The following is a 67,422-nucleotide window of genomic DNA, read 5'->3' on the forward strand; positions in this document are numbered from 1 at the left end:
GAACTCATAACAGAGATTCCAAGCAAACATATGACATTCCAATGAACACAGCTCTGTTAGCTTTTTGTTAGAGTAGCCACAGGGAAAATGAACCTGGTATTTTGAGTCTGAGATTTACTCAGACTTGTGCACACTGAAAACGGCTACACAATGCTCCACATTGTCACTCACCTCCCGTACAGACACATTAGAATTCTATAGACAGTCTTGTAATAGCAAAAATACTGTCAAGAGGATAACACTAATGCACATCTACACCATAATGACATCAGGATCCAAAACCTCTAACTTGTGTAATCTTGCATGCAGACCATCAAGCACAGCACTTGGCATTCAATTGCCTTGGCTAACAACCTGAAAGTTTTCAAGATTATAAATCCAGGTACACAACCCCCACGTGCAACCAAACAGGAATAAGTGCATCTTTTTCAGTGTGGACCCCTCACAAAATATACTGTAACACTTCTTGGCTAGACAAAAAGAATACAGACGACACAGAATTGTATTTTCACATAGGACTCGCTTGGCAAACCATTTATCCACTACCTGGAAAAGGCTGTGCAAATGATGTGATCTGTATTTGTTTGTTAATGTCAAAGCCCTGAACTTCAATCAGATTTATAAAGACTCTGAGTAAGAACTGAGATACTTCTGCTTTTAGAATCCAATGTCCCTTGACTTCCCAGAGCTACAAGATTGGACTCACTTGTTCAAACTTTTCAAAGGCAGCAGTTGCCTCTTCCCTCCCAGAGTGTACACACCTGGGACTCAGTGTGATCACGCTTTGCCTTGCAAGGTGTTCTGCAGGTACAGCACTCAAGACTAAAGGAAAGTTGTTCAAAAACTGCCTCCATCATGCAAGAGGCAGGGATAAACCCCTGTCTAGAAGTTAACACATAACTTCTAAAGCAATGTGTTACAAGCTAAGTACTCATTGAATTCCTCAGTGAAGTACCAAGAAAAACTTGCACTTAATCCATGTGATGCAGTTACAACACAGGTCCCAGTGCTCATCCATTGCTGGAAGCAACAGACAACCTGCACCCAGCACAACAATTTATGAATCCCAGTGCACAGGGAGTGCCTGGACACGGTTCCAGCTCCTCTGTTAAAACCCCCAGGACCACCCATCAGCAGCCCAGCAGACCACTATCGAAAACAAAGACAGCAAGAACACACAGGGCTAGATTTTGTCAAGGCTTTAGCAACCATCATGGCCAAATTTCTGCCATAAGCCCTTTTGCAGCCTATTCTCCACAAACTCTTGCAGTTACAGATTGTGCAAGTACATCCATACTGCTTTTATATTCCATCGTTTACAACTTCATTTGTGTATTGTCCATTGGAATAAAAACTGCTCAAACTGTGCTTTCCTCTGCAACTGCAAGATGCTGAACCCACCAAGGGAAACAGTAACACAGCATACAAGCTTTGGATCCATGCTGCAGAATTTCCAGGTGCCTTCATGCAGTATGTAATAAGAAACATATTCTGAGGGCATGCTGATGACAAATACCCCATAGAGATCCTACTTCTTTTTCTGCATTACAAAGCAACAACCCCAGCAGTCACAGTATATACATTTTTACTAGAAATTCCTTCCATCCCACTCAGAGCAGTGTATGTGCTTCTACATAGTACAATCTGAAGTTACATCACTTTTGACCTATTTTTCCCCCTTGCAAAATAGGAAAAGCAGCTTCCTAATGCAAATACAGCCACATGCCACCTCCCATTGCACCTGCTTTAGCAATGATATAAAAGAGTAACATTTGAGCTACAATTTTAACACTTCATCCATAATTGCATTTAATTTCTATCTGTCCAGTTAAAATAACACCCAATCCATCAACTTCACACCACCAACTAGCTACACTTCTTCCTGTCACGTCCATCTAGAGAAGCTCTGCATACTTCCACCAGCACCTGTTCACACCTTTTTCATACAAGGTAACTTTTTCATTTCACCACTTTCTCTCAGTATTCCTGGCTACCATGACCAGCTCTCTCATGTCAGAAAATGACTTTGGGTTTTCACTTTTCGAGCCCTTTAGAACCCATCCCACATAGTTTATAATGAAATATCCTGCACTGCCTTTACACTCCCACTTAAAAGCTCATGTCACTCGCAGACTTTTTCAGATGCCTTCCTTCTGAAGAAAAACACTCTCCCTGTAACCTTCCCCTGCCCTTTTCCCATGGCTTCAGCTGATGGTGTGGATCCAAGGCCTGTGCTGAATACAGTGCAGCTGCATGACCTCGGCTCTGACTTCTCAGGTAACTGTTATGTTCTAAGAAGCTGCACAGCAGTCATGCCAAGATGAGAAAGGTGGAGCTGCAGAGTAACATTTTTGAGATACAGACCATCGACAGCACAAGTACTCAGGAGTTAAAAAGCAAATATGAAAAGGTGTAAGTTCAAAACAACAACAACAAAAAAAAAAAAAAAATAAAAACAAAAAACCCTCAAAGATAGGAACCCAGAATATAGCAACTCAGCAACTCTGAGGAGCAGAGGCTGACCCTTCCCCTCCTAACGGAGGTCTGAATGGCTGCCTAGTGTGTCAGCAGGGGGAGGGAGCAGATGAATGCTTAGCCCAGCAGCTCATTAAAGCCTCACTTTTCCTTTTGTGCATGCCAGCATTCAATAACTGTTTAACATTTTTACACTGTATATACCCTGCCCACGGTATCTCTTTGCACACAGCAGAAGTGCCATAAATGATACAGTGGATCAACCTATTACTACCGCAAAGCCAAACTGCTGTCCTTTTCCTCCCCTCAACATTCCTCTTATGCATTTTTGTCACACTTCTTACTAGAGTTCAAACAGCTGGTGAACTGCAATCACCACGCATCGCAATGATTCAAATTATCTAATCGCTTTGCATGTTTCACCCACCTGCTCACTCTAATCGGCTCTCATCATACATTCAGATCAGTCTCTGCTGAGGAGCAAACTTTGTTACAGCGACATACGCAACAGGGTTTGACCGCGGCCGCAGCTTGCTCATGCAGCAAGTGCCTCTGCCTTCAGCATAATAAACACTGCACGCTCCCACTGCTTTACCACTGCTTGCTGCTCCCCTTTGCTTTGCCCATACAAGTGTTAGGAGAAGGGTGAGGTAAACCAGGTAACTGGAACGATCAGCGAACGCTCTTTCTTTTCTTAGGAGTTATTTCGAGCCAAGCCAGCCGGGGGACGGCGCGGCCCACGAGCAGCCGAAGGGCAGGGCTGCGGCAGGCCCCGCGGCCTCCTCGGGCCGGCACCCGGGGCACGCACCGGGGCACCGCGGAGTCACCGGCGGGAGGCGAGCGGCGCCTCCCGCCGCACGGGCCGCGTGCGGCCGCTCCCGCTGCTGACCGGGGTGGGCAGCGAGCGGCCCTGGCACGGGGTGCCGCTACCCGGCGAGGCCCCTCGCGGCGGGGAGCGCGTCCGCCCCGCGGAGCCCTCCGTGCGGCGGAGGCCCCGGCGGCGGAGGGGCAGCGGGGGCGCGCCCGGCCCCGCGGGCGGGTCCCGCGTCCCCCCGCCGCTCCCGCACTCACCTGCGGGCAGCCGCTCCCCGCACACCGCGCAGGCGCCGCGCCTGCGCCCGCCGGTTCCTCGCGCGGCCGCGGCTCCCGCAGGCGGGGCGGGCGGGGCAGGCTCCTCCCCGGGCCGGCCGGGGTCGGCTCGCCCCGCGGGCGCTGACACACACGCATACGCGCACGCACCCCGGTAACCAATGGCCCCGCCGTCTGCGGGGACCCGCGGGTCGCCCTCGGGACGCGGCCCCACGGCCCAGCCCGCACCGGCGGCGGAAGTAGGAGCGGGACGGCCCGCGGCGGCGCGGAGCGGCTCCGCCCGGAAACCCGCGGCCCCGTGACTGCGCAGCGCTGAGCGGAGCTGCCACCGGCCCGGGCCCGGCCCCGGCCCCGGTCCCGGTCGGCAGTCGCCGCCGCGGCAGGTGGGTCCCGGCGGGAGGAGGACCCGGCGTGTGCCCGGGGCAGCGCGAAGTCTCTCGGGCGGCGCTGGGTGTGCGGGGAGCTCCGGGTGCGGCCGGTGTTCGGGAGCTGCTGCCGCGGAACCGGGGCGCCGCGGGGGGGAGGTGCCCGAGGGGTCGGTGGGGCTCTCCTAGAGAGCCGAGGGAGCAGGGTGCCGGGGAGGAGGGTGCGGCTGTGGCTCCGGGAGGGAACTGAGCGGCGGCTGTGGCTCCGTGCCCCGGCCCGCCCTGGTGCACGCTGTCGCTGACAGGATGAAGCTGCGGCAGATCTCCGACTTGAGTGACTTCAGCCGAGGCCACTGGCTGCGGGAGTTGCTGTGCCGCGGGGAAGAGCCCAGCCGCGTCCAGTCCAGCCCCGACGGGCAGCATCTCCTGCTCCTGCAGAAGAGCCGGCCGCCCACCCTGTCGCGCGTGGTGGCCTTCCAGCGCCACAGCATCGCTGGAGCCGACCTGGAGAGGAGCTGGCAGCCGCCTCAGCCGGCCCTTGCGGGACTGCTCTTCCTGCAGAACCCTGTGCTGCTGGGCTCCTGGGTTCTGGCCGTGGTGTGGGAACACGGCCGGACCGAGGTCTGGCACTTTGTGGTGGCCGTGGGCTGGCAGCTGCTGCAGACACTGGAGCTCTGCCAGGGTGCCCGGGCACGAGTCGTCTCTGTGTGCAGCCAGGGAGCCAGCCTGGTGTGGTGTGAGGAGAGGCCGCCGCTGGGTGCTCACTCGGACACGAGCAAGTGTGCCTTCAGGTTCTGTGTCTGTGCCCGTGCTTTGGAGCTGGGGGAGCAAGGCGTGCGGCTGGGCACTGTGAGGATAGTCCTGCACAACAGCCCCGAGTACCAGGTGCTGGCCTCTCCCCAGCACGTCTTCCTAGTGCCTGCTGCTGCTGACTTTGCCACCACTTCCAAATTCCTCCTCATCTGGCATCCAGACAAGGCAGAGTTCACCATCACAGCCCCCTCTGCAGGCTTCGTCCATAGCAAAGTGCTGCACTCCAGCAGCGAATCAGACTTCAGGAAGCTTCTGCTGGGTTCTGTGGGCCTCCTCTCATGTTTTGCGCCTCTGGACATTCACACCTCCTCTGTGTCCAGCAGTGGGGGTCTGCTGCTGGTGAGCACAAAGGGTTCTGTGAGTATCGTGGAGCCAGATGGGACACAGAGGCATATCTTTGACCTGGAGGGCGGCCCCTTGGCCCAAGGGAGTGCTGTCCAGCTGAAGACCTTTGGCGGCATCTTGGCCTGTGTGCTGGCTGGAGTACTGTACCTTGTCGACCAGAACAGTGGAAGGCTTGTAGAAAAGGAAGTCCTGAGCATGAAGGAGGTGCATTTCCTGGAGTCCCAGGGAGAGGAGGACAGTATCCAGCTCCTCAGTCAGACTGGCATCTACAGCTTTAGCTTTTCCAAACCTGAGGATAGCAGCAGGCCTGAGCCGTGCCTGGTGGAGATGGTGTTTGAGGAGGCCTGCAGATATTACCAGAGGAGGAGCCTCAGCAGCTCCAAGCTGACGGTGGAGAAGTTGAAGAAAGGTGGTACGTTCCAGGCTCCTGTGGTCCTCGCTGCCATCCTGCAGCACACCCTCCACCAGAAGCAGAAGCCAGCCCGAGGCCTACAAGACACTTATGCCAAACTGTTGAGCACAATGAGCCTGGAGCTGCAGAGCTACATGAGCCTGGAGCTCCTCAAGGCTTGCGTGGTGTGTGCCCCAGAAAGTGAGGTAGAAAGCTACTGCAAGGAGCTGGTGGAGCAGGAGGTCAGCCGCATTCTGCAGTCTGACATGGACAAGGACAACTTGGCCTATCTGAACTCTGTCTTTGCCTCCTTCCCAAAGGCTGCCTGGAAGGCCACAAGGAGCTGCCTGCAGCTGCAGCAGAATGGAGATGGCCTCTTGGTAGCCAGGGCCACCCCAGAGGTATGGAAGAAGGTCCTGTGTCAGCCACAGCTGGAGGAGGTGGGTCAGAATGGGATGGCCCCACTCTTTGAGCTCATTTGTGCCTCCTTCCTGAGGTTCAAACCCAAGTGGTTGCCTAGCTTTGTGGAGCTGACCCAGCAGTACGTTAGCAGCTCATGGTCCTACAGCAGCAAGGAGGGCCCAGAGGGCCGAGTGCCACTGTACAAGAGAGCACTGGGAGTGCTGGCCCGAAAGAACAAACACGGTGAGGCAGATGAGGAGATGGAGCTGGAGCTGCTGCTCTGCAGCAAGAGGCCTAAGGCCGTGCTGCAAGCACTGCACCTTCTCATCCGTATGAAGCAGTGGCAGCGGGTGGTGGAGGTGGCAGAGAAGTTCTCCAAACTCAGCCCCTTGCTCAACAAGGAGATATTCATCACACTGCTGGCTGAGTTTGCCCAGCACCGGGAGCTGGACCCTTACCAGGACAGGCTGTGGCCGCTGTGCCCCCCTGAGCTCTCTGCCTCAGACATCCTCACCGTGGTCCTGCAGCACCTCCCTCATTCCCAGGAAGACCCAGTGCCTTTCTCCAGCGAGGGGAACCAGCTGACTGTGGGCTTGCTTAAGCCACTGCTGCAAAGGGTTGTGCAGCGTCCCAGTGTCCAGGATGAGATGTACTCAGACGCCCTGCAGAGCAGCACCTTCCCCCCTCCCACCCCACCCCGAGAGCACAAAATCCCCTCAAAAGCAGTGGCTGATGATGTTCCTCAGCCATCCATGGTAAGGACTTCCTCACCCTCAGCACTGCTACAGGATGACAGTGTATGAAAGGAGGAAGGACAGTGTCATCCCAAGCCCTGGGTGCGCAAGGAAGGGAAATCCTACCTGTGCTGGCAGTATGGAAGTCTGCTCCTTTCTGAAGCATCCCTGCAGCAGCATCTCAAAGAGCCTGTTGGGTGGCTGGGGTTGGGGGGTCTCCTCTGAGCCAGGGCAGGCTTTCTGGTTATTCCTATCAAGTGCAATTGTGTGTGTGCCAGTGCAGGAGCAAATGCCAGGTGCATTTGCAGATGAAAACGCTGGCTGCACTAGAGGACTACAGAACTGCTCCATGCCCAAAGCACTTTGTTTTCAGTTTGTTTGGCTCCTTTTTAACTCTACTTGTACTTCCCTGATCCTCTAGTACTGGTGGTGGAGTGGTAGGCAGGGATACACAGGCTTTCCCCCTCATTCTCTGCTCAGTGAGTTGGGTACCTCCAAGCTCTGCCTGTGAGAAATGGGGCATGTTTCTTGCAGCTGAGTCATTGAGTCCTGCTGCTTTGGGCTCAGTCAGATGCTAAATGCCAGTGTGGCCCAGCTCCATGGTGCTGGGGGTCCTAGCACACACGCTGGCAGATGCAGCACTCCACGCTTGTCTCGCCACAATTCCTCTGGGATCAGTCCTGTAGCTGTGACTGATTGCAGCTACTTAGCTGAAAAGAGCAGCCTAATTCCCTTATCTCTCTGCCCCAGACAGTACCCAAACTCTCTTCTGATCTGAGAAGCTTGCAGCAGCCTGTGTGAGCTTGGGGCTGGCCCTGCCTTTCCTTTGTGGAAGCTTAGATTATGCTGCAGGACACCCGAGCCCTCTGTTCCCATCTCCTCTACCTTTGCCCTTTGCATACAAAGGGGCTTTGTCAGGGTTGTCTGGCTCATATTGTGCCTCTGTTTGCAAAATCAATGTAACTTGAGAGCAGTTTGTGCAGGAAGATCCAAGTTCCAGCCTCTCTAGGTGCCCGGTGCCTGGCTCCCTCCACCCAGGGAGGGAGACCCTGGCTGTGGCTTTGCCCCTGCATTCTGGGCTGTGGTGTAAAGGAGCTGTCTGTTGCCTTGTTCGGCTGCAGGAGATTCACCTGCATTAATCCTCTTGAGAGTGGTCTTAAGCGTGGGAGACAGTCTCCTTTTAAAAATAAAGGTTCCTAAAGCACTGCTGAGGTGGTGGTGGATGTTATGACAGTACACACCCTCAGGAGGAGGGCAGTCTGGTTTTGCCTCTGGTGAAAAGGGGCCAGGCTCGTCTCTCTGGTGCTGCCCAGCATGGCTCACAACTGGTACAGCTGGGCTCAGGGGGCATGCCCAGATAAGCCCATTCCCTCTGTGGTACTAGCAGGAGTCTGCACAGGCAGGCTGGAGCATGTGTGCCACAGGGAAGGGCCACCCAGGCCATGCACAGCTGTGGCTGGGCCCAACAGAGAGTTGAGGAAGGGAGGATTTTTTCCTCAAGATCTTCAAATTGTCTATTCTTTAGGAAAACTAGCAACAGAGGGCACCTGGCTGGCCCAGCAAAATCCTGCTGCCAGGCACCGTCAGAGCTGCCGTTAGATAGATTGTTGTTTGTGAAACCACTGTACAGATGTGGCAGGGTCTCCCCCAGAGAAGGGCTTGGCTGTGGAAAGTCCCTGTGGTGGAACAAGGCCTGGCAAAGAGGAAGAGGAACTGCTGCAATGGTTCCCTAGAGTCTGTCTGGTTATTGATGAGCCCTTCCTTGGTGGGGGGCCTTGTGCTTTGGCCATGGGGCACTGTGAGTTTCCCTCTCACTCTGACAGCTGCCATGCACGTAAGCAGAGGGAGCGTGGCCTGAAAGGAGAGCTGGTGGCATCCACTGTGGACATTTTTAATGGGTTGTCCTTGCCTCCTCTCCAGGCCGCTGCTGGCCTTGCCTGATGCTGGTCTGCTTGGGAGGAGGATGATGGACCCCAGCACCTCTTAGAGCCATGGCTCCAGGGATTGGAACACTGGCCTGGAGCTGCACTGAATGGGGAGCTGCTGAGAGTAAGCCCCACGCCTTGGCAAAGGCTGCGCAGTGGTTTGGGGAGGACACCTGCATTGCCAGGGATGCGTTTGGGTGCAGGTGGCCACAGTGACACAGTGAATGAGGGTCAAGCTCTGCCTTCCAGCACTGGCTGTGGAGAAAGCAGAGCAGGGAAGAAGCAATGCCCACAAAGCCAGCAAGCAGAAGCTGAAGCCAGCAGCAGTCCTGTGAGCTAGCATCCCCAAGGCACAGCAAGGGAAGAGGAAGTGGGGAGCATGATGCAGTAGGGACAGCCTGAGGCTTGGGGGTAGAAGCCTCCACATATGGGCCCTAGACAAACAGGAAGTAGTCAGAATTATGGAGGCTGAGGGTCCAGGGCAGAGGGAAATGAGACAAAACAGAGCTGAATGTTTTCCAAGGGGTTGCTGGATACCTCACTCCAGCAACCAGGAGGGTGGACATCCCTGGGGGAAGCAGGGGCCAACCCAATCTGAAGGACAGATTCAGCTGACTGATAGGCGAGCGCAGGGCTCTCTCTGCGGTGAGACTCTGCTGGGGGAGACAGCAGGAGGTAAGGATGGTGCAGCTTCAGATAAAGCCCAAAGGAAAAACTAGCAATTAGATCTGAAGGCAAGTGGAAAAAGCAATAAAAAGAAATGCACGTAGTGGAGGGGGGAGCTGGCTGGCCTGGCCCTCTCACTCAGCTCCAGAGAAACTTGGACTTTGCAACAAAGGAAGTGAGTCAAGCTGCTCACGTATATCCCCTGTGCCTGACACGGCTTTGGGGATGGTCCCTGCGCTTGCACCAAGGAGCAGCACAAAGCAATACCTGAACTCGCCCCCAGGCTCTAAACCAAGGCACCCTTGGTTTATCTGTGCATGCAGCTCCTTCTGTGCAGAGCATGGGGTGTGCAGGGGTGGGCACAGAAATACTGATGCCACCATATCTTGCAGAGGGAAGGAGGCGTGGGCTGCAGGCACCCCATAAACTCACTGGAAATCCACAGATGAGACATACTAAGGTTGCCAGAGGGAAGTGCTGTGCTGGGGACAGCTTGGGGTGGCACTTCATGGACAGGAGGCTCTTTGTGTGCCTTGTCCCAGGGAGGGACCTGGCACTCACCCAGTCAGAGGTGCAAAGGGCTGCCCAGTGAGGGGAACATCACCTGGTCATGGTGACGCTGAGCAGTGATCCTGTATTGACCCATAGGCTGGGCAGAGCACACTTGGGAACACCAGAAAGGGCCCTGTGGTCCCAGGCACAGCCTCAGCTTGTGCCAGCAGTGGGGAACCCTCCAGCCCCTAGCCCTGTGCAATTCCATCACTGCTGGACCTGAGGAGCACAGTCACATCCCACAGTGCACACAAACACACCATTTATTGTTTGACACCAAAAATTACAGCCTTGGAAAGAGGTAGGCTCCCTGCAAAAATAAATAGTTAAGTGAGGGGTTCTGTCCATTTCGTCCTCCATCTACAGGTGACGGGGGCTAATGCCTTGTAGAAGGCCTGGGGATTTTGTAGGAGTTGAATGTTGGTGGCCTGCAAAACCAAGATCACATGTGTCACCCCCAGCCACAGAGGGGAGCAAGGGACAGCTCAAGATGCACTGGAATGGTCAAGTATCATCCCACTCCTACCACCCAGCCCCACAGGAAACAGGATATGGAGACAGCTTTCCCAAACCCACCAGCTTGGGAGACCGGGACCAGCAGCACCTCCAGACTTAGGAGTGTGGGAAGGTGATAGGGAACACCACAACTGCATGCACTACGAAAATCCCACCTTCACAGCCATGCCCTGGTACCAGCACACTCATTGGTCTGCACTCTCTCTGGTCTCCACTCCCCCCCCCTCTGTCCCCTGACCCCTCTGTACTACAGGGGCTGCCCCCACCCCACACAGGGACCTGGCAGTGTAAGTAGCTTACATCTCAAAGTCTTCATTCCTAGAGGGGAGAAAAAAGTGAGGACAGTGTTAGTGGGGCAAGAAGATGCCTTGTGGACAACCCAGCCTTTGTGGGACAAAATCTCCCATGGGTCACAAAAGGAGAGCAAGATGCTGTGGTCCCCTCCACCCTGGCTGCCTGATCTGTACAGAGACCTGGGCTCTTACAGGCCCCCAGAGCATCAGTGCTCCTTCCCCAGGCAGACAGAGCAGGGCCCCAGGCTCAGTGGCTCAGCAGCACCCATCTGCCTGTGCCTCAGCTTCAGCTCCCTGAGGTTCCTGGGCAGCTGAGCCCGTGTCTCCAGCCAGCTCAGAGGGGTGGCAGGAGCTGAGGAACCCCCAGCACAGCAGCTGCACCACAGGGCCACGATTTGTACCTCAGGAGTTGGGAATCCAACTAGAAACTGCTCACTGCCCTCAGGGATCAGTGGCTGTGCTGGTGGTGGAGCTGCCAGGCAGAGTGCCCCAGAGGGCTGGGGGGCAGCCCCAGGATGTGAGCAAGCACTGCACCCTTGTGGCAATGCCACCAAGCATGCAGCACACTGCATCCTGCACAGCATCCAGGTGCGCTCCCATGCCAGTGCTCCAGCACAAAAATGGTGCAAAACAGAGCGAGCCAGGTGCTGGACTCGAGCCAGGCTGGGGCTATACAGCCCTGCCATGCTCCTTCCTCCAAAGGGGATGCACCTTTGCCCAAATGGGAGGTTCAGAGCTGGCAGAGAAAAGCTCCAGAACATCCCCATGCTCAGATGCTGAGGGCCCCAAGCCGCCTCTCAGGTTCTCCCAGCCCACGTTACTTTAGCATGAGCCCCACAGGACATGAAAGACAGGTGGCAGGGGGACCCTGTAGTGCAGACCCAGTGTAGTCACAGGGGGTGGGGCTGCTCCTCACCTGTACACATCGGCAATATCCATGCGGCGGTAAAACTTGGCAAGTCTGACAGCCAGGATGATGCTGGGCAGCAGGAAGAAGGTGCACCAGCCCAGGCTGAACCAGAAGGCATTCTGCATAGGGTGGAGGAAGAATCAGTGGGTCCAAAGAGCGACTGGGAGCATCTCTTTTGCTCCCCAATGACCATCCATTCCTTCTCAGAGCCTGGCCTTTCCTCTTAGCCACAGCAGTTTGCTGGCAGAAGCTGAGAACTGCCTCCTGTGCATTCCTGATCCTTCCCTGCATCCCTCTTCCAGTGCATGAGGAGGACAAGAAGACCTCACTGCCACCCCACACACGTGTGTCACTCTACACACCGCTGTCCCACTCACCACAGAGTCCATGATATAGTCACAGCCAATGACCTCCACATTATCCAAGGACTGAGCTATGGGCTTGCAACGTGCCACATCTTCTGTCACCTGGAGACATGGTGGGGACAGCACGTGTCAGCATCCACCAAGCCCTGCAGCTCATTCTCCCCTTCTCTCCACCTCACTGAGGAAGGCTCAGCTCACCCTGCTCTTGGCCCATAAAATGTAGGTTTCGAAGAAATCCAACAGATGCTCCAGGAAGGCCCATGTCTCCTGGAGGGGAAAGCACAGAGTGGAGATGTTGCACCATGCCCCATGTCCCCTCCATGTCACGATCAGGCCTTTCAGACCACCTCAGCCCAGCAGTAATAGGGCTGAATGCTTCACCCCACACCAGTCCCTTGCTAGGGAAGGGAAGGGAACACCCAGGGGTGCAGGAGACAGCCAGGGAAGGCGAGCAGGATGAGCAGCCAGACAAGGTTTGGCTTCCCTGTATAGAGGGAGGTCTTGGTGAGGGGGTCTGGTCCATGTGACCTGGCAGCAGGGCAAGGCAAGCTCACGTTCTTGATGATGTTTGGCATCTCCCTCTCCAGGAACTCCTGGGTTTTGTTGACTTTGTCCAGTGCAGCTGTTGTCTGTCCCTGAGGTGAAAGGTGCTCTCAGCAGTGTGATCTAAGTGGGGTCTGCACTTCAACCCTGCACAGCAGCAATCCCTGGGACAAAGCCTCTTGGAGCTGTCACATTCCCAGCAGTCACATGCTGGTAGTGCCAAGTACCTCAGGTGGAGGGAGCCTGCACCTGGCAGGGGCCATGGCCTCCCTCCCTCTACCCCATGAACAGCCCCTGCAGCACATGAAGAGTCCCACAGCAGCCCCCTAGACTGCAGGTCAGCCCCACCACCTCCACTGCAGGACCTCAAGGGTGCTTTGCAGGGTGCCTGGGACCAGCATGCACTCCCCTTGTGCAGCTTACCTCTACCTGGGCAGCTCCTCTCTGCACTGAGTGGATATTCTCCTTCAGACTTTGCTGGGCACAGAGAGAAGACAGGTCAGAGGTGCAGACCCCACAGCTCAGACAAGACCCTGCCAGCAGGCTCTAAGCTCTAAGGAAGCCCAACCCAGCATCCCCAGGACATCCTCCAGCATCACTCACCAGTGGCCCAGAGAAGCTTGCCTGCATCTCTTTTTCCAGCTCCCTCAGTCTGTGAGCATCATCTTCCAGGTCCTTCTTCACATCTGTGTCCTGGAAGAGCCACAATCAGCTGTGCCCAGCTCTGTGCCTCACCACAGCCAGCTGATGAGCCAGGCTGAGGAAAAGAGCTGGGCAAGAGTAAAGGGCCTCCCCTGCCCCCCCAGGCAGGCACAGAGGAGCCCTGCAAACCAGTGGCTTTGGGGACAGGGTGGCTATGGCCCTGGGGTGTCATAGTCTCTCACTTCTTTTGCCAGCTTCTCCAACTCTGCAGCCAGATCCAGGAGGCTTCCCTGGGTCACATTCTTATCCAACTGGAAAAGGCAGAGACAGAGCCATGAGAATGAAGAATGGGGTTCACAAGGGGAGCTTTACCCCTTATACCCCTTCTTTGTGGGGCAGAGTGGAGCCAGGGCCTCCTGGGCAGAGGATGTGCCTTGTTACTCTAACAGGTTACACAGATGGCAGAGGACTCCCACAGCAGCAAAAAGGAGAAAGCAGTAGACCTCTTCAACCCACATGCAATCCCCCCAGTTCTCAAGACCAGGCTACACCCAGCACACCTGCTCCAGGGTGAGGGTGAAGTTGGGGGGCTGTCCGGCCTGACTGGCACTCAGCAGCAGGTCTTTCTGGCTCTGGCTGAGCAGGGAGATGGGGCCTAGGGTGATGTTCACCTTCTCAAAAGCTGTGTAGATGTCTCCTGTGTACTGCCAGAGAAAAGGGGGCCATGATGGGACATGTGCTGGCCCCTCACTGTCCCCTCAGCCCTTGGTCTGGATCTCTGCCCTCCAGACCCTGGCACCCCCACGCTCACCTTGCTGATATTCAAGAGCTCATCCAGGGACACGCTCTGTTCCAAGTGCAGAGTTTGCCACAGGGATGCATCTTGCTGGCACTGCCTGCAGGATGGGGGCATGGGGTAGAGAACAGGGCAGACGAGGACCAAGCCCTCCCAGGAGCATGTCCTCACCTGTGCAGGTAGGTTGCACCTTGCTCCTTCCCTGCAATCAGTGCCTACCCACAGCCTGGGAAGGTAGGACAAGCTGCCCTGCTCCTGGAGAGCATCTGAGGGTATTGAGTAGCTCTACCCTGACCAAAGACAGTGTCAGGGCTGGGGCCCACCTGTATATCTCTGAGAAGTTTGCCGTGTCACTCTTCAGGCCCAGCAGCTCGGAGAGATTGAAGTTAGGGATCATGCCAGGGGTGTCCAAGAGCTAAGAGCAAGGAAAGAGATGCAGAAACTAGACATAGGGCAGGGCAGGACACCTTGGAAGAGCATCCTAAATGGCTAGTGCTGCCTCTGCTCCACCAGCAGTCCTCATTTAGGCAGCAGTATCTTCAGGCAGGGCTGTTTCCCCACAGCAAGCTTACCTGGAGGAGCTGCTGGTTGTGCCAGGACGCACAGAGGAACATGTAAATGTTCCCCCCCAACACGAAGATGATCATCACCACCAGCATGAGCAGCCAGGAGAAGATGAAACTGAAGCCAACCCCTCTGCCAGGACAGAAATGCCATCAGTATCAGCAGCCCTGTGGCCCAGCACTGATGCTGGCATTGCCCCAGCAGAGCCCAGGGGCTGCACACCCCTCACCCCCACAGCTGTGGGAACACCCCCCTTCCCACAAGCTCGTCCCTGTTCTGCCTTCAGACTCCAGAGCATGACCAGGCTCTGCCCTGCAGCCTGGATTCCAGAAAAGCTTCCCACGGCTTTGCAAGCCAGCACTCCCCCGCAGAGCTGTGGGACCCACGCACACACTGCCAGCCCTCGGGGCAAACAGGTTCCCTCGAATGCCTCTCACCATGTTTGACCTTCAATTCACCACCTGCACGGCGAGTGGCCACGGGGCAGGCCATTAAGCTGCAGTAATACGCTGATTTAGGAGCTGGACATTCCCAGGCCAGCCCTGCCCACCCATCCCTGCGCTCCCACACACGGCCTTGGCAGCCAACTGAGCCTCACGCCATGAAGAAGTTCCCGCCAGCATCGGAGAGGCTGCTGCGCTGTGTGGGCAGAACACCTTCCTTCAGCCCCAGTGGCCCCAGCAGCAGCCCAAAAACGTTGCAGAGCACCACCAGCAGCACCGTGCAGCACAGGAGGGCACACACGATCAGCCTGGGGATCAAACAAAAGGCAGGAGTCAGGCAGCAGAACCTGGAACCCTGAGCTGCACCCTACAGTCCACTGGCTGCCTTCATGGGGAGGAAAAAAGGTCCCAGAAACCACAGCAAGGAAGGGGCATGTGTGCCTGCAAGGCACAGCTCTGACTACCCTGCACCCACCATCCAGCAACTGCAGGAGCAGGAGCCTTAAAACTCTCCAGATGGTGGAGCCAGGGCCGCAGCCCCTCGCCCACCTGAGCCCATCCCAGGCGATGGTCGGCTCCCTGTACTCTTCCAGCACCAATGTGGCATCGTTTATAAAGGCCCCAACTTTCTCCTCCACGTCCAGGAGTGGCAACTCTTCCTGCAAGCTTCTGATCTTCTGCCTGATGAGGCCCAGCTGGTCCTGGCTCTCTGCAAGGGACACACCGACATTGTGAGCTGCTGCCCAAGTCCTGCAGGGCAGCAAGGACTCAGAGAGGACAGGGAAGGGGCAGTCATGGACAAGGATGACATTGGCATGATGGCACCTGGGGACAGCCAGGTCTGTAGGGAAGGCCTCCAGGAAAGAATGGCTTGAGAAGGGAGGAGGGAACCTTAGAAGAGGGACAAGACAGCACACAAAGCCCTGCTTACTTGCCACCACTTCCTGGGACTGCTCTTGCACCTTGTCAGGGATCGTGCCCAGCGTTCTGTTAACCTGCATCCAGGGGAGCACAGCAAGAAACTCACATCCCTGCCTGCAATCCAGGGCTGAGCAGCACATCCCCTTGTCCCCAGATCCTATAGCACAGGACAGCCAGGCTCCCCACAGAACCCAGTCCACCCTACCACTGTGCAGGGATGGTTGGGACAGCGAGCAGACCTCTGGCCAGCCCTTCCCTCCATGTCACACACTGAACTGCTGACAGAGCTCTTCCCAACCCACTCCCCATCAGCACAGCCCCAGCAGTTGCAGGAGCACCTAGCTTTGTGCCTGGGTGAAGGGGACAAGTCTTACCTCCTCTAAATCAGTCTCTATATTTGAGTCAGAGACCTCATGCAGTGCCTTCAGCTGCTGCTCCACACCTGGGATCTGCAGGAAAGAGCCTGGGGTGAGGGAGCTGTGGGGGCTGGGCAGGGGCTGCTGGGGCCCCTCACCTGCACCCTGCCCCTCCTCACCGTGCTGAAGTTGGTGGTGAAGGCAAGCCCGTCCAGGGACACGTGGCTGCAGGGGGGGCCACAGTTCTGCAGGGTGTGGTTGAGCCTGTCCCACAGGCTGGCCTGCCGCTGGCTGTAGTTGCTCTGCAGCTGCTCAAGCTCTGAGCGACTGATGGCGATGCTGCCAAAGGTGTCCTTCAGCATCTCCATCCCTGGGGAGACAGCGGGGAGCTCAGGGCCTCATCCTGCCAGTGTGGCAGGGCCTCGTTCTCACCCAGCTGAACCTCAGGAACCCATGAAAAAATGCAACATAGGGGCATGCCCAAAGTCATGGCACTTGCCCCAAGATGTGGTTGGGAGGCCAAAGGGTCCCAACTCCAAGGGAGCCTTACCCAAATACGTGCCTACCCCATCTCTTGGCTCCAGCATTCCCCTGAGTCCCTTGGCAGCCTCCCAGGGGTGGGGCCAGTACCTTGCAAGAGGCTCTGGAGAGATCCCAGAGCCCCATCCATGCTGCTCCTGATGCGTGAGGTGATCATACTGCCCAGGTTGGGCCCAATGTCTGCAGAGGTGGGAGAGGTGGTGTCAATGACAGGATCCCTGCAAGGTCCTGGGACTTTCAGGAAAGCTGGTGAAAACACTGATACCACCAGCACCCCTCCCTCACCCCCCAGGTGAGGGGCAATGGGGATATCCCCACCCTCCCACCACCTGCATCACCCTTAACAGAGAGGAGCCTGAATGGGGAAAAGCAGCAACTGGAGCAGAGCTGGAGCTTGGAAGAGCCTCCAGACCCAGTCTCTTTAGACATCCCCATAGGAACCAGCCCAGTGGCCCACAGGATCAGCAACCACCCAGAGGGCAGAAAGATAAACTCACACAACACCCCCACTGCTCCAGAACCCCCAACCCTGGAGCAGCTCGCCACAGGGCCATGGGGATTCCCCAGCCCCTCCCGTCGCACACTCTCACCCTGGAGGCTGCGGTTGGCGTAGTCCAGTGGGACGTCACTCCTGTTGATGATAAAATTGACTTGCTGTAGGGACAGAGATGTGGTGTCAGTAACAGTGGGGACCTTTCTCTGCTGCCAGCCCCTCTGTTGCCCTTCCCCAGGGGACTATTTGGGCTGTTCCTCCCGCCTGGCCCCTTTTGCCCCCAAGATGTGGCAAGGGGACCATGCGTGCCTGAGGGATGGAGGCCAGGTAGGTGTGGACGTCTTTCAGAGTGTTGTTCACATTGGGGAAGGTGCCCTTCACAGCCTGGGAGAAGCGGGTGTTGCTGATGAGGGCGCAGACACTGCCAGCCCTAGAAGGGAAGGGTGGCAGGGTCAGCACGTGGGGAGATCAGTCCCAATGCTCCCCCCCAACACCCTCCAAATCCACCCACACAGACCCCAGCCTGCAGGGTCTGGAGCACACCAGTGACCTCTGCTTCCAGTGCATCCCAGCAAGTGCCCTGCACTGGGGAACCAGAGGAGGGACACAGGAAACTGCGGCACGGGGGACCCGGAACACCACAGGGAAACTGTTGGGAATGGTCTGCACGGTGCCAGTGCGCAGCCCCCCGGGGCCAGCTCCCCACTGCTGCCACTTCCTCTCCTTTGTCCCGCCGTGCCGGGATCTACTAATGAACAATGGCAGTTTCCTGGCCCGGCCAGCAAGCGCCGGCATTTCCAGGCACCCCTGGGTTCCATCCGGAGCCTCCCGGCCAGCGCACTCACAGGAGGAAGGCGGAGACCAGCAGCACGGAGGCGCAGAGCGCCCGGCGCCGGCAGCGCATCCGCCGGCCCTGCCGCTGGTACATGCGGCCCCCGCAGTTCCCACAGCAGCGGCAGCAGCAGAAGCAGCATCCCACCAGTGGCACCAGGATGATGAAGAGGACTCCAATGGCCACGCAGATGAGGAAACCCAGTTCATAGAGCAGCAGCTGGGAGAGGAAAAAGGAGAGGCAGCATAACACTGGTGCCCCTGAAGGCTCCTCAGCTCTGTGCACCCTCTCCAGACCCAAACAGACGAAATGGGTCCCCCCAGGGAGCAGAACATGTCCCCTTGCTGCTGCCTGGCGACCAGGGCTCAGCCTCAGAGCAGCACCCACCAGCATCCCCCAGCCCACGGCGGTCTGCCAGCTCCCCACCCCAGCTGTCTGCTCACCTCATGGATGTCCTCCCGGCTGAAGTCGCTCTGGGACTGCTCAAAATTAATCAGCTCTGAGAGACAAGAAGCACAGAGGGCTGTGAACAAGTGCTGGGCCCTGTGGGGCTCCACAAGAGGGCCCCAGACCCTGCTCCCCCAGAGAGGCACTCCCAGCCCGAGGATGCAGCTCAGACCAGCTCTGAGTACGGCATTTTTCTCCCTTGCAGCTGCCCTTCCCAGCCATCACATCATGCAGCCTTTTTGCACCCAGGAAAAGTACTGCCAGCCCCAGGCTCTCAGGGGTCCACAGAACAAGGGGGTTCCTCACCACAGTGGGCATAAGGGACACCACCCTGGGGCTGCCCTCCTGCAGCCCAGCCCTACAGATATGCCCAACAGCACTGCAGTGAGGAATGAGCACTGGGCCCACTGCCATGCAGCTCTTTCATTCCCAGGGCTCTCCCTGCCTGTGCCCCATGCCCTCATTACAAGCCTTGGTGGCACACTGGGCACATGTACCGCGGTGTCTGTGTGACACAGGTCCACAAAGCCACATGTATCAGCCACACCTTTGCTAACACATTGATGATGAGCAAGGGTTGAAGTCAGTGCAGGAGGAAGCACAAGTAGCAGCAGCCAGAGTGGCATTTCCCTCCAGCTGGGCAGCACTTGCCCCATGAGTATCGGGCAGCTGCAGGGTCCTGGTATCACCTGTGCCAACCTGCAGCTGCATCGGGACAGAGCTGTGACAGTGACAGGAACAAGGGCAAGTGCTGGCAAGCAGGGAGAGCACACAGTGCTGCCACTGGCACTGGGACACACTGCTCTTGATGGCCAGCAAGCACAGAGGGCTGCAAGGCAGGCAAAGACCTGCAGGCAGAGTGGGGTTTGCTCTGCACATTTTGGGGGCCTAGGATTAAGATACCTGGAGGGAGGATGGGGCAGGATTCTGCAAGGTGGCATTAACAATAACACCTGACCTGGGGCCCAGCTAAGATAGCCTCACAGTCGCTATGGGACCTGAGCAGGACACAGCTGACAATCCTTGGGATCCCACTCCTGATTACGGCAGCCATATCCCTCTTTACCCGGTACCCCAGGGTTTCAGTGCTGAAAGGACAGTCACCACTGCAGGAAGGCTCACATTTAACGGGGACCCTGCAGCCCCCTGCAGCCCCCAGCCCTGATAGCCCCCGCCGCCATGCACCCACCTGTGGGCAGGGGGTTGGGCTGCACCAGCCGCAGGAAGCCGTGTGCCATTGTCACCACTCCCGGCGTGCTGCTCCCAGGCGCCTCGGGGCCAGGGCCGTACGTGGGCTCCGAGATGTTCCCCAGCTCCATGGCAGCAGCTCCTGTGGACACCTGGGCACCGAGAGGAGCTGCCGGTGTCGTCGGAGCAAGGGACGACCCAGCCTGCCCAGCCTCCTGCCTCCGACCAGGAAACGCAGAGACAAAAAATCAGGCACCTGCCCGCTCCTGCCCGGAAGGAAAGAGCTGCGGGAGAGCACCGAGGAAGGATGGGGAGTCCTGCGAGCAGCGGGGTGGGAAGCCAGGCGGGAGGTGCCCACGAGGGAGCGGGGGGCTGTGGGGGATGAAGCGGATTCAGAGCACTCACCCCGTCCTCTGACACCTCTCTGCACCCACAGCTGCGGCAGGGTCCGGCCGCACCGTGCCAGCGCCCAGCTTTGTGGTTTGTTTAAGTTTCAGCGCTGATTGCTGACAAGCTGTTTGCCGGGGCAGGCGGCGATGCCGGGATCGCCCCACCCTACCCCTTACAGTTCTTGGCACCCGGCCACCTCAGGCCGCCTATCTACACCGGGGTCAGGGTCATCACAGACGAGTCCCGACGCAGGCATCGGGAAGAGTCCCTCTCCCCGCCCTCCGCTAAGCTCCCCTGCCCGCGCTGGTTTCCTCCTGCCCCAACCCAGGGGCTGGGCGGCCCGGGGTGATCCCAAGGGCAGCTGTCCCGCCCGTCCCGCCCCACACCATCTCCATCTTTTCGGGATGGGGTGCGTTGAGCCGTTGGCAGTTTCAACACAAAACCAGCTGTAGCAACAGAAGCAGGTTTTGCATCTAAAAACCTTCCGAAATGGGGCATTGCGGCAAACCCGGCATTTTTCACATGCGTCCTCGTCCCCCCAAGCGGGGAACAGCCTCAGGGGCCCACTGACAGCCTGTTTTCTCCAAGGCTCCATCCCCTCCCCCGCGCAGCTTTCCCACGCCGCGTGGCTCCATCCCCCGCGCCGCCGCCGGAGCTCCGGGAGCCGCAGCCGGGGGCAGGAGCGCGGAGGTGCCGCGGACGCACCCTGTGGACGCGGGCAGGTGCCCCGGGGGTCACGTCCCGGCAGGCGGAGCTCCCCAGCTCGGCACGGCTCCGCACCGAGCCCGCGGCGCGGGCGGCCCGGGGAGGTGCGGGAAGGGCCGGGCAGAGCCGCCCCTTCCGCCCCGGCCCGCCGGGGTCTGTCCGGGGTGGGCGGCCACCCCGGCCCCCTCCTCTGGCAAGGGGGAGCCCTCCGCCCCAGCCCTCCCCGCTGCACCTTGGCACTCCTCCTCCACAGGGGGGGCACCCCTGCTCCTGGCCCCAGCCCTCCCCGACATCCTCCATCTCCCCCCAGAGCCCCCGGCCCCTGCCCTGTCCCCCATGGGAAAGCCTGCCGCTCTCAGGCCCTCTGCCTGGAGATGCTCCCTCCTTGTCTAAGAGAACCAGGACTCATCCCACACTGCCAGAGACACTGCTGGCCTCTCCGGCAGCCCACCCTGCCACAGCACCCTTGCCCGGAACCCACCCTCACTGCCCACCTTGCCCCTGTGCCGCCCTCAGCTGTGCCCTGCACCCCCCCACCTCCTGCCCCGGAGTAGCTGGAGCCCCCAGCATGGTCCTTAGCCCGTGCCCTGTGTCCCTGCATGGGATACCACAGGCTTTTGGACAGGGCCCAGCAGGGACTCTGGGTGAGCTGCACCTGAATGACCTTTGCATGGTGGGATCCCTGGCACCACCAGCACGCAGGGCTTGCTCATCACCACCTCCCAGTTACTGCTTAACTGTCCTTGGCACAAGAAGGCATGCACTCCGTGACCTCAGGTGAAGGTGGCACAGGGAGGAGGGCAGCCCTGCTTTAGGTTTTCTTCCTGGTCTGGCCCATGCTGGGTGCCAGAGTGTCATGTGGGACCCTCTGGCACAGCACTGGCACTGGGACAGGGCAGCAGAGGACACAGATTTATCCCAACAAAAGAGAGGGGGGAAAAAAGCAACAACTAGTGAGTTTCTCACAGCATTGGAGCTGACGTGGAGGAGGTCTGGGGCCTTCACAGGTACCCTTGGGCTTTCCAGGTCAGACCTCAACCCCGAAGTGTTGCCTTGGGGCCCTCCAGCAGCTCTTGGTTGCATGTGCTGGATCCCTCACAGGTGGCAGGATCTGCTCCCTTCCTGCCCAGGGCATCCCACTGAGCCTGCCAGAGCTCGGGGCATGTCAAACAAGGGTATTGATGCCTCAGCTCTGGTGCCACACCATGGGCTCACCAGGGCCACCCTGCCCTCACCTGCCCACCCATGAGCTCCTACCACAGCAGCTGTATCCTGCAGCCTCCCCAACCTCAGCCCTGTCAGGGGAAAGGATAGCCTGGTGACATCCCTCACTGCAGATGTCAACCCAACCCCTGCCCCTACTCTGAAGACACAGGCCCATCGTGCTCTCACCCTCTGCTGCATCAGCCCTGTTTTACCAGCACGGTTTTCCCTCATATCCCTAATAATGCTGGCACAGGGCCCCCAGCTTCTGGAAGGACATTGGCAGAGTCCCCATGGAGGCTGGCCCTCTAGTGGTCCCGTCCCTCCTTTGCTCCTGTCCCGGGAAACCTCCATGCCGCTCAGCCGCTCCTGCCCCGTTCCCAGGCAGGATTACACGCCCCCACTGCTCCCCAGAAAACATGCCCGTCACCTTGGTGTCCAGGGAGGCGTCGAGCTGCTTGTTTGCTCTGCACTGGGGACTGGGCCATTTCCCAGCAACCCTGTACTTACCCTTGCTGGGATTTCTCTCTCCATGGCATGGCAGGGAGCCAGCTGTGGCCTGCATAGGAACAAGCAGGCAGAGGCAGGCCAGCATCATCCGGGGAGCACAGTGAGCCCTGTGCCCACACCCCCTGTCAGGACATCAGGGACATGAGGGGACCCCGCTCTGCCTTGCCTGAGTCAGCCTGGTCCCATGCTCAGATATAAGTGATCAGGACAGCTTCAAACCGAAAAGTCATTTTATTGGTACCATACATGACTCATAAATGGCACAAACTATGGAGGGGAGGAAGGTAGGGGAAAAAAAAAAAAGAAAAAAAAAAAAAAAACCAAAACAAAAAAAAACAAACAAACAAAAAAAAAGAAACAAAAAGGCATTACAGTGTGCCCATGGCAGTGAGGGCTCTGCACCCTCCACGGCAGCCGTGTGGCATGGCGTGGAAAATCGTACCTTAATTGAGATGCAGAGCCCCCCTCCCTGCCACACTGGGCTCCCACGCTGGGATCCCACCCCCCCTGCAAAGGGGCTGTGGGGACCTCTGTGCCTGGGGGTCTGAGGGGCCGAGCCCTCCACCTCCGGCCTGCCCAGGGGGCACACAGGAGCCAACACAGGCATCTCTCCAGGGATCTTCAGCTTGAGATCAGAGCAGGGCTGACTCTAGGCTGTCTCCCTGCCCAACCACAGGGACAGCAGAGGCGAGGACACACAGGGTGTCCCCCACCCCATCTCAGCAACCTCCTGCAGTCTCACCCACGAGAGGGCATGGCATGGGGTGCTAGTAGCACCCCTGCAGCAGCCAGAGCCCCCGGGCACAGGCAGGCCCTCAGTGACACTTGCCAGCCCCAAGCCTCATGGGGACACAGACTGTGGGATCCCCGGCAGGGAACTGGGGGGAACTGACAGAGAATGGAGTGCACCCCTCACTCCCCCAAACTTCAGGGCTGCTCCGCCTGCCCCGGGTCCCCTTACGCACGCAGACAGACACACAAACCTCTCGCACACACACTCTTACACACACTTATACCCCCACTAGGGCAGTCCCCCCCCACAGCAGCGTTTGCTGCAGCCCCACCACGGGGCATGCCAGGGCATTCCCGCGGCAGCCTGGACTCCCATCTTTCCCCAAAACTCCACTCCAAGGCTGCTGGGGTGAACTGGTTAGTCAGCACAAACACCCTCCCCCAGCACCTCCCATCTTCTCCTTGGAAAAAGCCTTGGAAGGGATTATTTTTTTTCTCTTTTTCTTTTTTTTTAAACCAAAAAAAAAAAAAAAAAAAAACCACCCAAAATTATTTTCTCATCGTTTCCCCTAACATCAATGGAGGCACCTGCTCTAGTGATAACACATTGAAAGAACAGTATCGTACACACTGTCTACAGCGCGGAAATGTACAAGCACGAGGTACACGAACCCGAGGGGGGAGCGGGGACAACAGCACACAAGATTTACATTGAGAAGGGAGGCGGGGGGCTGCCCCCCCCCGGCCTCTGGAGGGATTAGAAAGGAAGTCTGCAAAGTCTCTCCTTGGTTTGAAGCTCTCCGAACTGGATATAAAATGAGACTTCCAAGAGAAGAAGCCTGTACAAAAGTCAGGACAGGGTCAAAGGGCTCAGGGCAGGAGGGGGGAATGGGCAAGGGGGCTGAGGGGGTATTTTCCCATTTTTTTTCTTTTTTTTTAAACTTACAATTTAATAATATTATTTTTTTTTCTTAAAAAAAGACAAAAGTAGGAGGTACCAGGAGCCAGGGGTTGCAAAGGGGCCCCAGGCAGATTCACGCAGGGTGGAGGGAAACACAGGGGCTGCAGGCAGGGAACAAGGGCACCGGCTGCTCCAGCAGAGCCGCAGGTCCTCCGTGCCCCCCTGGTCCCCCACCACGCACTTCCTATATACAAGAGTCCCCCCATGGCTGTGCTGCGCTCTCGCTCTGGGGAGCGAGGGGAAGGGGAAGGTGCAGGAGAGTGGGAAAACGCGACAGGGCCCTATCCTCAACACCATCCCAGCACTGCAGGATCTGACCCTGGCCAGAGGAAGCTCCACGGCAGAGCCCGAGGCACAGGGAAGGCTTTCCATCACTGCCTCTCCCAACAAGCTCCACGTCGGACTAGGGATGTGCAATCCCACTTCAAGTGGCTGCTCAGCAAACACCAGCCACAGGGCCCAGGGGACAGGAGGGTCTCCGTGCTGTGCCAGACCCCAGCACACGGCATCTGGTAACGCCAGCCGCTGCCAACACCTCCCCACTAATTCCCCCTCACTCAGCAGGGAGGGGTCGGGCATGTTGGGACAGGGATGAGAAGCTCTCTGGGCAAGAAGCAGAAAAGGAAAGCGAAGGGGGAATAATGAAGCTACGGCCCCGGAAACCCACCCCTGCCCTGGGGTCCGTCAGGGAGGCAGGTGTGGGGTGCGGGGAGGCGGCGGGGGTGGCGGCTGGGGGCTCCCCAGGGCCGTGCACCCCATCATCCGTGCGGCGCTGATCCGCCCCCGGTACCTCGCCACTCCCCAGTCACTCTCCGTTGCAAATGTACAGGTAGATTGGTTGGGACTGAGTCCACGGGGCGGCGGGGGGGCCGTTACTGCGACGCCTGCGACGTGGGGTTCTCTGACTTGCTCTCCTGGCTGGAGGGCGGTTTGCTGTTCCAGGGGCTGTTGGCCCCCAGCGCCGGCGAGTTGTTGAAGCTGTCCTCATCGTCGATGCCGTTGGCGGCGTCAAACTGCGTGTTCTCCAGCCGGGTGATGAGCCGCTCGTCCTCGTCCCCAAACTCCCCCCCCATCAGCGTGGGCTCGCCTACCACCATCACATCCTGAAAGGGGAGACGGTCCCGAAACATAATCGAGGTGGGGGGAGCCTGGGCTGCTAGACCCCCCTCTCATCAGCACCTCCCCTTTCCCCAGCTGTAGGGCCGCTTCCTCATCGCCACTGCAGAACCCAAACTTGGGCACTGAGTGGGGCAAACACATCCTCACTCCCTTGCAGGACAGCAAAGGGATTCAGGGAAGGCAGCTGGGACACCCCCTCCTTTTCCCCATCACATGGGAAGAACTGAGGTGGCTCAGATGGGCAATCCCTGGGGGTCTCCCCCTAGCAGCTCCCAAGGGCAGGGGCGGAGAACCCTCCCCTCCACCCCAGAGGAGGAAGAGAGAATGGAAACGGGATGCTTACAGGTACCTGACTGGACAGGGCAAAGGTGCTGGCTGGGCTCTTCTTCTTGCTGTTGCTGTTGTTGGTGTTTCCCCCACCAGAGCTCATGGTGCTGCCCCCCGACATCTTCCTTTTCCGGCGCTTGCTGGGCTGCTGCCGTGCTGGCTCAGCTGGTAGAGGATGGAGACATACATGGTCAGTCCCACCAAGGGGAAACTGGTGCCCCCCAGGCCCTTTTATGCAAACCCTACTTCAAGGACCACATTCCCACTCCAGGCTGTATCACCACCCTCTGCACCTCCACAGCTCTGCTGTCCTCCCAAACCAGAGCACAGGTGAGGGGACAGGAACATTCCCATCCCAGCTTTGCTTTCCACCAGGAGCTGGCAGCCCCAGGCAGGGAGCACTGGCTGCCTGCAGCCCTGCTCTGCCCCACTGGGAAGGCAGACCAGCATAGAAAGAAGCCAAATGCCTGGTTCATCACCCCCAGCCTCATGAAACAAGGCCAAGAATAGCTGTGGGGCAGGGAGAAGCCTTCACCGAGGGCAGGGCCTGAGCAGGCAGTCCCAGAGACCTCCAGGCAACACAGCAGGCGGTGTGAAACTCACCGGGTGGAGCAACCATCCGCTGCCACTTCTGGAAGAGGCAAGTCTTGAGGCAGTCCCGGGGACTGAGGCTGTAGGTCTTGTGCCGTGACATGAGCTCCTGCATTGGTTCTAGGATTACACAGAGCTGCAGAGAGCAGACAGACTCTGGGTTAGACTGCTCTGAGCCCAAGCAAAATGGAGACCCCATAACTCTAACCCTAACCCCTCTACAGGCAGGCATCTGTGCTGCAATGACCCAAGCCACGCCATGAGCTTGTGGGACTCAGCAGACCCACTGCCCCACAGCTCTCTACAGCCCCTCTGCAAGACCCCTTTTGCAAAGCTGGCCTTGCAGCCTACCCACACCCCAGGGCAGCCAGGCATCAGGCAGCTGAGAGCACAAGACATGGCAGAGCTGCAAACCCCTCTTCTTGCACACTTACTCGGAGGTAGTTGAGTGTGGAGTTTGAGAGCCCACAGCGTGTGATGTTCTTGGATAACTGGTCCAGCATCTGGGGATCCTGTGCCTAGGAGTGACAGGGATAGAAGGCTCAGGTGCATCTAGGCTGGGAGCAGCCCTCCCGTGGCCTGGCCTGAGATGCAGGACTGGGTTGAGGTCCCCCAACCTGCACAGCAGCCCGAGGAGCTCAGCAGCCCTGTGTCATTCATGGCCAGGGGAACTCCCAGAGCTGTACTCACATGCATGGCAAGGATGCTGCGAGGAATAAGTTCTCGATGCTGGCGGATGCTGAAATGCCACGTCTTTATCCTCATCATGTCATCAAACATGAACTCCAGGTAGAGCCGCCCCTCCACACACACCTAGGCAGGCAGGGCACAGGGTCAGGCACAGGCTGCCCCAGCTTCCCCCAGACCAGATCCCCCGGGAACCCACTGCTGGAACATTCTCATTGCCTCTGCTCCTCAGGAGCCTCAGCAGAAGCCATACCCACGAGCCCAAAATGCACAGCTTTGTGTGACTGTAGCCACCAAGACAGCACAACAAACCGAGGCAGGAGGGGCAGCAGAAGCCGTGGGCGCAGGCAGTACCTGGGTGAACATGGGCTTGCCGTGCTGGGTGACCATGGTGCACTGGTCACAGTCCAGCGAGACAAAGTTGTTGTGGAAGGACTCCTTGGGGTGCTTGAGCACGTAGTAGAGCTCTGTGGCTCCCCCTTCAAAGATGCTGCGGAAGTAACGGGGAATCAGAGTCCGGCCAATTGCTGCAGCAGGAGAAGGAGGAAAATAAGGTCAGTAAACCCGGCTCACGGAGGTGTTCCTTGGAATGTACATGAAGACGGTCCCCCCACACCTTCTGGCTGGAAACAGCTGAGCTCTGACACCCTACCCACCTCCCCCTGAGCACACAACTGTCCTCTGCTGAAGGGCAATGCCCTTAGGAAGCAGGGCTCAAGCTGGTACTCACTGTATCTCTTTGGTCCATCCTCCAAGCAGAAAGTGATTGTTAACATGGCATCATCCTCAAAGAATTCTGTGGTGAAGGCATCCCACCACAGATTGTCACATTCCTGGGAATGGCAGAGAGATGCTACGTTATGGGGAGGAGAGACAGACAGACAGACACTGGCTGCCAGGCACAGCAGCCACGTGCTCAACCCACATTGTGTGCTCCAAGCTGAGTGCTCAGAGATGCGGGTGATAAGCCCTGTCCCACAGCCACATGTGGGAGAAGGCGGTGGGGGCCCCCACTGCCACAATACTGCCCTGGCCAACCCTCACTCTCCCAGCTGCCTACCTCCGTCCAGTTCTGCAGCCGCTTGTTGAGCTCAAATATCCTGTAGTCGGTCTGGTTCCCGTACGGCGTGTGCCTCCTGCCCAGAGAGCACAGCAAGCCATCAGAAGGGAAGGCAACCACAGGGTGTGGAGGGGTCCTGAGCCCACAGGGGGAACACATGCAGCCCCTCCAGGGCTGACAGAGTCTGAGCAAGCCCCACCAGCCCCAGGCAGCCAGCACGCTGGCCCTGCTGAGGCACCCCCACCACAGGCACGAGCTCCCCCCCGAGCAGGGTCCACACCAGCACCCCATGCTTACCCAATTCCGGGCTCCAGGTACGTCGGTGGGTACATAGGAGTAGGTCTAGCAGTGGAAAGAGATGCAGACTTGTCAGTGCTAGCAGGGATCTCCCTGCTCACCACAGCTCTTCCCTCCCTGGCTACAGCAGGCAGTCATGTTCTCTGGAGGTGAGACCCTCCCCACAGTGCAGACTGTACTCTGGTTGCTAATATCTGGCAGCCCCATGGGGCGACTTGTATCCCAAAACTGGGCTCTGATCCCACATCACTGGCTGCTCCACCCCTGGGACCTAGCCAACTGCTCCTTGGGGACAGACCCAGCTCCTCTGCAGCAGTGACTGGTGCCAGGCAGGACAGACACTGAAGAAGGGGCTGTTTTGGCAGCAGCTGGGAGGGCTCCCTGTCATCCCAGGGGCTTGGCCAGGCAAAGGGCTTGGCCTGACAGAGCTCAGGACCTGGAGCCTTCCTTCATTCTGGATATCACTCATTCTCAACCTACTATCATCTGTGCCTGTGCCAATGCCCTCTTTGCTCTTGTGCTAACTGAACTCCATGCACTGGGGTGCAAACTGCAGACTGTCCTCGACATTGCAGATCCCTCCCTGGGCCCCAGCTCACCCCACATCTCGATCCAGCATGGTGCCTGGGTGGAAGGGGGGGAAGGCGTTGCCGTTCGGGGGCTCCTTTGGCGAGTACAGCTTGAATGACTTAGAGGAACAGCCTGGAGAGAGAGAGGAAAGAGAGAGGGGGGACATGGGTCACTCTGCAAGGAGAGACACCTTTCTGCTGCTGCAAGGAGGAGGAGGAGGAAGGGGATGAAGGATGCAGGACCAATCAAGCTTCCATCAGCACAGCCCTATCCCTCCTCTGCTTCCCCCTGATGTCAGCCCACTTCCTTCATCCCACACACAGCTCTAAGCCTCCCTTGTGCAGGATGGAACTCACAGGGTCAAGGCCGAACTCTCAGGATCAGTAGCCAGAGGGGCCCAACCCCATCCCAAGGGTTTCTCACAGGAACCCAAAGTTTGTCAGTTCTCAGCTGGCTGGGCTCTGGGGATGTGCCTGAGGGGGACAGTCCAGCTGGTGAGCCTGGAGAGGGGCTGGCTGGGCCCTAGCCCTCCCTCCCACACTGCTCCTAATCCCACTGACCGACCCGGGAATCACACAGGATCTTTTCGCTGACCTTTCCATCGTCATGGTGACGGGTGAATAATCGCCCGGAGGGATGGATGGCGGGTCCCCAGGCAGCCACCATCTGCCGCTCAGGCAGGCCAGTGGCCACCCGGATCCAGGCGGACAGAGAGATCCCACACAACAGCCCCCAGCTGTGATTAAACCACCCCAAAGCCTCACTGCCCACCACAGCACCAGGGCAAAGGACAGGGAGCCCGTAGAGGGGCATGGAGTGTGATGGGGTCTGCAACGGAGCACATGATGTGTGAAACCAGCACACACCCTAAAAGCAACCTGGGGCCCAGACCTGCCAAAAGAAGGCATTAGGTGTGCCGGGCAGAGCCAGCCCCATCCAGGCTCCTTAGGGGGCAGCCAGGGGCTCCCACACTCACCAGCCCAGTCCCACCACAAGGGCAGGTTCCCTTGGAACCGCCAGCACGGCTCCTGAGCCCCGCAGGAGCCCCGGCACGCCCCGCGGCCGGCAGGACCCGGCACGCTGCGCCAGGATGCTGCTGAGGCACGCGGCTCTCTCCCTGCCGGCAGGCAGGCGGGCAGACGGGCTGACCTGGATGGGCGCAGCAGCGGGCGGGCTGCCAGGCAGCTCCGGCTCCACCGGCTCAGCCGGCCCTGCCCGCACAGACACGTCTGCCCGTCCCGCCGCGGGCGGGGGCCCCGGAGCCCAACACGCCGGGCTACGGCTGCAGTCGGGGCCAAGGCGGGATCCCCATCGCCGCCCGCCCGCACACAGCCCTGGGAAGGCACTTCCCAACGCCCACGAACCGCCAGCACTGCCACCCGGTACTGCAGAAAGCAAACCCCGCAGCGGAGGGAAGCGTCCCAGAGGCGCCAGACACACCACTGCCCCTCTGGCTCCACTCCACGGCCAGGCTGCGCAGAAGGGTGCAGGGACAGGATCGGAGCAGCAGCTCGACCATGATGGATACAGGAGAGCAGCAAAAAGCACTAGGGTCAAGGAAAGCAGTGCCACCAGCAAAGGGACTCAAGATATCCAGCTTGTTGCAACAAAGAGCTCATTAGCCAACAGGGGTGAATAACCAAGGCATCCCCTTCACCCCTGCCGAGCCATCTGAGACCCCAAGTCAGCATTCACAGGGATTGCAGACACTGCTGAGCAAGGCCTGGTCAAAAATAGAGGGGTCACATCCCGAGCATTAAATCACACTTGCAACAAGGGAAATATGTGTTTTACTTCTTGGTTTTCTTGGGGTCTTTTCACCACATTTCCCCACAGCAGCTGAACCCACCAGGATCTACCAGTCCTGTGGAGCTGGAGCCAGTCCAGACACTCAGCCGTGGCTCGCTGTTCCCACTCCTGGCCTGCCCGCAATGAGGATAAGTGGGACATGGCACAATTTCTCATATGGCTGCTAATAATGTCAGCCCCTTGCATTCAGTAATGTTTTCATAGATAAAACAATTAACAGGGAGCTCGGTGATGGTCAGTTGCTGCTGCAGAGGAGTTTTTGCTTTCTGCTTTATCCACATAAACTTGAGCCTAACAGACATAATAACTCAGCCCAAACTGTACTAGAAACACAGCATTTCCATTTCCTCTATTCTGTTGTTATACAACATGACACTGAAGCATGTTCAATGCATAGGAAACTTCCCCAAACTCCCAAACTATTGTTGAAAACAAACAGATTCATTAGGCAGAGACAGCAGTGGCTGGAGCACTACTTGTTTCTGGTCATCATGTTCTGAGGGGCAGAAAAAAAATCAGACCCAGCAGGTCTCATCCTTCAATTCTTTGTTTCTGTTCACTGATGAGACATGGGAAGACTAAATTCCCATGGCTTCTTGCTGTCTTCAGTCCCATCTTGTTTCTCAGGGTGCAGGAAGTTCTGGGGTAGTGACACCAGGGAAACACACCACTCTCCATCCATTGTCCTTCACATGCTCTTCCCTAGCTCCCTGCTGCTGGAGGTGGGACAGCAGATGAGCCAGGTCATCACTTCTACCCAAGCCTCCATTTCCATCCTGGGCCTTTTCCAGCAGGTTAATATGGACACTCTCTGCTTTTACAGCTCTACTGAGTGACCTACGTCAGGATCTAGAGGAGTGGAGTCTGTTAGGTGACCTCAGCAAGACTGGTATCCTGACCAACTATTATTTTTAATGCAGCGTAAAATATGTCACTGGATTCAGTGGCTTGAAATAACACTAACAACAGCCTTAGGATTTGATACAAGCTGTCAAATTCTACATTCACTGTAGACACACTACACACATTACATGAATTAACACAATTTCTTTACAGCAGCAGAAACACCAACTTTTACTCGCCACAGGTCATGCTGCCTGGTCTGGGGCATCCCTCCATCACCACCTCTTTCCTTCACACTGCCCAGCTGCCTGCAAGCCCTGTCCAGCCAGGTGCAGGGACACAGACCTGCAGGATGTGGCCCTTCCCAAGCCAAGCCAAGAGCCTGGCCCTAGCTGGTGCTTCTGCATGCCCCTGCTCTGCCTGCTGTTTTGGCACAGGATCTGAGCAGGCTTGGTGCAAACAGGGATGCTGCTTGGTTGCAGCATGCAATGCCCCTGTGCAACACAAGGCAACAGAAGATACTTCCTGCAGCCGCTCACAGGTGCTGGCCCAGCGACACAAAACATTCAGCAAGGGAAAAAATCAGGCTGACACTGCAGCTGGTGAGCTCCTGGCCCAGGCAGGTCTGGGCAAACAGTGCAGTGCCCGTGGCCAGGTGGGCGGTTCCACTGCTCCTCTTCAGCGTGGAGGTGCAGGAGAAGGGAGCCCCATGAAGGGATCTCACAGCCCAGCATCCTACACCAAGGCCAGGTCCGAGACCCGCTGCAAAAGCGTGGGCAACTAAACAGCTCCAGGTGGGTGCCCGCCCAGGGAACACAAGGCAGGTGCTCTGCCCATGACTCATGGACAGCCCAGCACTGCCAAACTCTCCACATGCCTTCTACTCTGCTGTCCCTGCTTGTGAACTATCAGCCCTATGGGGAAAGCTTGTCCAGTGCACTGTCCAGTAGGTTTGTTGGAGCAGGAATGATTCTATTTAAGCTCACAGAGCTGCGGAACATCAGATTTCCCACGGCACTCAAAGCACAGTGGACACCTCACAGAGCCACCACAGCCAGGAGATAGCAGGGTACTGTGAGCTGAGACCAACATCGTGGAGCTGCTGCCTGAGCCAGGGATGTGGAAAGCAGGGAGAAAAGTCCCTGCCTGAACTCCCCTAACTTCAGTTCCCCATCAAAGAGCAAAGAACTGCTGAGGACAAAGGCAAAGCAGCATCAACATCTTGTTCCTCCTATACCTGTGGCCGCTGGCAAGAATCGGTGCCCCCCTACCGGACAGGAGCCATCTCTGTCTGGGCAGCCAGCACGCTCTCTGTGCAAGCAGCAAAGCTCACCAGCAAGGCAGAGGCGAAAAATATAAATGATGAAAAAAAAAGAAAAAGTAGGCTTGAAAGGGGCCACAGGGTTAGAGCTCAGCCGGGGAGCGTCCTGCTCCTCCCAGCAGCCCGGGAAGAAGAGAGGCCAGCCTTGCTGAAGGCAGCCGCTGCTTCCCAGCATGCTCCTGCTTCCTGGCTGCCCAACGAGGCTTTAAAGTGTAAATAGCGGCATTGTTTCGCAGGGCTGCCTCGATGGCGTGTGGGAGCCCTGATAGCAGGAAGAAATACATCTTCCCAGGCATGAGGGTACTATCTGGGACTGGTGCAGGGCAGCGTCTCAAAGAATTCACGTGGTTTTGCCCAGTGATAGTGCCTGGTGCCCAGGAAGTTGGCAGGGCCAGGAGCCAAACAAGAAGTATTCAGAGTGACTGGGAAAGGCAGAGGGACATGGAGCAGTCCGTGGTCTGCCCTCACCTCCTCTTTCTCCTTTTCTTTGGAATAGAGGGGATTGAGAGAGGCCAGTTACAAACTCCAATGCCGTTGTTAAGCCCACAGGAACCCAGGTGGAACTCACCAAGATATGGCCTGAGATGTTATCAGTGACAATATCAACTTGCAGAAACCCCATTTGCTTTAAAAATGCAGAACTGATGAAGCTGAAGCTTCCAGGAGACTGGGCTCTCCAGGGAAGAGGAGATACCACTTTTGGAGTAGACCATGTGCCACAGACTCAGCAGCATCCAGAGGCTGACCCCAGCCAGGACACTGCCTGGCCCTGGCCTGTCCAAAGGCAAAACCCGCATCGCTGCCTGCCCAGCTGCATGCAGGGATTACTCTCTCACTTTTCCCAAGCTGCACATCCAACCCGTTCACAGAGCTTATCTGAACCACAAGCTGCCTCCCTGCCTGCACCACACCACGTGGCTGTGCATGGTGTCCCAGCCCCAGGTCACATCCTGCAATATTAGTACAAAAGTCCCCCGCAGCAGCACACAAAGCATCTGAACCCAAGGGTGCTCTTCTCTGCAGATCGGGTCACAAATTTAGGGGGACAGCCAGAGAAGGGATAATTACCTGCAGCTAATTATTACAAAGGGACAATCTTGATGCAGGCTGCAAAGCAGGGCTATCTGAAAGCACCAGGTGAAGAGAACCTGGCCGGAATGTGGATTCCAGTCAGGGCTCAGTGTAGTCCCACAGCCCCAGCTCTTCCAGGGTCTCCCACAAAGGCATCCTCAGGAGCTGGACATTCGGCTGGAGCCCCAGGGAACTGCAGTACCTAGGGACAGCAGGAGTCTCCTCTTTCCCATTTTGTTCCTCAGATGATTCAGACACATAGACGGGGAATTCTCCAGGAGGGAAAAAGGGAGAAAAGCACACCCTGCCAATTGCAAAACAGTCAGAAAATTGAATCACGTCCAAGGCTGCAAGCCCCAGATGCAATCCCACAGATAACCCAGTTTCAGCTCCACTACTATCAACTTACCACGAGGCAGTCATTTCCTGCAACTCTCAGGGAAATATCCCACTGTCCCTAATTACTCCTTTCAGTTCACTGTCTCAAAGACAATCCATAATCAAACGCTGTCAGCTTCAGCCTCAGGGATGCACCTTTCACATTTTCAGACACTTTCCCTCTCTCCCAGATCCAGTTACCCTGGGGCCCTGCCACCCTGCAGCAACCAGGCTCACATCCCTCCTGCAGCATGCATTGGTGCAGCACTGGCAAAAAAACTAACTATGTCGTGTGGGAACCATGGGGCTGGAAAAAAACCCCTGTCAGCACACCTAGAATAAAAGCCTCCTGACAAACCAGGATTTTCATCATCAAAGGTTTTCTAGGTTCTGCGGCAACACAGAAAAACTCAGTTACAGCTAACCACGCTGATGACCCTGCAGAACATGAAGCCAACATCCCTGCTCAGGCTGCTTGCCTGCCATGCACATGGTGGAGCAAAACTACACAGCTCTGCATGATATTGTGGGGTTGTTGCTCAGGGCAGCCCTCCACAGGGACAAGAACTGCCCGGGAGAGCTGGAGCTGAGACCACAGTGCGGGGAAGTGGCAGCAAGAGGCTGAGGCCTGTCCTTGCACTGAGAGAGGGGGATGCACAGCGATCCTCCGGGCCGGCAGGACCCGCAGTGCCGCTCCTCGGAGCACAGGAGGCTGTCAGCCCCACGTGGCGCATGGAGATTCGCGATCCCGGGATGCAACGCTGCGCTCCCGCTGCTCCCTGCCGCTGCCAACGCGTGAGAGCTGCACGCTGGGACGCGTAGTCTCCGGAGACCGCGGCCCCGCCGCCGCCGGCCGCCTTGCTCCATGTTGCCTCCTAGGAGGAGCCCCGCAGCCCTGGCAGCCGGCCAGACGCCCGCTCTGGAGGGGGGAAAAAAGCTGGATAACTCCCGCAGCGAGGACCCAGCTGGCCTCGCCGGGGCAGCATGCGCCAGGGGCAAACCACGACAGCCAGCGGCTGCCACAGGGTCTGGACCACTCACAGATGCCCATGGAGAGGAGGGACAGTGCGAGCATGGCAGGAACCTACTCAGTGCAGCTTACAAAGCACCTCCATTGCTTCCTTCGAGCCACCAGGGCAAGCCTCTGCCCTCCTGCTCAGGCAGAACTTCTCTCTTCTCAGTCCTTGTTTAAGAGGCAACACGGGAGCGGATGAAGGAGGGACAGGCAGGCTGCCGGCAGCACTGGGGACAGAGCAAACGCAGCTGTTGCTAGACTCGCACCACTGCACTGGCAGCACATGCTGCCACTGGTGTCAGCCCTTTGGACAACCAGTGCGGGATGGGGCCAAAACCCCAGGAAGCAAAAGGACAGAGTATGGTAAAACACACCTGCCTGGTGCTCCTGAAGGCATGAGGAACCCAGCCCCAGGGAAACCCTCTTACCCCAGCAACCCTGGTTACAGCTCCACCCGAAACAACAGCAACCCACGGGGCAGCAAACCTCATTGCGGCATGCGTCACAACCCATGAACACACACACGGAGCAAACAACAGTGGGAGCACTCTGTCTCCAGATCACTCAGAGGACGAGAGGTTTCCAAGGGAGAGGGCCAGGAGAAGTGCTGTCCTGCTCTGCCACCACATAGGACTTTAGCTTCATATTGTTAATGCAGATGTCAAGCTCACGCCAGTGCAGAGCTGCAAGCACATGAAAGAGGGCACACTGCGAGAGACCACTCTGGGCCAAGCACTAGTGCCACCCTGCGAGCCACAGAACAGGGAAGGGTTCCTGGGGCTGGACTGGTCCCTATCATCCTCTGCTCTGCATCCCGAGGGGCTGAGCAAGCTCAGGGTCACCAGCTATCACTGCTCTCTGAAAAGAAGATGAAAGAGGCTCCAGGTCCCCAGCCTGGGGCACCTTTGCTTCAACTGAACTTCTGTAGCTTTTCACTGCCCTTTTCCTATTTCACATGGATTGTGACCTGCTCCTGGTGAGGGGAAAAGTCACCAAACGCCAGCACAACCTTTGTGTCACCAAACCTTCCAGCACCAGCCTGTCCTCCTTGGATCACAAGTTTTCCTCTTTGAAGCAACACAAATTATGTGTCATTCTGCTCAGCACTACTCACTCTTTAAGGGGTGCTCAGATCACAAACCCAGGATTTCTACAGTGTCAGGAGTGGAAAGATCATATTCAGTTCTCCTTCAGTGAAAACCATAATTCCTCCACAATGAGAATACTCCAAAACTTAAGGCTTTAAAGGAAAAAGGACACATATTCACCCATACTTGGAACAGAAGCAGTAAGAGCTGGTACCTGACCATCACTGGAGTTGCTGCAAAACTGCTCAGACAAGGTGCTATCGAAAGCATGTGGAGAACAACTGGGAAGACCCTGGGATGGGTGTTTGCTCTCACACCTGCCTGACCCAGCCTCAAGCAGGCTCAGACCCTGCTGGTAAGAAGAAAGCAGGTGATGGTTTGCAGTGTAGAGTAAGTGCACACTGTGTGCCCCCAGAAGGTGTTAGACCCCACAGCCTTGGAAGCCTTTGCTCACATCTCACCCTGGGAGTGGCTGACACCTCTGGTTTTGGCTCCTGGTGTGGCACTGGCTTTGGGCAGGTTCCTGACAAGGGTGCCTGGCTTCTGCCAGCTAAGGCTGTAGTGATGGGACTGGGGCTGCCCAAGCCAAGGGAGCCCCAGCAGTGCTTATCACCCATCCTGAGCAGGCTGGCAGGGACTACTAGGCCAGCCCCCCGAGATCAGGGCAGCCTAGCACAGCAGGCTCTGCCAAAGGAGGTCCAGGAAAACACCCGCCCAGCTACGACACCCCTCCGCAGCTCTGGCATGCATGCTGACTCCTAAACTGGAGCCGCTGAGTCTTCCCCACTCCAGAGGATGCTGTGCTCACCCTCAGCTTGGTCCCCACTTCTGGCTGGCCTGGGTCAAGCCAGTGCTTTGTCTGCCAAGGGAGGATGAGCCCCTTGTGCCCATGGCCCTCTGAGCCTAGACACCCGGCAAAGCAGTTTCTGAGAGAAGACAGAATGAGTGTGGCCCTCATGTGTTTGCACCCCTTGGACCTTTTACTCCCTTTGAGGTGCCCATGGGAGGCTGGCGGGACCCTTTGAGCTGCGAGCAAGGATGAAGTTGCAACAAGCAGTGAGGAGCAGCGGGTGAGCAGCCCCCAGAGCCGGGCACTGGCCCCGTAAACCCCATGACAGCACACACAGGGGGACCAGGAGGGTGTGGGGCAGCTGTCAAGGGGCTTCGGCAGAGGAAGGAACCCAGAGAAGAACAAAGGGAGCCACGGGGTGGGATGGAGCAGGGCACAGCAGGGCATAGGAGCTGCTGGGCAGCACCCCACCAGGCTGGGGGTGCTGCTCCAGAACCCCGTATGTGGTGAAAAAAAAGGAGAGCCAGGGGAGGAACACCACGGGCAGAGAGGGGAAGGACAGACATGGGAGCTGGAGGGGAGGGAACGAGCTGAGGGGCCAAGGATGCACTGAGCAGCTGGGGAGGGATGAGGCACGGGAGAACTGGGTAAGGATGGAGAGGGGAGCCGAGGAGGGAGAGGGGAGCTGGGGACAGGGAGAGCCAGGCCAGGGGAGCAGAAGGCGGGCAGGGGGCTGCCGCGGGGACCCCGGGCCGTACGGGGGCCCGGTGGGGAGCGGCGGCGCGGTGCGGCCGCGCACAACTTCGCAGACGCGGGGGCGGCGCAGGCGGGACCCCGGCCCTCACCTCCGCCGCCCGAGCGGGGCCGCCACCGGGGCGGGGAGGACCGGGAAACTTCCGCGGGGGGGAAGAGGGGCGCGGGGGGGCGGGGTGACTCACGGCGCGGCGGCGGGCGGGGGTCCGGCGGCGGCGCGGCGGCGGCGGGCGGGCGGCGCGGGGCCGCCGCGGGGCGGGGCGGGCGGGGCGCGGGGCGGGGCGGGGGCGCTTCCTTTGTCTGCGCCGCGGCCGGGACCACAATGGCTGCGGCGGCGGCGGGGCCCGCTCCCCCCGCACCGGCTCCCCCGCCCCGCGCCGCCCGGGGGCCCACGGGCCAGGGGTGATGCCCGAAAGGGGGTCCCCGGAGAGCCGGTACCGGGCGCTCCCCGCGATGGGGATGCGGGAGCCGCGTCCCGCTGAGGAGCTCGGCGCCAGCCGGGGCAAGGATTCTTTTCCTACTACGAAAGTTTGAATAAAAATAGATCTTTTTCCTAGCTTGGTTTCGGGGTGTCTTAAGTTTTTTCAGGATTTTTTTTTTTCTTTTTGAAACTTGTTTCCCTCTCCCCCAGTTATGGACGAGAAAAGAAAAACACAACCGGTTTGTTTGGGAGCGGGGATGAAAAATAAAATGTTCCCGTTTGCAATTGCCATCATACCCTCAGGGTGTCCTTTCCTTTATAAAACTGCAACCTCTTCCAGTTCGGAGATTTTACAAAAATTTCCATTATGAAAATTTCCGTTATTAAAAAAAAAAAATTCCCAATTTGCCCATTCCCATTCTGCCCCGCATGTGCCCCTTCCAGCTTCTACTCCTGCCCTGGCAAGTCAGACTGGCACAGACCTCTGCTGCCAGCCCAGCCGGCAAGCCCATGGGCTCAGCACATGCACACACTCACACACACACACGCGCACACACACTCACACACACACGTGTGCTGGCACAGCTCACCCCACACACACGGGCTGGTGTTCACACCGATGGGCTAGCATGCACTTGCACGCCTTCCCAAACGCCTCCCGGCACAGCTCCGGCTGGGTGTGCACCCATGCCTGGGGCATGCACACCCTCCCACATCCCCCTGCTTGCAGGGCCAGGCCCGCACCTCATCCCCTCCCCAAGCCTTGGGGTAATGCAGGTACGGCCAGTTGGGTCCTGCCAAGCACACTTGCTTCCCTCCCCCTGCCCAGCAGAGCAGACATGGTGGGTGCAAAACCTCATCCATGAGGTTTTGGGGGTGTCCTCCCCTCTGTGCTTGTGCACCCTCAAAGCCCTGCACCTGAAGACTGGGGACCCTGCTCCCCCAACCATGTTGCTGTCTGAATAGGGACAGGCAGCATCCCCTCACTCCTGTCCCCCACACTCATCAGCTGAGTGAGGCTCCAACCCTGTTCTGCTCCACATCACACCATCATGATTTCCCCTTCCTCTTGCAGGCTACCCTGCAGTATCATTTTCCACAGGCACATGGCTAAACAGACCAGAACTCTTTGTGAACCCCAGATTCACAAAGAGAAAAACTCACTGTAAACCTAAAAACCTCTGTGACGTCCTGCTCTGTGAAAGACACATGCAGCTGGAGGTACCCCCATTGTCAGTGCCTTGATAACTGGGCACAGGGATGCTGCAAGTGCCCCAGCATGCTGCCCCTTCACTGCCTGTCCTCCTGCCAGCCCAAAGCTCATGGCACTGGGTGAGATGGGGCTGCAGCATGCTGACCCCCATTGTCATTAGGCCAAAAAAAAATTGCTGGCTGCAATGCTGGTGGCAGCTATGGTATGGCACAGCCCTCCTGGCCAAGATAGGCCATTCAACACAGTCCACCTGCACCCCGTTCCCACTCCAAGGCACAAAGACACATGAGGCACAACCACCCACCAGCACTCAACACCATACTGCTACTGCAAAATACTGCAAGACAGTGAAAAAGGGGGCATTTTGTCCCCATATTCGAGACTCCTGGTACCAGAGAGCAGCTCCCATTCATCCCCAGGCCCCATGGCCTGGCCCAGTGCATCCGCAGCAAACATGCCTGGAGCAATTTATCCCAGGGCTCAGCAGCCCTCCGGGACTGCTCACGTGTCCCTGCTCAGCTCTGACGACAGTGCTGGACTGGTCCACGTGGCTGCAGCAGCCCCAGCTGTTTATGGTTATAGCCGAGTTAATAATTAAATAGATGCTGGATGGAGAGCAGAAGGGCTGGGATGCAGCTGGGGAGTGTGTGTGGCAGGAACGGTGTGGGGGAGCCCCTTCCTCACTATGCGCTCATGCCCACACTGCGAGGGGAGCAGAGGGCTACCCAGTTTTTGTGGCAGGGCACTGCATCCCCTAGATCGCAGCCTCCACTCTCCCCCTAGCAAGGGCCCCATGCCTGCCTGGTCTCCCTGAAGTCCAGCCCTGATCCAACACCCAGGACAGGTCTCAGCCCAGGGAGCTGGCAGCAGCTCAGGAGCAGGAGTGAGCACAGGGATACATCCCAGGCAAACGAATGGGAAGGGCCCAGTGGGGACCAGGGTAGGCAGGGGATGCCCGGGTCTCTCTGATCCCTGTGGCCATGCCTTGGTGTGCCCGCAGAGTGTGTGTGAGGGATCCCAGGTGAGCGGGGCAGGAGGCAGGGCATGCTCACACTGACACCCAGCCAGGGCCCTGGCAAGCGCAGGCGTAGAGCAGGGACACGGACACGCGCTTACATAAAAAATAATAATAAAAATCTGCTAGCTCTACAAACAGCACAGCCTGCACTGGGAGATGGACTGGCATGGCACTTCCAAACCTCATGGACTTGTCCAAATAGCAGCCAGAGCTGGGCACCTCAGATGCAGCCTGCAGCAGTGCAGCACAGCATGCATCCTGGAGCACCTCCCTTTCCAGAACACAAGAGCCAACCCCTCAAATCCTACCATCATTCAAACAGAAAAATGCTTTGTTTCCCTGTTTCTCAAGGAGGGGCTTCTCTCCCCCCTAAAGCTATGCATGACCAGATAAAAAGCGAGTTCTGGGACAGGAGGGGCCTCCATTTTTGGCTGGAGAAGCCACAGCTCCATCTCTCCAGAGGAGGTTTGGGGGAGGCTGGAAACTACATGGTGAGTCATGCCAGGCAGGCAGCAGATCCTGGGGGCTCCTGGGATTAACCCTTCCAAACCAGAACCACTTTCAGACACCCAGAGGCAGAAATAATGCCAAGGCGCTGGGAAAAAGCTGCCAGAGGAGGATGGGAAGTTAAAGGGTCACATCTTGAGCATCCTGCATGGGACAGAGAAATCAATCCGAATATGTGAGCAGTGGACAAGCAGCAACCAAGCACATGCATTGGTGCCCATCTCCTCCAAAACAAGAGGACGTGGAGAAAGGTTACAGTGGGGTGCAGAACCCCGGAGTGCATGAGGTTCGTATGGGGTGTCCACCCTCACATCATGCCTCATTCTGGTGTGGTGGGTCAGCCTCATCACCACTGGGCTGCCCACAGACTCCAAGGGGAAGGTGCAGTCCACAAGCAAGCTTTGGCATGTCCTGCCAGAAGGGGGTTTCCCCGTGGCACCAGCACCAGAGAAATGTCCCACTGTGTTCCTGTGGTGTCCCTGAGACATCCCAATGCACATCTTGCACAAGCTCAGCCCCAGCATGGCCACCCACAGCAGTGAGCCCCAGTTCCTCTGCGGAAGCCCAGGGCCAGCCTGCCAGAGCTGCAGGGTTTTAAGGCTCCTCCAGAGCCTCCAGGTGGATTCTCTCATGTTACAAGAATGGTTCGTTTTACAGCCCCTTTCCTGGCCTGGGAACCCACAGCAGGGAGGGGGCGACACGCAGCATGGCTGCACAGCCCCAGCATCCTGTGCCTGCCCTCTGTCCTCCAAGAAGAACATCTACCCTCCAAGGGATAGGCACTTCTGCTTCAAAGAGAAGCCAAAGCAGAATCCTCAACACTCAGCACTGCAACTCCAAGAACTCAGCCCTGGTAGGAGAGCACCCTGGTCCCCCTCCATTCCTCTCCCAAGCCACAGAGGATACTTGGTATCCATAACAGATTTACATAGCCAGGAGCTGCCACCCACCAAACACCCACCCACTAAGGCTGCTATCCCTCCTGGGGACATATGTCATGGTGCCCTTCCATGCTGGAAGCACCCCTGGGAGAAGGTAAGGGACATCTTACAGGGCCATTGCTGTACATGGTTGACTCGAAGCAGGTAACTCTCCACCAGCTGAGCCCACCCTCTGCCACCCCCCCACACGGTGCTGCTGAACACTCCAGAGCAGCTCTCCGAATATAGCAGCATCAAATAGCTCCATCAATAATGCATTGCTTCTGCTTCCTCTCACTGTCGTGTTTTCGTTGCTAACATGCGTGTCCTTCCTGTTAGCGGCTGCCTCCTCCCCACCAGCTAGGCCAAGCAGGGACACAGCTACAGTGGCATGGTGATGGCAGCTCCCACAGCTCCAGGTCTAATTCCTGTAGGGACTGACACAGAGCCCCATCTATTCCACTCGGGGGCAGCCTGGGGTTCTGGGGGAGAACCCTGCCAGCGTTCAAGCCTCCTGCTGCGCACGCGCTGGCAGCAGGCACGGCGACTCGGCATGCCGTGGCTGCCCAAGGATTTGGCAGGGGCACCAAGCTGGGAGGAGCATATTAACATCTCCCCAGCCTCAGCAGGGAAATGCCCCTCCGCAAGGACTTTTGGCAGCCTGGCGCTCCCCATACCCAGGCGGCACCCCCATTCCCAACTCCACGCAACACTGCATATCAGGCTCCTCCAGCAGCTCTGCATTTCATCCCCGGCAGGGAGAGAGCTCCCGCTGCCGTGCTCCTGCCTGCCCCTGCCCTGGGCTCACCCTGGGCCAGTTGGAGCAGGCAGGTCGGGGTGCCTGGACCTGCCCCATGCCCAGCAGAGTTGCGTGCCTGCAATGCCACGAGCTGCCATGGGCTGCCAGTGGGGAGGCGGGAGCTGATGTGAGCAAAAGCTGGCGCTCACCACCCTGCAGCTACTCACAGCAGCCAGGGGCAACCCCTGCCCTGGAAGGGAGACCCCTAGGCTGCACAAGACCTTTGTTGGAGGAGAATGCACATGGCAGAGCAGAGGTTGGCGCAACTGCAGAATGGTCCAGCATCCCAACATCACCCATGTCCCAGCCTGGCTTGGGCTGCAAGTACTATGTCCAGTCACCTGGGCTGTACTGCAGAAACCTGGCTGCATCCACAACACCTGTCCCTTGGTGTGCAGTAGAGGGCCTGAGGCTGCTGCTCCTGCAGAAGGCAGGGGCCCTCCCACCCCCTGCCTGCCACCCTCTCACCATGGGGCCATTCTGGGGCACAAGCATCGTCACCTTGGTGCAGGGTAACCTATGCTACCTGACTGTGGTTCTATAAAGCTAGGGCTGAGAGAGACCGTGCAGAAGAGGAGCAGGAGCTACATCCCACAGGGTCCCCCAAAGGAAGCAGCAGCTGAGGGGTGTGGGCAGGGTGTTATCAGTCGCCCTGCGGGCAGGGCGGGTCAGGGCTGGACAGGGGCCAGCGCCTGCCACAGTGGAGATTACGCCTGGGGTTTAACGTTCATCCCAATCCATGACCTGCCCAGGAGAGAAGGGGGTGAGCTGCACTGGGAGGTTGGTCTGACAGCTTTGGAGAGTCCTGAGCCCCACCAGCACCCCTGCTCAAAAGGGACATCCAACACCAGTGCACAGCCCACTCTCCCACATGCCCATGAGCACGCAGCACTGAACCTCCCAAAAACCTGCCAGCATCACCCCTGCTGCAGCCACCCCAACCCTGCCCAGCAGAGACCCTGGGAGAGGGGTAGACTGCTACCACTATCCTAGCTCCAGGTGGGGCCCAGAAGCCCCCTGGCAGCCCTGCCTGCTCCCCAGCACCCTCCCCCCGGCGCCGGCAGGAAACCACAGCTGCAGCCTGCGGGCAGCTGATAACGGTCACCCAGCCCCATCCTGCCTGCACCCCACCACCCGGGGAGCTGTCCCCACACCCACGGCTCCCCGGGCACCCACACCGTGCACAACGGCAGCCCCGGGGCTCAGTGTCACCCTGCACAGAGCTGGGGGCTCTCATCGACAGTGCAGCTGGTGCACCAGGACATAGTGACAGCAGTTGTGCATGGGCACCATGTTCCCAAGTGTCCCAGCACGCTCCTGGCACACCTGAGCATGTTCTAGCAACATGGATATGGCGGGAGAATCTCAGAGCAGAGTGGGGGAGGAGAGGGTGGCATGAAATCCAGTGATCAGCAAAAGGATGGGCAGGGGACACTTGAGCTGCTTTGGCTCCTGCCTTGCCTGGGGGCACACAGCCACCTGGCCAGTGCATTCCTGGCCATAAGCCCTCCAGGGTCACAAGGGTACCTCCCTGCCCTGAAGGTCCCATCCCCCAGGAGCAGCCCCTCACTCCCCAGGGAGCAGCTTTCATAGCAGTTTGTGTCCAGCAGGTAGCAACATTCCGGGAATAAACTTGGGGCCCAGTGCAAATACACAGTGCTGAACCCGCTGGCACTGGTGTGGCACTAATCCATCCGGGATTCTCCAGGCAAATCTTGGGTGAGCTTGCACTGGCCCCAAGGAGCGCTGTGATGGTACCTCACACCAGCAACAGGACCCCTGAGGAATCCCCTCGCTGAGCACTAGACAGCGTCAAACCCATCCTGACTTTGCCACAGCGTGCCAGAAGTGGCAGGCAACGCAGCACATGTAGTATCTACAGTCAGGCTCTTAGCCTGACAGGACTAGTCATGTCAGGAGGAGGACAGGACAAGTAACATGTTTCATCCCAACATCACTGTTAACATGAAGAAAGCCTGGACTAGAGCACGCTGATACGCACCAAGAGGCCTCGGAACCCCTATTGCTCCTCTCCTCCCCAACAGGCCCAGGGGCAGCCCAAGGTGCCAGGCACCTCTGGGAATGTTTGGGAGCCAGAGCCCACGCAGGTCAGGCTGCCCGGCCCCCCCGCAGCGGCACTCAGCCCGCTCGCTGCCATCCCTTTCCCAGCGCATCTGTCGCAGAAGGCATGTGGCACAGCTCGGCCTCGTGACGGTGGGGGATGCACGGCGCCAGCTCGGCAGAAGGGAGGGATACGGCAATGGGCCGTGCCCTGGCTGGACATGTCCATCCCGGGACTTCAAGCATGTGGCTTGGGAAGCTCTCCCTCCTGCCAGAGGGGTGCACAGGCTGGTTCTCTGCCAGGTGTCTCAGGGAAGGTGCTGACCTTGGGAAAGTTGCTTCCCTGCCATGAAGCCGGAGCCAGCCCTGCAGGGAGGGAGAACAGCTCCACTTCGGTTTGCTCCCCTCCTCCCCCTCTGCACTGACACCATCACTACAGGGGGAAAAATAATGATAATAATAAAAACAATTAAGAAAGAAAGTGCAGAGCATGCTGGGAGAGTGAGAGGTGCCCCCAGAGGTTAGGGGCCCGCTGGGGTCTGGATGCCAAGACCTGTCTGCCGGCCCTGGTCCAAGCAGCCCTGGGCACAGCACCACCGGCACCAGCACCAGCCAGCTGCTGCCCCAGCCTCTGCCACCTCCACTCTTGAGCCCACTATGCTCTTGCTGCTCACCTCTCCACATCTGAGGTGGGAGGCAAAGCCTCTCTCAGCCCTTCACTGGCCCCAGCAGCTCCCCACCATCCTCGGTCACAGGAGTGCATCAGGTTCCCAGCTGAGCAGCCTCCCTGCTCCAAAGCTCTTGCAGAGAGGAAGAAAGGAGCGGGGGAACATTTCTGGAGGGGTGTGAGAGGAGCTGCAGTGGGGCAGGATGCACCCCCAGGAATGGCAAGGAGTACATCATTCCTCTGGGAGGGCACAACATGGAAGGGGGGCAGCCAAAACCCCCCCAGCAGCAGCTCCCAAGCAGGAAACTCCTCCAAGTTAATGCAGCCCTGAAGAGCAGCCTGGGCAGAGCGGCTCATTAAATGTTTCTGGCTGGCGGGAGGCCAGCGGCAGAGCTTGTTTTTTCTATATTCCGATAAACAGTCCGGGGAGGAGAAGGGGGAGGGGGGCGCAGGCTCTGGATGTGCCACCCAGCCCCGGCGGGGGAGCGGGGGAAGAGGCGGGGGGCACACGAACATTGCACGGCAGCCTCGTGTCCTCCCTGCCCTGGAGCAGCGGGAGGGGCGGCGCGGGGGGGACGCAACACATGAAGCCATCCACAGGGATACTCCCAGGTGAAGGGTTACCCCACGGCTCCACATCACTGCACCGAGGGAGGACCCCCCTCTTTGCGCCCACCAACATGCCGATGACATTCCCGGTGGCGCGGGGCCAGCTCCTGGGGAATACGACGGGGCCCCGCCGTGGGCCGTCGCACGGCCTTCGCCGGGCCGAGGTGGGACCCCCGCCAAGGCCGGGGGCGGCGGGAGGGGTGCCGTGCCCCCGGTGCGGGGTGCCTGCGGGGCGGGTGCTGTGGTTGCTCGGCCTGGCTCGCAGGGAGGTTCACGTGACTTTCTGCTTGAGGAAGCAGCGCTCTGGCAGCTTCCAGTGGGAGATGGAGGAGGAGGAGGAGGATGGGGGAAGGGGCCGCCTGCCTTCATAGAAACACGGTGGCGAGGCTCAGGCAGAGCAGGGGCGGGGGGCCGCCGCGCAGGGGCACCCCTTCTCTACCCCGATTATTCAGCTGCAAACCCCTCGGCAGAGACGGCTCCAGGGGAGGCACGGGGACCGTGTGCTGTCACAGCGCCCCACTGCCCCCCAGCATGGGGTTCTGGCCTGGTAGGAGGCTCTCTCGGGACCGCAGGGATGCTGCCAAGGGAGCTGAGCTGAGGAGTGTCGCTGCTGTCCCCCCACAGGGACCTCATATGCCAGATGCCCAGGGAAATGGCAGAACCTCCTCCCCAGGGGCCCCCAAACTTGGCTCCCCATCTGCTGGCCAGAGCCACGGGGACCTGGTGCTGGACACGGTTCCAGCAGCCCTCTGAGACCCCTGCCCTGCCTTGTTCCTGGCACAGCAAGGTTCTGCACACAGCACCAGGCGATGCAGCCAGGCCAGCTGCCCCAAACCTGCCCCCAAGCCCAGGTGTGAAGATGAGTATCCCTGCGGCAGCACCCTCCCAGGTGCTGAGACCGTACCAACTCATCACACTCATCCTATGTAGTTCTGCAGCCTTGCTAGCCTCCAGGCTCCAGAATTAGGAAGTAGCTCTCCAGCACAATGGCCATGCTGGGGGCCACACAGCATCCATGTTCACCAGCAACACTGCCAAACCTCTGCAGGGGCACTGTGCCTCATATCCACACAGGGAGCTATGGCACCCCACAGACCTATTGCCCTGGCCACAGGGGCACTTTGGGGTCACTCTTCACAGTGCCACCTGCATGCCTGCCCAATGCCCCTGCAGCACTCTGCCTGTGGGGTCCTAGTTCCAGGCTGGTACCAGCATCCCACGACATGCTCTTGAGTCTCAGATCTCTTAGTCCTACAAATCTCAGCATCCATGCCATAGGAATGCCAACACCCATGCCACAGAGTCCTAGCCTCACAACCACATCCCAGAACCCATGGCACAGGGCTCCAGCCTCACAGCCAGACCCCAGGACCATGGGTTCCAATCCCACAGTCAGACCCAAGCATCCATGCTCTAGGGACTCCAGCCCTTCAGCTGGATTTCAACACCCCATGCCATGGGAACCCCAACCCCATGGCTGGACCCGATAGCCACACCATAGTGACTAGGACTCCAGTCCCCACACCTTGCTGACACCCACAGCTTATCCCCAGCACCAGCACTGTGGCCAAACCTCAGCAACTACACTGAAAAGTCCCCTGTGCTGTAGTCAGCTCCCAGCAGCCATGCCCCAGGAACTCAGTCCCATAACCAAACCCCAGCACCAATACCAGAGACGCCAGCACCAATGCCAGATGCCAGCACCAGTGTCACGTAGACCACAGCATCAATGCCATAAAGACCTCAGCCCCATAGCCAGATCCCAGCACCAATGCCATGCAGTCCCAGGGACCAGTACCATGGAGAACCCATCCCCCTAGCTGGGCTCCAGCACCAATGCCTTAGAGACCCCAGCATTAATACCACGGAGACACCAAGCACTAATGCCATGGACACCCCAACACCAATGCCATGGAGACACCAAACACCAATGCCACGGAGACCCCAACACCAAAGCCATGGAGACACCAAGCAACAACACCATGGAGACCCCAGTCCTGCAGCTGGAGATGCCAGCCCCAAAGCAAGACAGCAACATCATTGCAGTGGGGACCCCAGCCCCACAGCCGGGCCCCGGAGCCCATTCTTAGGAGACTCAGCCCCACAGCCGTACCCCAACAGCACGGGACCCCAGCACCACAGCCAAACCCCGACACCACAGGGGCCCCCACCCCGTAAGTGGCCCCCAGCTCCCCACCCAGCCCCGATGCCACGGGGACCCCGGCCCCAGGGGCCGCCCCCGCCCCGCGCCGCGCCACTCACCAGGGCATGCACAGCCCACTGACATCTTCACATGCCTGGCCCGGCCGGGGGTCGCTGCGCGCTGCCCGGGCCGCGGGGGTCTCGCATGGGCGGCGCGCCGCGGGCTCCGGCGCGGGGGGCGGCGGGTAGCGCCGCGGCCAGAGGCGGGCGGGCGGGCGCGCCGCGAACCGGCGGAGCAGCGGCGGCAGCGGCAGCAGGAGCAGCGGCGGCGGGGGCGGTCGGGGCGGGGGCCGCGGCGGTGGAGCGGGAGCGGGGGCGGGGGCGGCTGCGCCGGCGGCGGGCGGGTGGGGGCGCCTCTGCGCGTGCGCGAGGCGTCCCGTTCCCCCCCACCCCCGCCCGCCGCGAGCGCGTGCGTGTTGCGTGCGTGCGCGCCCCCCCGGCCCGTCGCTGCCGCCAGTGCCGCGCACGCACGCGCCCTCCCGAGCCCCTGTCCAGTCACCGCGAGGGGCGGGGGGACCCCGGTGTGTGGGGGGGGACCCCGGTGTGTGCGGGGACGGGAAGCGAAGGACGAGGGGTGCCCCCTCCGCTCCGAGTGGGCTCGCGGCGCTGCGCCCTGCGGTTTGCAGCCGTGGGAGCAGGGGTAGCGCTCCCCCAGAGCCCGTGGGTGGGTGAGCGTTCTCAGGGCTGCGGGGGCTCCCGGGGGCGGCGCAGGACTGAGGCTTCCATCCCGTCTCCCCGGCCGGGGCTGCTCTTCCCAGGGCCTGACAGAGGCTCGACTGGAGTGACGAGTGCTCAGGGAGTCACGCCCGGGGCGGCCCATGGGTGCCCCCGGGTGTCGCAGGGCGGCTTGTTGGGCTTTCCACCTGAGAGGCCGTGGGGACGAGCAGAGGACGCCACGGCTGTTCTGCATGGAGAAGCCTACTTAAGGCTTGTGCTTTTTGGGACCTTGCCAGTCTCCCAGCCCCGGGGCACGGGGAGGACACGGCACTGTGGAGGTTGTAGGTGGGAGGGAAGAGGCCAGAGAGGGCCGGGGGGCAGGAAGGAATGGGGTTTGCAGCAGCGCTTTGCACAGTCAGAGACATCGTGACCGGCGTTTGCGGTGCCTTGTGCGGGGATGGCAGAGGCTGCTAGGCAGGAGGCTGGAAGCTGCTCTGGTCTGTGCTGCACCCTGTGCCGGACGGATGTGACAGCATCCCGGGTGAGGCCAGGGACGGAGAGATGCCAGGCAGAAGGAGCAGAGTGCCATATGGACAGGGTCTCCCTGGGGGACACCCACCCAAGAGGATCTCACCAGGGATCCTGTCCCAGCCCCACACAGCTCTGCTCTTGCACATCAGCTGTGGGGCTAGAGCCCAGTCTGCAAGGGCAAGTATTGTCCCTGCACTGCCTTGACAAGATGCAGCCCAGCCCTAAGATGGGAGCAGCGTCCTGGGCTGAGCAAACTGCTCCGGGGAGCCAAAACCCTCTCTCTGAAGGGCCAACTCCAGCCCATCTGCTCCTGCCTGGGTGGGACTCACATTCCTCTTTACTGAGTGAAGTGTCCTTTAAGCATCACACGGGTTTTTGAGCTCTCCTTTGCAGGCTGTGCCTATTAGCCCTGAGGAAGCTGCCCACCCTGGGTACTGCACAGCCTGAAATTGGAAGGCCCTGGGCAGCATCTGGCTGTGCCTGGGCAGGGAGTAGTCACAACACAGGGAAGAGAGGGGAGCCAGGGATGTAGAATATGCATTTTCTTTTCTAGCTGTTTATTTTTCTTGTAAATCAGCAGGAATGCCTGGTGTTGCCCTGTGCCAGGAGTGCATCCCTGCTGAGGATTGTACTGGGAGAGGGAGGTACCTGCAGGCGGGATTCCCTATGGTCACACTCCCAGGGACCCTATGTGCAAGGAGTATGGTCCCACTTTACAGGTAGGTCCCACTCTACGCACCAGGCTAGGTTTGCTCTGTCAGAGATCAGCCTTGTTGTGCCGCAGGGTCCTGCCACACACAGGTACAGAGGGATTAGGCAGGTCACTGCATGCCCTGGATGTGCCCCAAGGAGAGGACATGACAGGAAAGGAGGGTGCGGAGCAGGAGAAGGAACGTTTCAGGGCTCCAAGGGAAACATTGCTCCACATCCTTCTCAGTAGGTTATGGACAGCTTGTCCTCAGGCCAGTGGAGAGAGACATGGACATTTCAAAAGTGACTTCTTCCTTGCTTTAAATGTGTTGAGCTCAGGGGAAGCCAAGTGCCCTTCAGAGGGGTAACCATACCTGGGCTGCAGAGAGCCTGGAGCACTTGCCCAGCCTTCCCAGCTTCCTCTGCAGTACCAGAGGCAGGTGCTGGCCTGAGGAGCCTGTTACATCCAGCAAAATACCCCACACCCCAGCGGTGTGCTCACATTCACCCATTGCAACACGTGTGCTCTGCAGCACTCAGACATGGATCCATGGCCCTGGAGAAGGACACAGCCGCCTGCCTGCTGCTGCATGTTTTGGCCAGATACAAGTGTTGATGAGAGGTGGAGGGGAGCAGCTCCCCTGGACAGACAGCCTGTTTGTGGCTAGGGAGGAGCAGCCCTACGAGGCAGGAGGTGACATGGGACAAGTGATCACATTTGAAAAGTCCCTTGTGGCAGGGGTGGAAGCAAGGAGAGCAGGATGAGGCTCCATGTGTCAGACATAGCTCAGTCCAATGACCAGGCACACAAGGCTGAGAAAAACAGCTCTATCCCATAGATCCCCAGGGGAATCTGGCCTGGGCAGATCTGTACTCCAGGGACTAATTTAGAAGCTGGGACAACTACCCCCTGCCAGACAAATTGTGCACTGCAGAGCTCCAGTGACATGTCCACACTGCACCTGTGCTGCTGTAAGCACATCCCTGAACTCCATGAGGTGATCCTACAGTCCATCTGGAAGCCAGAAGAGCCACAGGAAGTGACAGCACCAGAAGGGACTCTGGGCTTCCTGAACAGAGGGTACCAAATGGGGCCAGGCCAAGCGCCTGTGCACACCAGCATCCTTTGCCTTCCTGGGGAGCCAGGCTGGACAGCAACTGTGTCCAGTGAGCCGAGTTTGGCTCCCTTACATTTTCCAGGTGATTTTCTCTGTGGCAGCTTGGAGAGCAGCACAAGCCTAGGCACAAGCAGTGACTTGGGTACCCTGCCCCGTTGCCATGCCAGGAAGCTGCACGACAGCTCACAGTGCCCATCCCTCCTTTCACACCCGATAGGTTTTTTTCATCCCCCCTGTGCCCACCATATGTCCGTGTCACCTCCACCAGCTGCACACGAGGTTGAGCTCCAAGGAGCACCATGGCAGAGCTGCGCAGGCACCTCATGCACGGGGAAGGCTCACAGCCAGGGGGCGACGAGCCACTGCGCCCACAGCAGCTCTGCCGCTGCTTTCCGGGAAGTGGGGGACACGCGGGTCAGCCGTGAACACGTGCGCGCCAGAGCCGGCGGGGCGGGCCCGTGGCGCCGCGGGAAAATGCGCGCCTGCCCCGCCCCCAGGGGGCGCTTCCCGCCAGTCCCGCCCGCGCCGCCCCTCCCACCGCCCGCAGCGGGGCTCGGCCAACCCTGCTTGTCCCCGCCCGCCGCAACCATGGCGGCGAAGCCCGAGGGTCTGCCCGCCCTCAAGATGGCCGCCCGCGCTCCCGAGGCCGGGCGCCCCCTCAGGCCGGTGCCGCCTCTCGGCGCGCGATCGGCGGCGAAAGGGTGCGCTCCCGGCGTGCCGCGCGCGGGACGGGCGGCGCGAGGGTTGCCGGGAGCTGTAGTGCGGGGCGGGCAGCGGTCACGTGGCGCGCTCGGCAGTGGCCGCGCTGGGAGCAGAGGCGCCAAGATGGCGGCGCGGCGGGGCGGAGCGGTGCCCGCTGCAAACGGGGCTGGGGCCGGTGCCACTGCTGCCGCGGCCGCTCCGCGGGGCCTGGCGAGCGGCGGAGCCCTGCACGAGCCGCTTTTCCGCTCCGGCAGCCCCCTGCAGGTAAGGGGCGGCGGGGCGCGGCGGGCCGCGCCGTGACACGTGGAGGCCGGGCGGCTCCCGCGGCGGCAGCACCACGTGTGCCGGGAGCGGGCCCGCCGCACCGGCGGCTGACGGGGGGCGCAGCGCGGGCCGGCGGCGCCTGCGCTGGTCCTGGAGTGGGGCGCTCTTTCTATGAGTGGGGGAATGTGGTGGCCGGAGCTCTCCCGCCGGGGTGCGGTTCCCGCGCGGGGAGATTATGGGGCTGGGGGGGCCGCACCACAGCCACGGGACCCGGCGGGACGGGTGGCTCGGTGTCCCCTGCGGGAGGTGACACTTCGGCCTTGGGTAATGGGGGATAGGGGGATGCCGTTCGCGGTGTTCCCCTGCGGTCCCTCCGTCCCGGCGCCGCTCTCTGCCACCTGCGGCCGCGGGAAGCTGGGGCTGGCGCGGTTTGGGACACCGGCACCGGCCGGTATCGGTGGCAGGAGCTCTGCTCGCAGAACGTGACCAGGGCCGGGAGGGAGGTTCCCGGAGCCGTAAAGAGAGCTTATCCACGGGAAGCGGGGCTTTATCCCGTAGCAAGAGGCTCCCACTCCGGGGCAGGTGTGGGGCGCGGCACTGCTGTTGTCACCGGCCCCGTGAGGCCCCTGCCGGGGCTGGACCGGGTGTGAGTGCGCTGCTGTCTGGAGTGGGAGCGTGGGGATGCAGCACCCCAGGAGGGGATGTGGGGGCACCTGCGTTGTGCGTTTGTCGGGATTTTTGGGGGGAAGCCCTAGGCTTCTGCCCCCACCACAGTCCTGCGTGGCCGAGGGGCTGCCCCCCCATGCCGACCCCGGGCTGGGGGATGCCAACCTCGTCTCGCTCCTCCCCGACGCGAGCAGAGTGGGCTGCACATGGGGGAAGAGGGATGTGTTCCCGCCTGATGTTTTCCGAAGGCAGCAGAGGAATCCACGGAGCATCCTCTGGCTGTGTCGCGCTGGCCGGGTGGAGCCCCCCGGCTTGCCGGGCTCACCCCACGCCCTTGCCGGTAGCACTGACGCTGTAAGAGCCGCCTTGGCAGCCAGGCGGGGACCATGGCCGCTCTGTGCTTGGGGCGTAGCCGCAGCACGCCGGGCACACGTGTCACCACAGGCCTGCGGGGGCCTCCGTTGTCCCTTCCGGGGACCAGAGCAACAAGCGCAGTGTACCCTGCACCGGGTGGGTGCCGGAAGATCTGGTGGCCACGCTTAGACTGTGTCCATTGCAAGCAGTGAGCTCCAGTCCCAGTAACCCGCCCAAAGCCCACTGTAGGGCGGTGGGCATCCTCCCTTCTCCCCGGCAATGCTGGTTGCCTGGGCACAGCGTGGCAGAGCCGAAACCTGTCCTTGAACATTTCCGTGACCCTCTTCCCTGCAGCGCTGCTGTAAAGCAAACACAGGGAGCTGTGAAGGAGGCATGGGGGGATCCCCCCTTCCCTCCGGGCTAGGAGTGACAGGGGTCTCTGGCAGGGAGGAGAGCGGGCAGGGACGCTGGAGCAGGCTGGGCTGGTTCGTACCCCCGCCCCGACGCGCAAGCGATGCTCAGGCGATGAGGGTTGCAGGAGGTGCCCGTCCCCAGGTGGATCAAAGGGAGTCCTGGGGGAACACAGCCCAGGCCGGTGACTCACGGCTGTGCGACTCCTTGTTACAAGGCGCTGAGTCAAGGGAGTCGACGAAGGCATGGGAGATTGCCCGCCCTCCCTGCCTCCCTCCTGCCCGGCCTGTGGGCAGGAGCCACAGGAAAAGGCCATTTGAGTGGGAGGGTTTTACTTCCCTCCCTCCTAATGTCCAGCGCCGATCACAGCTGGAAACCTCTTATTACATGCTTTCTTTGGGGAGAGCCAGCCCTGTGGGCAGATGGGCAGGGCTGTGCAGCCCCGGGGTGTCCTCCAGATCCCTTTGCCATTTACAAGCAGGGGTCAGGTGACCCTCGCGTCCCTGGGCTTCTGATGCTCCATCCTGCTGGCTCCTTTGGTGGCACGGGTGGCTCTGCATGCCGGTCACTGCTGACTCAGGGTTGCACGCCGGGGCTGGGTGTGTGAGCCTGGATGTCCTCCCAGTATCTGCGTGAGGATTGGCTGGGAATGGCAGCCAGGCTGCGCCTAAAGGGCTGCCAGCAGGCTCTGCGCTGCGCTCTGACCAGCAGCCAGCACCGGCGAGGGAGGGGACTGGAGATGCTGAGCAGGAAAACTGCTCTGAAACAGCTCTGTAGCCTGATCTGCGTGGTGGAGTGGTGTCCTGGTGTCACTGGTGGGCTCCACTTCCAGGCAGAAGGCCCTTGGGAGAGCTGGTTTGGGCTGGTAAGCTGCCTGCTGAGCCCCAAACCACTGCAGACTCCTGGTCTTTAGGGCTGTCATGTCCCAGACTGGGGGAATTTGGGATGGGTAGCTTCAGGGCATTACTGTGGGTGTCCTGGCTTTGATTCCCAGACCGGTCTTGGGGTGTCTGTGTTCTATGGCTGCACAGGGCTCCTGGGTGTGCTGTGGGCAGCAATCCCTGCTTTGTCTTTCAGAGCAAGTCTCTGAAGAATCTCAGGGACCAGGGGTTTGGGTGTGTAGCTTTGGTGCTGTCATATTCTAGAAACACCTATTTTGTGAAATGCCTGCTGTTTCTTTGGTGCAGTTCTTGCTACAAGAGGATTTCAAAGTATCAGCAGGTTCTCTCTAGGGACAAGGTACATTTTGTTCTGCATTGGCACAAGCTTATGCAAGCTGTGGTACCTACATGAAGCACAGGTGAACTGCATCAGATGTGCATCCTCCAAGGTTCAGCCGTATTCTTAAAGTGCTGGTGCTGCTCCAAGGGCAGAAAGATGGGTTGAAGCCTGCTCCCAGCTATCTTTGGGAGGGAGGTGTACTCTCCCAAGGCTCTGTCCTTGGTGCCCTTATCTTTCTAGCCTCCATTATCTCTCTGCCTAAGCTCATCTACAAACAGGAGTTTGCATCCTGTCTCCTGCCAGTGACACGCCTGTGCTGCTACTGTGTTCTGTATGTCCCATGGCTCTACTCAAGTGGGGGCTGCAGGCCCTGCCCTTGCCCAGCATCTGGCTTTTCCTCGCCATCCTGCAGCATGGCCTTGGAGTGCAGTGCAAACACTTTTTTTGATGTTTCTCAGAATTACCCAAGCATACCTGGAGATGGCTGGGGCCTGGAAAGGATGGTGGGAATCTTAAGGAGGAAGAGTAACAAAGCTGGTTTGGTCCTGGATTGCAAACACAGACCATGTCCTCTTGTAGCCTGCAGCAGAGGTATTGGGGTAGGACTCCAGCAGTGGCAGCTGGCTGCACCCCTCGTGCTGACTCCTGCACTTTTGTTATGAATTTCATAATGGTTTTGGGCTTATCTGAAGCGCCAGCAGCCGGAATTGGAGGAGCATGTGACATTCCATGAGGCGGCGGGAGCTAGCCTGTCCCCTCCCTGTCCTGCACAACCAGTGTATGGTGTTGGGTAGAGCCTGGTGTTTTATCCATTCATCTTTCCCAGTCATGCAGCTGCGAAGTGATTCAGGCAGAAATTTTCGGTGTGGCGGCATTCTGGGTAATTGGAAGGGTCTTGGGCTGAAAGCAGCACAGGACTTTGTGCAGTGGACTCTCCTGAAAGCTAGGGGGAAGGTGCCCTGTGCCGCCTTCTAACCTGCAGCTGTGTCCCACCTGCTTCCCCTGTGTGTTCTGGATGCTGGGGTGCCCAGCCACTGTTTGCAGCACAGTGTGCACACAGGAGCCCATGTGTGCTGAGGGAAATCAGTGCTGGTAGTGGGGCTGTGCAAAGTGTTTACCTGGCTCCTCAACAGTGCTTTTCCCTCAAGGAGGAGGACCTGAACTTAACATCATTGGATGCAGAAACCATCTTAGAAGCTGAAGAGATCCTGGGGACAATGCAGAACTATCTCGACTCCTCTGTGATCTCCATCATTGAGGATCTTTCTCTGAGCGAGGTGGGAGCTCACACACAGATGTGGGATGTGGCAGCTGGGCTGGCCTTGGCTGTGGCGTGGGTGGGGGTGGTGGCAGTGTCCTCCATGTACAGGGCTGTAGGGCTATATCCCGTCACCCTCTGAGACCATCCATACCCTTGCAGCAGAGCAAGGCCTGCCTGGATGCACAGAATGAGCTGTCCCTGCTGACTGCCATCACAGAGATCCTGGACAGCACGGATGATGAGACCCTGTCTCCCTTTGACACCATCATGGATGCAGAGCTGCTGACCTCACCTCGTGAGCGGGAGAATCCCTCAGTAAGTTGGGGGGGCAGATGCGGCCTGACCCCAGAGCCCATGGGAAGATGCTCAGGCAGGTGCTCAGGAAGATGCTCTGCTAGGTCCTAGTATGAGAGTGCCCTGAAGTAGTAGGACCCTGGTCCCCAGAACCATATATATACACTCTCATGATGGTTCCAACTTGATAGAAGTGCTCTGGAGGGCCATTCCTTCACCTTGGATCTTTATATAGAGCCAGAGATGTGCCAGAGGCTTTGGGGAGCAGCACATCCCCAATGGGAGCTGCATGCAGTGTGAGTGAAACAGGGCTGGTTGCTCTTGGGCTTTGTGGTGAAGTGTGTGGGCACTGTGGGGCTGGGGATAGCCTATCCCCTCCAGCAGCATAGACCTGCCACTGTCTCATGTTCTGTCCGTCTTTCCAGTTTCAGAAGTTTCTCAGCTTATCCCGCCCATTGCTGGAGCGCGAGAGCCCTACCCTGGAACAGCCTAAGGCTCTCAGGCCTCTCAGCAGCAGCAGTGTCTCTGTGGTTGGGAAGGTGAGCAGCTGAGCGGGGGAAGCTGAAGCAGCAGTGTTGGGGTGGTGCTGGGATAAATGTCCCTGCTGCAGCCCCCAGTCTCGGCCTTCCTTCCTGGCACAGGCATCCTTTCCCAGAAGTGATGCTTTTGCAAGGCACCAGTGGCAGTGGGAGCAGGGTCTGCCTCAGGTGGTGGGCGCCAGGGACTGAGATGCTCCCATAGGAGTGTCGGATTTCCAGCTCTGTTGTGTTTTACTGGGCAGGTCAAATGTGTCCCAGGTTTTTGTCTGCCATGGGGCTTTGCTGTAGAGTTGCAGCAGACCCAGTTGGCTGATCTAGGGGAGTGCTGCTAAAAGCCCAGGAACTGATGTTTGCTGTGGTCCCCTTCCCAGACTGACACAGACGTGGCCTGGGACCGTGCTGCTCATGGTCTGGAGGACCCAATGCTGCCAAAGAAGCAAGTCTGCAGCACCCCTAGGGCGGAGCGGAAGGTGGGCCGGCACCGAGCCCGAGAGCAGCCCCTGCCGCAGCGCAGTGATGGGGAGGAAGAAGAGGAGGACACTGCCTTGAGTGTGGAACTAGACAGCAGCATGGAAGCTGTGGATTTCTGTGTGAGTGAGGCTGGGGCAGTGCTGGAGGAGCATGAAGACCCTTGCATCATCAACACAGGTGATGTATCCCTGAGCGAGCTGGTGAAGTCTATGCACCCCTACTGCCTGCCCACCTTCACTGTGTGCCTGGACCCTGACGCTGAGCCTGTGGCCAAGGAACTTCTGAGCAGTCCTGTCTTGCTGGAAATTGTGCCTGGAGAGGGAGAGAGTGTGGAGATCCCTGTGGTCCTGCAGCCCTTGGCTCCCAGCTCCCCTGACCTGGAGCCCCAGCTCCTGGGAGTAGAGGAGAGTACCAGGGAGTCAATCCCAGAAGATCAAGGGGAGCTGCCAGGAGCTCCAACCCAGGAAAATGGGGTGGAAGGGGAGGAAAAGGAAAAACTGCCTCAGAAGGAGCCTTCATGCACTATCCCAGAGGCCACCTCCCCACTGGAGACAGTGACACCTGGAGCCTTAGGTCCCAAAAGCAGCTCCTGGCACAGCACAGAGGCCCCAGCAGGTGGAAAACGTGAAAGCTCTGAGAAGGGACGGGGCCGTGAGAGAGCAAGGAAGAGTCGGAAAAAGAAAGCAGAGGAGGACCAAAGGAAACAGGCCAGGCCTGGAAGGGACTGTGTAGCCCACCGGCTCCGTTCCGCTGGCTCTGGACAGCCCCATGTGCAGGCAGCTGGCGGCCGGCAGCGGGCAGAGTGTCCCTCTGTTCAGGTCTCAGACTTCCTGGCACAGCAGCTGGAACGAGCTCGGAAAGAGGGGCAGATGGAGCTGCATGCTGAGCGGGCACCACGGCCCCGGGGCAGGCCTCAGAGCACAGCAGGGACCTTCCTGCCCAAGAAAGTAAAGCAGGAGGTGCAGAAGGAGTCAACACCAGAAACCATGAATGTGGCCTTGGAGAAGAACAAGACTCTGGTGCCCCTGGAGAAGACTGCACCAAGCATGGAGGGGCAGCCAGCAGCTGCCTGTCCCAGCCTGACAGACCAGACTGAGGGCCAGGGAGATGCGCAGCCATCTGCTGAACAGAGCAGTGGGGTCTTGGAGGCTGCCTCTCAGCTCCCAGAGCAAGGTGTTGGGCTGGAGCCTGCCCAGAGCCTGCCAGCGGCAGAGCCGAGTGAGGGCCTGCCTAAGGAAGCCAAACCCAAGGCCCTGAGCCTACATGAATACCGCATTCGCATGCTGCACCGTCAGCCCAGTACGGGCGGCAGCCAGGAAGGCAAGAAGCAAGTAGCCAACAAGTGGCCCAGTGTCCCTGAGCCTCCGACAGAGCTGGCGGAGATCCCCTGCCTGGTGTCACCCATGCGCTCCGCCACCGAGGCAGACGGTGCTCAGAAGGGACCAGACAAACCCACCAGCCCTGCTGCTGTCCCTCCTCCTGCCAGCAAAGCTCCCACTGCTCTGACTTCAACCCCAGCACCTGCCACAGTTCCACCACCCCCATCAACACCAATGCCTTTTGTCGCACCAAACGTGCCCCCAGCTGCTGGGGTGGCCCCCACTGGGATGCCGCCAGCCTCTGCCGGTGCTTATGCCCTTTACCCACCAGTGCCTTCCTGGCCTTGCTTCAGCCCGCAGCCCATGGGCTGCCATGGCTTGCCTCCACCACCCAGTGCCAGCTCCTCCAGTACTTTTCATGTGGTGCCTGGCATCCCACCTCCAGCCATGGCCTGGCCCCCTCCACCTGTGCCACCGCCGCCTCCATTTGGCCCTGGTGGTCCCTATGCCCCAGTTGGGTGGGCACCACCATCCTACTGGCCAGGAATCCCCATGCCGCCTCCGGTGCCTTCCCTTGCGTACATGGACCCCGGAGCAGCAGTGCAGGCTGCCACTGCCTTCCCAGCTGGCAGCCACCCTGGCACAGCCCTTCTGCATGGGCAGCCTCCTGCCACCCCTATGCTCAGCTGCCCAGAGCCACCACCCTTCCCTGCCCAGTCACCTGCTGCCCCAACCAGCGAGATGGGGACTGCAGGTGGCCCAGCCAGGCCAGCAGCTGGCAGGGTGTCTGGTCCCAGGAGGCAGGCACGACTGGCAGGAGAGAGCTCTCTACCCAAGGCCCCTCTGGCTCCAGGCCCAGTCCAGCCCCTGCCAGCCCCCTCAGCTGCCACTGCCCAGCCCAGCAGGGTCTCTTCTGCATTGCCAGCCCCCCAGGCTGTCCCCACCCAGCCTCCAGAGGAGCCCCAAGCTGCAGCTGCCAACCAGCTCCCAAAGGAGCCCCCAAATGCCGTCTGCTGCCCAACAGAGGTGTCTCCTGCCCCTGTTGGAGAGTCCCCTGGCACCTATGTCGTGGAGAAGGCTGTAGGGCCAGGCAAGGAGGCAGTGGAGAAAGCCTTGTTGGAGCCCAAGGCAGCTGCTGGGCAGGAGTTGCCTGGCCAAAAATCCACTTCCCAGGCTGTAGCACCACCACCAAAAGCAGGTCGAGAGAGCAGCCTCCCCACCAAGGCACCCACTGTGCGGCCATGGAGGCATCAGCCACTCCTCAGCCCTGCCCAGCCCAGCAACAGCAGCAAGGACATTGTGCAAGCCTTCATCAGCGAAATCGGTGAGTGGGAGGGCTGCAGGATGCTGGGCTGAGTGTCAGCAGCCAGCAAGGCTGCAGTGCTGCTGGCAACCTGGGTAGCAGGACCGGTTCCTGGCACTTCTGGGGGCAAGGGTGGCAAAGCTATACCCACAGGCTTGCAGTCTCTTCCCAGTACTCTGCTAGGATGTTGCCTATGATGGATGGTCTGGGGTGACTGTCCTGAAACTACTCCCTTCTGGGACTGCAGAGCTGGGTGCTCCTGTCGTTGCTGTGGGAGACACAGAGCTGCTGCAGGCTCCGTTACTGCTTTACTCCGTTACTCCCCACCATCCAGGGAGGCTGATGCAGGGGGAGAATGGGGTCGGGGTGTGTCACTGTGGTGCTGAGAGAATTGTAGCTGATCTGACTTGCTGCGCTTTCTCCCTGGCCCAGGGATTGAAGCCACCGACCTGTCCAGCCTGCTGGAGCAGTTTGAGAAGTCTGAAGGTGCGGATCTGGCATTCCATCCCCGACAGGGCTCCTTCCATCCCATGCTGGCCTCCCTGGGCTGTCCACGTTCCCTGTGTCAGGGTGGTATTGGGAGAGCTGTGAGGCTGCTGCCTGTGGGCTGGTGTTAGCCTACTCAGGTGTTTTGTCCTGGGGCTGTCTCCATCTCCTTGTCCTGTGGAAACACCTGGGGGTCCCTATGGCAACCAAAGGGGTGGTGAAGAGTCTGTGAAGGAAAAAGGATGTGCAGCTCCTATCTTCAGGGAGCTGGGTTTCAGGTGCTGTGAAACCTCCTCCGAGCTGTTCCTGGGGTGCTTTCTGGACTCTGTCCTTCAAACCCACATGTTGCCACTCTCACCTACCTGTTCTCTTTTCAGCCAAGAAGGAGGAAACTCCTGTACGACCCCCTGAGGAAAGACAGAGCTCTTTGGGGAGTTCCGGGTAAGTATCAAGACCTTGGCAGCTGGTGCCCAGCATGGAGGCCAGCCGAGCAAGGGCACAGGGCAGCTTTCAGTCCTGGCAGGGTTTGAAATGTGCTGGGGCTGTGTCTGTTGGCCCAGGAGGCTGAGCTTGTTGCTGGACTGGCAGTGAGGCTGTCGCTGGACTGGCAGAGCTGGCACTGAGGGGGAAAAATTCGGAGAAGCTGTGATGGGCATGGCCAGGCTGTGCAAGTTTTATCCTTGCAGCTCTCTTGGATCTTCTGTCCTCGTGAACTGGCAGATTGAGTGGATGCCCCAGGTGTGGCGAGTGGGGCTGGGCTTTGCCTGCTGTGTTTGACAAAACTTCTTTCCCGCTCTCAGGCCTGAGACCCAGCAGGATGCACCAACCCAGCAGGATGCACCAACCCAGCAGGATGCACCAACCCAGCAGGACAGGAAGCCCTCAGATGGCCTGCAGGCCTCTGAGCTGGCCAATGTGGCAGGTAATGAATATTTGGGGTGAGGTAGGGTATTCTGCCATGTAGTGGCAGGGCTGTTATGTATCTGTGGGGACACCTTGGGGAATAAGGGGGGCTGGGACATGAGGGAGCCCTAGCTGGGTGAGTTGCAGCAAGGGGCTGCTCTTGTAAGCATTCTGGTGTTCTCCCAGGCCTCACGCCCCCAGCGACACCTCCTCACCAGCTCTGGAAGCCTTTGCCTGCTGTCTCATTGCTGGCCAAGACCAAGTCACCTGGGTCTGTGCCCCAGGAAGGGCCTCAGAAGACGACCAAGCTGATGAAAGCCAAGCCACTGCCCCCAAACAAGATCCAGGTGAAGACCATGGTGCCAGCCCCTGCCAGCACAGCTCCCAGCCACGTCTGCTCGGGAGACCATGACTACTGCATCCTAGGAACACCACGGCCCGAGAGCAGCAATATCTCTGGCATGCAGCCCTCTGCCAAGGGTGGCTCCCGCTGGAATGTCAAACACCACCGGGACATCACTATCAAACCCATCTCCTCCTTAACCAAACGGACGCTGGACCAACCTGAGCCCACCCCACCAGCCCCTAACACCACTGTGGGGCACAGCCAGGAGCCCTTGGGGATGGCCTGCATAGCTCCCCTGGATTATCGGACTACCATCCCCAACAAGGCCACCACTGTGTGCAGCAGTCCCCCCACCTCAGTGCTCCTGTCTCCAGCTGCATCCCCCTGCCGGGACCAGGAGGTGCGGACTCCCAGTGCCCAGCCCAGCCATGCTGCTGCTAAGCGGGCCCTGCGCTGCTACCGGAGACCCCAGGACTCACCCAGCCCCTCTAGCGACAGCTGGAGGGCTGGCCGGAGTCGTGCCAGCCGTTCCTTCAGCTCCAGTTCAGATGGAGCTAGCGAGTCCTCGTCTTCATCTTCATCCTCGTCCTCCCGATCCCGGTCACGGTCGCTCTCCCCACCCCCCAAACGGTGGCGAAGGTAAGCAGTGGATTGTTGCTTGCTCTTGGGGCAGTTATCCAGTGGCTGGTCTTTTGCAAGTGCCCAGACACATCTTTATGGTCCTACTAGATGGCTGGATTTGATCTTTTTGTCCTTGTGGCCCTTCTGAAGAGATGTTTGGCTCACAGAGGGTGGGGGAGCTCCAGCAACACCCTGCCCTTCCATTTCTGGCTGAAGCCCACATCCGGGCCCATGTATCTGCAAAGCCACCACTAAGCCAGACTTCCTTACTCCTTCTGGAACACGAGTCCATGTTACAAGTCCTTGGTTGCATCTTTGCTTTTGAATGCTTTTTCCTGGAGTATTATGGCAGGTGTTCTTATTTGTGCTGTGGGGCTGCTGCAGCCCTTGGTGTAGAAATGAGAGGAGCCACGGTGGAGCTCTCCAGGGAGCTGCTGGAGGCAAGCAGGAAAAATCTGTCTGGCTTGGCTGCCTCGGGGGCTCCCTGTTCTCTTTATGCAGGTGGTTGTGTAGGAAAGTGGGACAGCTCGGTCTCTGTGGGGTGCATTTCTCTTGGAGTCTTTCTGCATCTGAGTGATGTGCAGCCTGTCCCAGCTGGGCTGGGAGGCACTGGAGCTGGTAAAGGGGTTCTCTTTCTGTCATTCTTTTGGTGTTCAGCTGGTTCTGGAGACATCCCTGGGCCTGTCCAACCAAGACTCCTTCACTGATGGTTAGTAAATGCAGAGGTTGGAGCTGGAAAGGGCAGGTATAAAAGTGCCATGTTCCATGAGGATTGTCAAGCAACATGTCTGGCTTGGCTTCCCAGCAAATCAGCTGGCATTGTGCTGGAAAATGTCTCCATGTACTGTGCCACCCTGACTTGCTGTCCTCCAGGAGAATATGTGGCAGAGCCAGGCAGCATGCCCTGCCAGGCCTGAGTTTGCCTATAGCCAGCATGTCTGGAGAGAGACTGTACTCCTGGCTGGAGGCAGCACAGCTTAATCCCAGATGTGTTTTGGTCCTGCTGTCCTTCAGCTTTTCCTGGCCTCGCTGGAGCTCTTGGAGTCTCTGTTCACACGGCTGCCGAGCATGACATGGATGTGGTGTTGTCCTATGCATCGTGTGGGGCTCAGCACAGAAGTCCCAGCCCTTTCTGGGCCCTCCCAGGGACAGCCCTGTGCTTCACAGTTCCCCCATGACTATTTATTGCTCTTGAGAAGCTATGCCACCTGTGAGCCTGCTCCCTTTTCTCTGTGGCATTGGGAACCAAATGGAGCAACATTTCTGTAGTGTTGTTGCTGCCCTGGCAATCTTGGGCAGAGGCTTACCCATCCGGGAGATGGGCCCTGTCCAAGTGGGATGCTGGATAACATGGGGATGACAGAGGTCTTCTTCTACTTTGGAGCCTCATGATGCTGGACAAAGGGAGGGCTCAGCTGTATCTCTCCTTCCCCCAGGTACCGCTCAAGATGTTCCCACAGCTCGTCCTCTCGCTCCAGCTGTGGGTCGTATGGCAGGTCCCGGGACAGGTCCTCATCTTCATCATCAACATCCTCCTACTCATCTAGGTCCACGTCCCGCAGCCAGTCCCGCTCTCCCTCGCCGCGCAGGAGGAGTAGCAGGTGGAGAAGGTGAGCGTGGCCACCCTGCAGGGGTGTGAGCTCTCCCCAGTCCATCTCCCAGCCTCCCGTGGAGGAGGGGTGGACCCTCTCCTTCAAGATCTCCCTTGTGTTTGGAATCACTCTTCTGACACTCCCATGATTCTGTAGCTCACGTGTCTGGTTTCTGCCCTGACAGATACAGTTATGAGGCACAGGACCACTACCAAAGGCAGAGGATCCTCCAGAAGGAACGTGCAATAGTGAGTGATGGAGGGCTGGGAATCTGAGGCTGGAAATTTGGGGGTCCACAGCCCTTCTGTCACTTCAGAAAGCCACAGGGGTGCAGCCTTGCCAGCAGCACCCCTGGGAGGCCCTGGCCAGGGCACAGTGTGTGGGAGGCCATGCGGGGAGGGTGCTCTGTGCAAGAGGTCCTGCTCATGGATGGGGCATCCCTGCCCGCAGGAGGAGCGGCGAGTTGTGTTTATCGGCAAGATCCCCAGCAGGATGACACGGTCGGAGCTGCGGCACCGCTTCTCTGTGTTTGGGGACATTGAGGAGTGTACCCTGCATTTCCGCTCTGAAGGGTAAGAGCTGTGGGAAGATGGATCAGTCTCTTCCCAGGGATGACTCCTCTTGGCCCTTTTCCTATTACTCAAGGGGGTGTTGCAGACCAAGGGGGGACAAACATAACTGTTGCTGCTGATCTCCTCCAATGTCAGGGATAACTATGGCTTTGTCACCTACCGCTATGCTGAGGAAGCCTTCGCTGCCATCGAGAGTGGACACAAGCTGCGGCGCCCAGACGAGCAGCCCTTCGACCTGTGCTTTGGTGGCCGCAGGCAGTTCTGCAGGAGGAACTATGCCGACTTGGGTGAGTTGCACAACCTCCAAGTTAGGGGTTGGCCTCCCTGGGTCCTCCTCTTCTTTCCAGAGGCGTAGGAGTCCCCATACTTGGGGTCAGTCAGGGTTGGCAGCAGAGCCACATCCAAGAACAGTCCTGCCCTGAAGGGAGGCTGAATGGGGAGTCTCGGTGTCTCTCCAGCACTGTCTTGGAGGCTGGCCCAACTCTGGGTCTATAGGTTGGCAGGTGAAACAAGATAAGAAGTTTACTGTGGGAATAGCTGGAACTGTGCCAGTGTTTCCGTGGGCTCAAGACAGCCTCTCCCCTTCTCTTCCAGATTCAAACCGGGAGGATTTTGACCCAGCTCCTGTCAAGAGCAAGTTTGACTCCCTGGATTTCGACACTCTGCTGCAGCAGGCACAGCGCAGCCTGCGGAGGTAGCAGCAGGCAAGGCGGAGCACCCGCCCCCTCTTTTATACTCAAATACAAAAGGCAAAAAAAGTATGGAGAGAGAGAGATGAGGTTTTTAATAAAATGAAAAAGGAAAAAAATTTGTTTTATAACCAGTATTTAAGGAGGATGGGTCATTGGCCTTCAACTGGAGCAGTCCAGGCAAGTGGCAGCCCTGGGCTTGCCCTAGACTTATAATAAATGCGAATGCCCAAGCAGCAGCACTGCCTTGTTTCCTCCTTTGTGTGGGCTATTCCCAGGTGTGGGCTCAGGCTGTGCCTCTCTCAAGATGCCAGGGACTCTGCCTGTGGTACAGCCCCATGAAATGTTGCACAGGTTCTGGACTGGGGACAGGAGTGGGATGTTTGAGGAGAGTAGGGCAGGACTGAGGTCACTGAGCGTATGACTGTCAGGCAGTCTGCAGCGGCCTGGCACGGAATGCCTCTCTGAGGGCCCCTGTGACAATCTCTTGGGCTCTCCTGGCTGCAGGACTTGACACTCCGAGGCTCCCAGCCGTTTTGGGGCCACCTGCACCTCCCGCGACGGCCACGAGAGGGCAGTGCAAGATCCTCCACCGCTGCTCCCGGCAGTGGGCTGGGAACGGGTTGTAGCCCTTGGGCAGAGCTCGGGCAGGGCTCTGCTCGCTCCGAGCCCACTGCCCTGTGTGCCTGTCCCTTTCGAGCCTGCTCCTTTGTATTGCTCCGGCTCGCTGGAAAGAGAGGGGTGACAGTTCATCTCTGGGTTTCTCCCGAGGGAGGGATGTTTGTGTGACTGCAGAGAGATTACAGCTGTGTGCAGTGGGATGGTGCTTGGCAGGAAAGGATGGCCAGTGGCAGGGAGGGTTGGATGACGCCTGTCTAGGCCCTCTCAGTGCATTGCAGCTCATGGAGGAGGAGGGGAGCGAGTGCAGGCAGCCCCCAAGGGAGCGTGCTTAGGCCTGCAGCCAAGCATCTTTCCTGCTCTTGTGCTGGCAGTCAGAGAAAAGCCCTGCCTTGGACTGCTCCTAGGCTGGGAATCCTTTGCAGGTGGCAGTGCTGACTGGGAAACCCAAGATGGCATCGAGTATCCTGGCTTCATGACTGGGACAGGCTTGGGGTGGTGTGCAGTGGCGCCTGTTTGAACCCTCTCTTGGCACACCCTGGGTTAGGGAAGCCTGCAGCTGTCCAACAGGGCAGTGCAGAGCTGGGAGGGTGTGGAGGGAAGTGGTGGGCAGGGGATAGACCCCCCCCATGCCACTCCCAGGATTTTTCATGGTGTTTGGGATGGGAAGTGGCTGGTCAAAGTTCCTTCACATCCCTTACTTAGTGGAGGCAGCACCCACTCTAGTAGTGTGAGAGCAGGGAGGATAATAGGGGCAATAAACCCAGCATGGGGGGTTCAGCCAAGCTGATGCTGATGTTGCCACTTGGATTGTTTGAAGGCTCTGAGCCCTTTGTGGCTGTGCCTGGGTGTATTGCAGCACTCCTATGATCTGGCACTGTGGCTGGAACCCACCTCTTCCCTTGCTGCTCCCCTAGATGGAGTGAGGTGCTCCTGCTTGTGCCTGCACACTAGGTGACTTGTGCTGCTCCACCGCTCAGCCCAGGGAGGCCTCTGCAGTACCCAGGGATGTGGGGTACAGTAAGGCTGCCTGCAGGTGGGCCCTGAGCGAGCTCCCACCCTGTCCCCTCTGCCTGGCCCTGGACTTTACACAAGGGAGGGTCCAAGAAGGCAGCTGCAGGCAAGGGTGTGAGTGGGATAGGGGAGGCAGGCAGGGGGCTGTTAATCAGTAATGCAGTTCTTCCAGGGACATCAAAGGAGGGGGTGACAGCCAGGGCCCAATGGGGTCTTGTGGGGAGGATGTGTGTCCTTTGCTGTGAGTTTGTGCTAAGCACTGTGGCTGCAGCAGACCTGCAGCCCCTCTCCTACCTTAGAGCTGCTGGGCCAATGGTGGTGCTGACCAGCACCTCCCTGGTCTCAGAGCTGCCATAACAGTACTGAGGTCGTGTGGATCCAAGCAAGTTTTACAGGGAGAGCGCCTGTTAAACCAGCTGCAAAGACACTCTCCAGCTGCTGAGTGATTCAAGCCTGAAGAAGGACTTGTCTGCCTTAGAGCTGGGCTTGTTTCTACAAATACTTTAAGTGATCTGAAAGTTTCTTTACAGCCTTTCC

At 58.9% G+C, this 67,422-nt stretch overlaps 4 protein-coding genes across 9 annotated transcripts; 2 read left to right on the forward strand and 2 right to left on the reverse strand.

Moving 5' to 3' along the window:
* Positions 1-3,580: 3,580 nt before the first annotated feature.
* On the forward strand, positions 3,581-7,818 carry HPS6 (HPS6 biogenesis of lysosomal organelles complex 2 subunit 3). Its single transcript, XM_063405472.1, has 2 exons — positions 3,581-3,947; positions 4,235-7,818. Exon 2 carries the CDS (start codon positions 4,236-4,238, stop codon positions 6,681-6,683), a length of 2,448 nt encoding a protein of 815 aa, XP_063261542.1. The 5' UTR covers positions 3,581-3,947; position 4,235; the 3' UTR covers positions 6,684-7,818.
* On the reverse strand, positions 7,521-21,005 carry LOC134554681 (prominin-1-A-like). 3 transcript variants are annotated; one of them, XM_063405469.1, is made up of 25 exons: positions 20,702-21,005; positions 19,608-19,821; positions 18,415-18,470; positions 17,985-18,190; positions 17,449-17,569; positions 17,237-17,300; positions 16,737-16,826; positions 16,286-16,476; positions 16,125-16,199; positions 15,761-15,824; positions 15,379-15,538; positions 14,985-15,137; positions 14,395-14,518; positions 14,146-14,237; positions 13,838-13,922; positions 13,587-13,730; positions 13,269-13,337; positions 12,988-13,077; positions 12,808-12,861; positions 12,396-12,476; positions 12,040-12,108; positions 11,854-11,943; positions 11,483-11,595; positions 10,574-10,591; positions 7,521-10,185 (listed from the first exon to the last, which is right to left on the reverse strand). In XM_063405469.1, the coding sequence occupies exons 1-25, from the start codon at positions 20,999-21,001 to the stop codon at positions 10,134-10,136; spliced, it is 2,775 nt and encodes a 924-aa protein (XP_063261539.1). In that variant the 5' UTR covers positions 21,002-21,005; the 3' UTR covers positions 7,521-10,133. The 3 variants fall into 3 exon arrangements, with proteins under 3 accessions (XP_063261539.1, XP_063261541.1, XP_063261540.1); XM_063405471.1 differs by lacking the exon at positions 20,702-21,005 and adding an exon at positions 20,012-20,172 and having other exon boundaries at positions 19,608-19,825; XM_063405470.1 differs by lacking the exon at positions 20,702-21,005 and adding an exon at positions 20,012-20,149.
* Positions 21,006-23,630: 2,625 nt separating this feature from the next.
* LDB1 (LIM domain binding 1) lies at positions 23,631-48,540 on the reverse strand. Of its 4 annotated transcripts, none has more exons than XM_063405476.1 (11): positions 48,304-48,540; positions 28,788-28,890; positions 28,189-28,233; positions 27,892-27,967; positions 27,562-27,664; positions 27,186-27,358; positions 26,835-26,957; positions 26,579-26,662; positions 26,157-26,280; positions 25,576-25,718; positions 23,631-25,210 (listed from the first exon to the last, which is right to left on the reverse strand). In XM_063405476.1, exons 1-11 carry the CDS (start codon positions 48,326-48,328, stop codon positions 24,980-24,982), a joined length of 1,230 nt encoding a protein of 409 aa, XP_063261546.1. In that variant the 5' UTR covers positions 48,329-48,540; the 3' UTR covers positions 23,631-24,979. The 4 variants fall into 4 exon arrangements, with proteins under 4 accessions (XP_063261546.1, XP_063261545.1, XP_063261543.1 ...); XM_063405475.1 differs by having other exon boundaries at positions 25,570-25,718; positions 48,304-48,538; XM_063405473.1 differs by lacking the exon at positions 48,304-48,540 and adding an exon at positions 38,012-38,033 and having other exon boundaries at positions 25,570-25,718.
* Positions 48,541-52,030: 3,490 nt separating this feature from the next.
* Positions 52,031-65,486, forward strand: PPRC1 (PPARG related coactivator 1). Its single transcript, XM_063405479.1, has 14 exons — positions 52,031-52,205; positions 56,006-56,134; positions 56,278-56,433; positions 56,838-56,951; positions 57,323-60,065; positions 60,477-60,530; positions 60,908-60,971; positions 61,331-61,452; positions 61,620-62,418; positions 63,837-64,010; positions 64,177-64,240; positions 64,443-64,564; positions 64,700-64,851; positions 65,159-65,486. The coding sequence occupies exons 1-14, from the start codon at positions 52,065-52,067 to the stop codon at positions 65,260-65,262; spliced, it is 4,938 nt and encodes a 1,645-aa protein (XP_063261549.1). The 5' UTR covers positions 52,031-52,064; the 3' UTR covers positions 65,263-65,486.
* Positions 65,487-67,422: the final 1,936 nt, after the last annotated feature.

Source organism: Prinia subflava, chromosome 9 (genome assembly GCF_021018805.1).
Source record: "Prinia subflava isolate CZ2003 ecotype Zambia chromosome 9, Cam_Psub_1.2, whole genome shotgun sequence".
Lineage (NCBI taxonomy): Eukaryota > Metazoa > Chordata > Aves > Passeriformes > Cisticolidae > Prinia > Prinia subflava.

Excerpts from the sequence above, each read along its gene's own strand:
- HPS6 (XM_063405472.1), top strand. The coding sequence starts at position 4,236 with ATGAAGCTGCGGCAGATCTCCGACTTGAGTGACTTCAGCCGAGGCCAC.
- LOC134554681 (XM_063405469.1), bottom strand. The coding sequence starts at position 21,001 with ATGGAGGATGTCGGGGAGGGCTGGGGCCAGGAGCAGGGGTGCCCCCCC. Across the intron at positions 18,471-19,607 it reads GCCCAACCCCCTGCCCACAG|AGCTGATTAATTTTGAGCAG; the intron begins GTGGGTGCATGG and ends CTTGTCTCTCAG. Across the intron at positions 16,477-16,736 it reads TCTCCAGAGCCTCTTGCAAG|GGATGGAGATGCTGAAGGAC; the intron begins GTACTGGCCCCA and ends CTGTCTCCCCAG.
- PPRC1 (XM_063405479.1), top strand. The coding sequence starts at position 52,065 with ATGGCGGCGCGGCGGGGCGGAGCGGTGCCCGCTGCAAACGGGGCTGGG. Across the intron at positions 60,066-60,476 it reads AGCCTTCATCAGCGAAATCG|GGATTGAAGCCACCGACCTG; the intron begins GTGAGTGGGAGG and ends TCCCTGGCCCAG. Across the intron at positions 60,531-60,907 it reads GCAGTTTGAGAAGTCTGAAG|CCAAGAAGGAGGAAACTCCT; the intron begins GTGCGGATCTGG and ends TTCTCTTTTCAG.
- LDB1 (XM_063405475.1), bottom strand. The coding sequence starts at position 48,328 with ATGTCAGTGGGCTGTGCATGCCCTG. Across the intron at positions 27,665-27,891 it reads GGCTGCAGAACTGGACGGAG|GAATGTGACAATCTGTGGTG; the intron begins GTAGGCAGCTGG and ends TGCCATTCCCAG. Across the intron at positions 25,719-26,156 it reads GCGGATGGTTGCTCCACCCG|CTGAGCCAGCACGGCAGCAG; the intron begins GTGAGTTTCACA and ends ATCCTCTACCAG.